Source organism: Coenobita brevimanus, chromosome 93 (assembly GCF_032717465.1).
Source record: "Coenobita brevimanus isolate Jiangsu-jjx chromosome 93, ASM3271746v2, whole genome shotgun sequence".
Classification (NCBI taxonomy): domain Eukaryota; kingdom Metazoa; phylum Arthropoda; class Malacostraca; order Decapoda; family Coenobitidae; genus Coenobita; species Coenobita brevimanus.
The window spans coordinates 58,497,186-58,569,274 of record NC_137046.1 but is presented as its reverse complement, the minus strand read 5'-3'; the positions used below and the strand labels follow the sequence as shown (position 1 = coordinate 58,569,274).

General features: G+C 40.4%; 1 protein-coding gene across 1 annotated transcript; it reads left to right on the top strand.

Moving 5' to 3' along the window:
- Positions 1–21,403: 21,403 nt before the first annotated feature.
- LOC145412452 (uncharacterized) lies at positions 21,404–53,757 on the top strand. Its single transcript, XM_080282337.1, has 6 exons — positions 21,404–21,430; positions 23,230–23,380; positions 50,095–50,448; positions 51,321–51,454; positions 52,591–52,828; positions 53,684–53,757. The coding sequence occupies exons 1-6, from the start codon at positions 21,404–21,406 to the stop codon at positions 53,755–53,757; spliced, it is 978 nt and encodes a 325-aa protein (XP_080138463.1).
- The last annotated feature ends 18,332 nt before the right edge of the window (positions 53,758–72,089 follow it).

Genomic DNA, 72,089 nt, shown 5'->3' with positions numbered 1-72,089 from the left:
TATAATCTTTAGTGGGCTAATTGGTGTCTTGGATATGTTCACCAAAATACAGAAAGAAAGAAAAGATGCTTAATTCATTGTTGTCACATCTTTATCTTTTTTTATATTCATTTTAAGAGAGGTCTCTTGTATTGAAGGGATAAATGAAAAAAATCCCTCCAACTCAGAAACTTTCGCCTGACATACATAAATTTGTCTGAGATCGTAAAACACATATGACGTCACTGGATTTGAGAGGTTAGTGAGGCCTCTCAAAAAAAAAAAAAAAAAAAAAAAAAAAAAAATCCAGCTCGAAAAGTGACTCCCAGACTCAATAAATTGATGAGAAATCTTAAAAAATAAATAACAAAACGACGTCACCTGGCTGATGGGGGTTGAATTCCACGGCTATACCTTTCATTTCTCCCAAGCTTTCCCCATCTCGGTCCCGTCCCAGCCCGGTTGTCCCCCCTTGCATTTTACAGACATTCACAGTGTAGGTGATAAGCTTGCAATGGGCCACAGATCCACAGGGATTTGTAAAGGTATTTGCATCTTTTCCCTGTCGTCCTTGGTCTCTGTCTCTTGCTCCGTCAGATAGTAATAGTCTTTCTCTTCTTGTTTTCATTCGTATTTCTGATCCCTCCTCTTCCCTTCCTCCTCCTCCTCTTTCTCTCTGATTTCTTATCCTCTCCATCTCCCTTCTCCTCCAGTGTGATCCTACCTTCTCTTCTTCCTTCCCCTCCACTCCGATCTCTCCCTCTCTTCATCCTCCTTCTCCACACTCTGATCCCTCTTTATCTACCTCACTCCTCCTTCCCCTCCACTCATATTCCTCCCTTCCTCCACCTTCCCTCTTCTCCCCTCAGATTCCACCCTTTCCGCTGTCCCTTCTCCCAGTAGTCCTCCCTCTCTCCATCCTCACTCACTCATCTCCACCCTCTCTCCTTTCTCCTACGGTTCGTTCCACCTCATCCACATGCAAGTTTCCCCTCCATTCACCTCGCCCTGGTGCATCTCTAACAAAAATATTTCCAGGAGAGAAAATGTTAACCCACTAACGACAACAGAAATTTTAACTACTATATTCCTGCTAAAGAACGATTTTATTTAACTTCTCGTCCTCTAAGGGTTACGGGAGGACCTCTTGAACTGAAACCACTTAGAAATAAAGGATCAGTTTTATATTCTTTTACACATCCACTCTCACACACCTGACCACGCACTCGATATTCGCGATTCTCACATTCTGTACCATTCTGTTCAGCTAAGTACACAATAAATTCAGTTGTTCATTTGTAAGTGATGAACATTTTATTCGGCATTTCGATCTGTACCTTAAGGTTTATAAAGAGTTTCTTATATGTAATTTTCATAACTGGTAGTGTGTATACATCGTCGTTTATAAAAATTATCATGACTCTTTACTAACTTTATCATTAACTTTCACAAGGATAGTTTGTTTACCTATCTGTGTATCTATCTGTTTATCCATCTCCACACACACACACACACACACACACACACACACACACACACACACACACACACGATACTTATACATGTACTGCCCTCAAATCGGGGGATGGTGTCCAGAATACCAGGTAGCAGTGGGCCCAGCGGTGAGACAACACTGAGACCTCTTTTCCTTCCCTGTGTGGCCAGCAGCTGCGTCTTCCTTCTTGCCATTCAGGCCGCAGGAGTCGTGAGCAAAGTTTGGCGGGGCGAAAGTTATCAAGTCACACCAGCTGAAGCACAGGTCAGGCGTGGAGGAGGAGGAGGAGGAGGAGGGGCAACGCGGCGGAAGGGGAAGGAGAATATAGAAAGGCAGAAGATGTCACTGGACGGCAAGGAAAAGGACAGAGTATTTTGTTTTCTGTCGGAGAGGAGAAATATATAGAGCTTTAATGGAATGCTGTGGCAATGTGGCTTCTTTATTGTGTTATTTCAGATCCTTACCACTGGCCCCGCATTACTTCCCAGCTTTGACTCAACAACATTATAAAGTCTAATGGTTCCCAGTGCACCCGACTATCTTTGTAACAATAACATGGCCATCTCTCTCCATTTCTCTTTCTCTCTCTCTCTCTAAATAAATAAATAAATAAAAATATATCTATCTATGTATCTATCTGTCTATCTACCTATCTATAAAATCTGTCTATCCAGCTAGCTAGCTATTTTTTGGAAATGGCATCAGGTCGGTTAAGCATCTTTAAGAAGTCATCAAAGCCACACAACTGTGAAGTAATCAAGTCATGACACGTCAGGTTACGTTTCTGTGAAATTACTACATAATTTGGAGCAAGAGTTTACACCGTACATGTTACTACAGTACTCTATAACTAACTTCAACCTTCCCTTGCTTCGCTTTCATAGCTGTTGACTTTATAGTCTCGGTATAATTCCATATTCATTTACATTATTATCAGCCTTATAAACTACAGTTACAAAAAGGCCCAGTAACAAGATGAAAATGTATGAAATTGCTACATAATCCATGGCTTACACAAGAACCAAACATAATGAAGAGTTTGGACAAATTAACACTCCCCTCCCCTCAACCCTCTCCTCCCAGTGTGTTGTTTAGAAGTGAACGCTGAATTAGCGTCAATATTCCCAACAAATATTACATAAAAAATTATATATATCAGAGCCAAATAAGAGCTAAACAAAAGAACACCAACTTCACACATCTTTCTCGAAGGCTGTGGTAAGTTTAACAAAGAGGAGTAATCACAGCCCCACAGCCACAGACCCTTCTCTATCCTTAATTCCTTCACTCTGGCAACTTTGCAAAACGCCGTGCTAATAAAAGAAGCGTTTTCATTACCACTCAGACCTTCACTTTTAGAGAACAAATTATCTCAGGTTATAATCTCTCATGGTCCCTTCCAACGCCACTATCACAACTCCAACTCACCTCATCCTTTTCTTTGGCCCACATGCCCATTTCTTACCGCACATGCATCGCGACGCAGTGCATGTGGCTGATGAACTCGCTTGTTGGTTATATCCCTTCTAGTCATACCCTGCATAAATACCCTAGAAAAGAATACTGACCATCCATATCCCCTAAAAAATAAATCGTTAAGGAAGAGGTGCTATGGAACTTCCTTACCTGACGAGAATTCGGACCTGAGACTCATGCTGGGAAGGGGCGGGATTAAAGAGGAGGACATGTGGGAAAGGAATTGCGAAGGGAGGAAAGGTGAAGGGAGGGGAGGGGTAGGTGACAGGAGACGGATGAGTCTGACAGGTGGGACGGGCGTGGGGAGAGGGGCTGGGGGCTGGGAGGGGGGGATGGGAGTGGGGGGAATGGGGGCACAGGTTGATAAAATAGATGTACCTGATGGACGTCATTCATTTTTTTTCTTTGCTTTTTTTCGTATGGAGGACACGTGTAGCCTGGTGTATGGATTTAAAAAAGTGTAATTAATGTTTTTTTTTTTTCCTCGCTGTTAATATCTAGTTTAAAAAATTATATCATTTTCTACAACTATCCTCATCCTCATCATTGTGAACATCTTTCCTCATCTAAGGATAGGATGAGGTAAGATACAGAAAAGACGGGAAGATAAAGAAAATGGGAGAACTATCAACAGCATACCAAAAAGAGGGAGACTCCAACAAAAGATAGATTTCGAGCCGAGGTGAAGTAGGGCTAAGGTAACTCCATAGATCTACCACAATCATCAGCTTCTTGGCTCCCCTGACTCGAGGTGGGTCTCAGAAAGGGTGGAAGACATGTAAGGCGAGAGGATACAAGCCCACTCACTCACTCCCCTGAACCCCAATTCAATATTACAGACGAAGCACATGAACAGAGGTATGAAGCAGTTCGTGAAGCATTACCAGACTGCTAAACTAACCACATCAGCACGTCTGGCTCTGTTTCAGCCTTGGGTTCTACTTCCCTCGATCCACTCCAAGGGGGGTAGGTAAGTTAGTGATCGGGATAGTACCTGAATTAACTCTGTCATTTGATACATAAGCTTCAATATATACCTGTCGTTCAGTGAATAATGTACAAAATTAATTTAAGGAATAGGTATGAGGAGGGCAAAAAAAAATTCCACGCTTTGCACCATTCCTTCTCCGTTTCAAGACAGAAAACTTGCAGACACGGACGCCTGAAGGAAGCACACACACACACACACACACACACACACACACACACACACACACACAAAGAGAGAGAGAGAGAGAGAGAGAGAGAGAGAGAGAGAGAGAGAGAGACATGCAGGTGAAGGCAGAAGAAGGATCTGGAGAGAATAAGAAAAACCTGGGGAAGAGAGAAAAACAGAAGAGAAAAAAACACAGAAAAACACATGACATGGAAGACAAAAGGATCTAGATAAAACAATAAAAAAGTCTAAAGAGAAGAGAGAGAAAAAGAAGAAAAAAACTCATGCTGGGGAGGACAGGAGAAGACAGCAAGACAGCCTGGAGCCACAATGAATTAATAGAGGAAAAACACACACACACACACACACACACACACACACACACAGAACCTGGAGACAAGCAAATATATCCAAGCTGAGCGAGAGAGGTTGACCAGACGTTCTTTGTCCCATTCTCTCTCTCTCTCTCTCTCTCTCTCTCTCTCTCTCGACAAATTGGATCATGACAAATTGAATTATGCCGCAGCTCAGGATTCTCTATGAGCCTTCAGACCGTACCACTACGGCACAGGCAGCATCTCTCTCTCTCTCTCTCTCTCTCTCTCTCTCTCTCTCTCTCTCTCCAGTAGTACGCTAGGCTAATTTATTACTGGTCCCAAAACTCTCGCTTCTTGCAGTTTTGTGTGTGTGTGTGTGTGTGTGTGTGTGTGTGTGTGTGTGTGTGTGTGTGTGTGTGTGTGTGTGTGTGTGTGTGTGTGTGTGTGTCAGAGAGAGAGAGAGAGAGAGAGAGAGAGAGAGAGAGGCGGGATCAAGGGCCTTACTCCAGGATGCAAAAGAAGCTCCTCAGCACCTTTTCCTTAGCGACTTCTTTCATGTATTACACCTTAACATTCCCATGCACGCTTTTTACACCATTTACCGTCGAATTAATTTACAGTACATCAAGAACATACAAGAGAGTACTGACGTGTAACATACAGAATAAATAGCCAAAGGACCTGTGTTACGGTCTCTCAAGCTAAATGACTGGATGGAATTGGTGACCGCTCCTGACACGCGACTGGCACCTCCCTTGGCGTACGTGACAGGTAATAACGAGTCACCTGTCTATTACCTGTCCACAGCTTGTCACAAAAGGCGACTACGAGGAAAGGTCATTCACTCCAACTATCAGCAGGTTTTCGTCCTTTTGCAGCTTATTTTACGTAGCTTATGGGTAGAAAAAGACAATGCCACGGCTCCACATTCTTCCCGTAGCACTTATTCGTGACTAACATTATATTACTGTTAGTCTCTTGCTATAGGTAATCAATGCTACGGCTCTACATCCTAATTATGGCTCTACACCCTTCCCTTAGCACTCCTTCGTGACTGGCAACATGTTCTAGTGTCACTCTTTTGCTATAACTCAGCAATCAAGATGAAGAGAGGGCAAATTTACGCCTAGTTAAAATGAACAGAGCATAGAAGAGGCTTATAACTTCCTCTGCTTTCCTGTTTCTGTTTTTTAGGTTTACATTTGGTGAAGAGGAACTGAGATTAAAGATGAGGAAATACTACTACTGAACTAAAACCCAGGAAAGATATTGATTAATTGCTTATAGCGTCTGATAATGTCAAGGAAACATCAAAGGTAAAGTTCCCTAACCAACCATACAAGAATATACAACAGATAAAAAAATAAACAGTACAATCCAACAGGTAAAAAAAACAGGAATAATCAACAGGTAAAAAAAACAGGAATAATCAACAGGTAAAATAAAAATAACAACGCAACAGGTGAAAAAAAAATGCTACAGGTAAAATAAACAGGAATAAGCAACAGGTAAAACAAATATGGTAATGCAACACGTAAAAAAAAAAAAAACAGGAATAAGCAACAGGTAAAATAAATATGACAATGCAACAGGTAAAAGGTCAATGATACAGGTAAAATTAATGGGAATAAGCAACAGAAAAATAATATGACAATGCAACAGGTAAAAAAAAAACAAAAAAAAAAACAGGAATAAGCAACAGGTAAAATAAACAGGCCAATAAACGTGTAAGTATAGCCAAGAGGTAAAATAAGGACGAAGTATGGACGAAATTAAGAGCAGAAAGCAGAATGACAAGGGGGAAAACGGCCGACTAGTGAAAAATAAGCAGACTGGCATAAACTGCAGTGAAGCTAAAACTATGATAGAATATAAGACGAATCTGTAGGGAGGAAGTGGACCACAGAAACGAGGATAAAATTAAGAAGAGAAAGCAGACTGACCATGAGAAAGAACAACTAATCTGGTAAGGAGCGTGAGTTATGATAGAAAAATAAAAAGATCCAAGGAGTTAGCTATAATCATGCTGTCATATGGAAAACACTGAAAAACCCGACTAAGAACACAAGAAGACTGTTGACGAAATAACAGAGTCAGATGTAGAAAGACAAGAGGAAAGAACTATTATTAAACGGGTGAAAATTACGCAAAGTGAGCTAAGACAGAAACAAAACACTCTGCCAATCCGGCTGTCATTACGAGAACACTGAGGAAGCGGAAGACAAGCGGGGAGCCTCCTTTTGTGAAGCTTTTAGCCCGGCAGCTCAGGCCCGTTAACCGAGTCTGGGCTGAGGCGTGGATGTGGGAAAGGCGGACGTGAGCGGCGTGCTGAGTGGGGCTGAGTTGTGCTGAGAGGCGTGTTGGTGCTGTGTTGAGGGGTGCGGTGGAGTTGCGATGCTGTGTTGAGGAGTGTGGTAGAATTGTGGTGTTGTACTGGGTGAGGTTTAGACTTCTGCTGAATTGTGGTGAGGACTGTGGTGGTGTTGTGGTGCTGTGCTGAGTGAGGCTTTAGAAACCTGCAGGGCTGTGGTGCATGTGTGGTAGTGTTCTGAATGGTGTTGCGGTGGCGGTGGTGGTATGTGGTGATGGTGTGGGTGGCGTGATGAGTGGGTCTCAGGTTTCTTATCAGAGGCGATGAAAGTTGTAGTGATGACATGTTGATGGCATTGTGGTGGTGGTGGTGTGATGTGGTGACAGATGTTGTGGCGGTGGTGTGTTTAGGTTGTCGTGGTGTGGTTAAAGGTGTTGTGGTGGTGATGTGTTGATAAGATGTTGTCATGATGTTCAGTGATGTGGTGGGAATTAAGTTTGAGATGATGATGATGATGATGATGATGATGACGCTAACCACAACCAGGTAGTGGCTGAGGTGCTTGCCGCTTCTCTGGCAGGCTTGGGTGGTCAAACTGCTTCAGGCCTCACCATCATGCTTCGCTAAACTACACAGTTCTAACTTTGGGGCAGACGCTACTCTAGCCTCCTCACAGCCATGTATAATGGATTAAGTATATTATGTGTCACGTTCGATTATAGTTTTTCTCTGTGCAGTAATTAATGGTGTTTTACTTATCAGCTACATTGAGTACCTGTGTTCAAAACTGACAACATTGTTAAATCCATGGTCCTGTCGAGTACTGGAAAAAAAAGGCCTAAAACCCAAGCTACAAAACTCTTTCCTTCCTACGATAGGGTTCCCATGACAGATGAAACAGAAACAAATAACTTTTCCGAAGCATAGTCTGTTCCTCATTTCTATCACATGAAACAATACTGCATATACATGCCAAAAAACGTACACACATAAGGCTGTGGGGATAATCATATTGCAGGAACTCTCTCCTCCTTTGGTGCACGTAATGGATATCAGATAATTGAGTTCTTCTACCCCGTCTGTGTACCGTATATGGGGAAATAAGATTAGGATAATGGGAATGACAGTAATGTTTCTTGTGTCTTAACTCTGTACACCTCTCGACTGTCGCTGTCATTTACATCATCGTGACTACGGTACTGGTTCAACTAACGCCGGGCTTAGCGTTCTTCCCGGAAAAATGGGAAGATTACCGATAAATCCAATTAAACATGGCAGATTGTACAAACGGCTTTATTGGTAATTAAACCAACTTTTTTACTAACTTTTCACTGAAACCTCGTTACTGTTATGATAGATATATGTTTATTTATGTACCGAATTGCTATATTTATCTGTCTGTATATGCGTGTGTGTATGTATGTATGTACGTATCTACTTATCTAATTATGATTACAATTTCACGTGTGTTTTATTCCACAAATCAGGATGACTAAAAAAAAAAAAAAAAAAAAAAAAATCCAACTCAAGAACGGATCTTTTATTATAGAAGAATCCAGGTGGGCCTCCAGACCTGCCCCCTGCTGGCGGTGCGGAGTAATCAGGGCCACGTTAATGACAGCTTCATCCAGGCACCGCCAAGGTCCGCACAAAACTCGTTAGGCTTTATGCGAACCCCAGCAGCCTTCATCACAGCCTCGCCTCTTCCCCAGCCCGCGTTACAGCCCCGCCCAAGTGCCTGATAGATCTCTTGACCTCTTTCGCCAGCGCTTCCCACACCTGCTTTGCCCTCCGCCTCCACCACCATCTTCTCTCCTGTATTTTTGAGAAGCCCCATTTGTCTGCCCACTTGAGACCGCGTTCCAGGTGGCATTGGAAGTTTCGCAGCGCTTTTCTCTTAGCGATTTATCATGAACATTTCCCCCTCAGTGTCCTGTTTTATTCTGTTTAAAATACTGACAGAGTTTGCCCCAGTGATGTGCAAAACGAAAAAAGTGTAAAATGTAAAATAAATCGCCGCGAATGAGGTGCAACGAAGCTATCTATGCTACTTATAAGGGCTTTAATCTATGTTCTCATACCACAGTTTCCCCTCCCTCCCCCCACCTCCCTCCACTGTCTCCACCAGTATCTCCTTTCCGATATTTTGACAAGTTCCATTTTTTTTTTGCCAACTAAATTTGTGTTCTTACCATTGTTTCTCTTACACAGCCATTCCTTCACACTACCCAACCTGCCTTCCTTAATTTCCACACCCTCGTTTCCTTCACTACTGCCAAAATCTTCGTTCCCGTAATTTCGTGAGGCTCCCATTCGTTTTCCCAGTTAATCTGTGTTCTCCTTCCATTGCTTCTCGTATTCATAAGCTTTCCCTCCTTAACAGCCTGCCTACCTTCCCTCCCTCATGCTTACCCTCACCCCCTCCTCCACCACCTTGCTCGTCTATTCTCATTCCTGTGGCTAAGCGGATGTTGCCCCCCTTGAACATCTGTGCCCTCTGACTGAGCATCGTATTCTGAGCGGCCTTGGAGATTCCGTAGCACCCTTTTCTCAGCGATTTATTCTGCATATTACATCTTTTTTAGCATCTTGTTTTTTACTGAGGCAAACTATATCGGTTCCAAAGATATATAAATACGGGTAACATAAAAGAGAGCATCAAGGTGTGTTAGGCAAAATCAAATCGCTATGAAAATTTTGCTACGAATCTTACAGTGCCACCCATATGCCATCCTCTTGTATCAGAACCAAGATGGGGTGATAAGGAAGACAGTCTTTAAATGCGCGAAACTGCTGATGGTTTTTTATGTTATGGAATATAAAGCAAAGTGGGAATAACATAGATATAATATACTAGGAATTTGTGCAGTGTGTGGGCTGAGAATAATGCTGAACAGAATAAGGAAAACAAACTGAGTCTGACAGTCGGGTTAACCAACAAAAGGATGAATGTTTCTGTGGGCCGTTTAGTGTGAAGGGTGACTTAAATACACTAAAATATTTAATGATAATGTTTTTGGATTTAAACTGTGGTGTCGTGGTGAATCGATGAGGTTAAGTGTTGGCAGGGATGAGGGTGTGTTGGCAGGGATGAAGGTGTGTTGGCAGGGATGAAGGTGTGTTGGCAGGATGAGGGTGTGTTGGTAGGATGAGGGTGTGTTGGCAGGGATGAGAGTGGCTGAGAACAAAATGAAGACGTGCTACCAGGCAGAATGGAGGGTATTTATGGCGTATGAGACTGGGCACGGGAGGTGGAGGGTGAAGGAAGCGGATGGTGGAGGAGGTGGAACTAGGGTGAAGGAGCTGGGTTGGGAAGGATGTAGAGGGTGAAGAAGGTACGCTAGGTAGAAGGTGGATGGTGGAGGTAGGTTGGGTGGATGGTGGTGTAGGAGGGTGATGCAGCAGGGTGGTTTGGGGTGTGAATGGTGTTGAAAGTGGATGACGAGGATGAACGTAAAAAAAAGAAACAGTCTATACCAAAAATACCGCCATATTTTCTTCACAAACCCTAACCATATATGTTTAATTTTATATATAACTCTTCGTGCACCGTAAGCAAGACACATAGGAGCCATTTGCACGTGTTCTCTTACTTGCTGCATCAGTCCTTTACCACAAAATGACTTCAATTTGGTGTTTTGGTGAGTAAGTATAATAATTGTGCAACAGAAACTACATACAGACATATTTTTCTTTTATTGATTTGTTTAGCCACTTCAGCCTAATATCAGCTACTTTTGTATTACACTGTTGGCTATTGCGAGACGACTTGATTAGCTTAGGAGAGAGGCTTCTGGGAGTTCACGTTAATGGGAGTCGCTGTGGGCAGGGGCTTTGGTCATAAAATCCTCACCAAGATAGGGAAAGCTGTGTTTAACTTTGGTACTAATATTTACACTAATATTTATCGAAATCCACCCCAGACAAAAAAAAAAAAAAAAAAAAAAATACACACACACACACACACACACACACACGTATTGACACCAAGATTTTTGTAATTTATGTGAGTTCCCACGAATAAGTTTTTCTCTCGAGACAAAATAACAGTAATTACCCAAGCCTTCGGCCCCTGTCTTAGTCCTATAATCATATCAAGTTCGTAATATATTCCTTTCCATATCTGTCTCAAGATATGTTCACCATTGGGTTTTCAGCAACTCATTCTGAAAACATATTCTCTCAGTCGTTGATGATGAATGTAATTACTTGTATTTTTCACGTCTTCCTAAAAAATAATATACAGTAGTAGTAGTAGTAGTAGTAGTAGTAGTAGTAGTAGCAGTAGTAGTAGTAGTAGTAGTAGTGGCAGTAGTAGTAGTAATGATAATAATAATAATAATGGTAAAACACTAGGCCATCGTTTCCCCTCCAGTCTTTTGTAAGTGTCTTGGCGTGATTGCTGCCAGTAATGGGATTTATAAGTTTCCGATAACCCCAAATTTGATCACGTTCTCCAGCGAAAGAGGGTTGGATCCCCTGGGGCGAGCCGACCCCACCTCGCCTGCCCTCGCCTCACACATTATGCAGTAATGAGGGAGCTGTGAGGATGCTTAATAACACCTTCATATATATAGGACTGATGCCTTGTGCTCAAAAATTTAATTAACTGATTACTCCTCGTCTCCATCGCACCTGAATCCGGAGAAAGAATATTAGAGGGAATACACTTGAGAGGTTGTATTGTTTGAATATCCTTGAATGGAATCTTACATTGCATTTATGATTCTAAACACTATCGTATGCAAAAGCTACACTGTTTTACCATCTGTTTTATGAATATCAAATACTACTACTGCCTCTTCTACTATTTCTGCTAATCATCATCAGTATCATCACACTTCCCTTCGAATCTTCTTAGCTAATTCTTGCTACTTCCAGACGATTTATTTCAACTTACTGAAAGACCTCCCGTACTGAAGGGGTTAATGACCGCTAGACCTAACTCTCAAGCTCATAAAGTCTCTCCTGAATTAAATAAAATTGAAAATAACAGAAATAAACTAACAAAAATACGTCATCGGATGAAAAGGATCGACATAGAGTAGATAGACTCCAGAAACAGATAAAATAAAGGCAATAAAAGTCAGACAGTTTACAAGAGAACACCATTTGTTATCTGGACTGTGTGCTGTTAATCATTTCAGGGGAGTCTATAGGAGTGTACGTGAATCCACTGCTCATCTCTTTTAATACGACGAGTCTCTGGCCACGCGACGATACACACAGATACACAGTTCTGCCGTGTGTGTGTGTGTGTGTGTGTGTGTGTAGATCGTCACATTTGATTCTTCTTCTTCACTCACACAGATTCTCATGAGCTTTATGAATGGCAGTAGCATGTGAGAAGGTGGGTTCATTCAAGAAGGCTTTACTAGTTACGAGTGGAAGGTTGTGGCTTGTCCAGCAAATGTTCAAAGAGGTCACGAGCCGAAGTTATTCACAGGTACAACTAGCAATCTATTTACCATGGCCACAAGGATGAAACCATTTATCTAAGGAGGCCTTGTGACAGTAGGCCTATTATTATTATTATTATTATTATTATTATTATTATTATTGTGTAAGCCTATTATCTATGGTCATACTAAATTAACCTTTTTTTTTATAAGGACACTATAATTTCAACATTCACCCTGAGATTTCTCGATACCCATTAAATAATCGATCTTTGAAACAGCCTTATTATCAAAATTTTGGAGAGAACTCAAGTTTTGATTGATAATACGTTCATTCCCTCCCCTCCGTTCTTATGTCACCCAGCTCCCCTATTTAAGTAGCCGTAATCCCTCATCAGTACAGCCAGAACATCCCCTTCCCCTTCGCCGTCGCCATACGCACCCCGGAGGCTATTCAAGTTCCTCTCACTCGCCAGTCTTTCCCCTCAAGGCACGTCGATATTTGCAAGAGCTGTGGGTTCTCTTGTGAGGATTCAGCAGTCTTCCTTCTATCTATCTATCTGTCAGTCTACCTATCTATCTATCTGTACGCATATTATCTATCTATCTATACATTCATCACACATATAAATTCCTTCAAACCATAAAAGCATTGCGTTGGGAGATAAAAGCAGAGCCTATCATTGCATTTTGAGCAAAGCATATTATTTGAGCAGAGCATATTGAGCAGAGCATATCATTTCAGCTGAGCATATGATCTGAGCAGAGCATAATATTATCTGAGCAGATTATGTTATTTCAGCAGAGAATATTAGCTAAGCAGAGCATATTTTCTGAGCGTCATGGACGAGATGGGTGGAAATATGCGCAACATTATTTTCCTGTCCAAGACTCGTGACCTGTCTATTGTGTGACGCGGTGGAGGGGTGACGGGGTGGAGGAGTGACGGGGTGGAGGGGTGGCGGGGTGGAGGGGTGACGGGGTGGAGGGGTGGAGGGGTGACGGGGTGGGGGGGTGACGGAGTGGAGGGGTGACGGGGTGATCAAGCGTCAGACACACAGGCAGGGCGGCGGCGGACGACAGTGATGGACGGGTGACAGCACGACACTCACCCCAATAAAGGTCATATTCTGCTTTGGGGTGTTCGTTTTACTTCTTCTTTAGCGATTTATTCTACACAGTTCAATCTCCCCACGTTACTGATTCAGATTATGTCGATATTGAAACGAACTAAGAAACACAAGAACATTCAGGTGTCACATGGAAAACAAATCGCAAAGAATGAGGTGTTACGAAGCCTCCTATGCTACGTACAATACAGCCACAGTCACCTCACCACCACAATCACGGACATGAACAGGAAGGACATGACTAGCGTTCAATGCACAATATTTTCAGGCAGACTGCAAGTTGGTGCGGCCCAGGACTTTTTTTTTTCCCCAGGTATACACACTATTATTCCTAGGTATACATTAATATTATCTATAGGTATACACTAATATTATTCTCAGTAATACGCACTCATTATTAGTCCCGGGTATACCAGTGGCTTTTATTCCTAGGTATACACATTGTCTATTATTCCTAGGTATACACACTGACTATTAATCCATGGTATACACGCTATTATTTCTAGGTATGCACACTGACTATAGTTTCTAGGTACCTGGTATACATATTGACTAACATTCTTAGGTAGGCTATACATTAATAATATATCTAGTAATACACACTGACTATTATGCCGAGGTATACACATCGACTATTAATCCTTGGTATACATGATGATTCCGGAGGCTTGGATGATGTATGAATGACAGTGTGTCCCATTTTACCGGGAATGCTGTTACTAGTTCTCCTACTTTCGTACTTTCTCTTCCTTGTTTCTGTTTCTTGGAGAGAGAGAGAGAGAGAGAGAGAGAGAGAGAGAGAGAGAGAGAGAGAGAGAGAGAGAGAGAGAGAGAGAGAGAGAGAGAGAGAGAGTAAAATGATGACGAGGTATTATTCTTGTTGTTGTGACTCCAGGCTTATCTAGATGTAAACACACTGAAGTAACAAATAACAGATTAATAATACTTCACGGTATATATTTATCTTTGCTGGTAATCGACTCAGCACTCATTTCTTTTTACACCAGTTCCACAAAAAAGGTTTCGATGTTACGGTCAGTGGTTGATGTATCGCCAGCTTCACTGACCTTTACACCGACAGACTGTGAAATTAGCCAGTGCAACCCGTGTCTCCTGCCCCATGCTCTATTGTGCCTCTCTGTTTTTAAATATTTCCAGGGAACCAATCGATTTTCCAAAAGCACATCTGATTCACCTTCCTCTTCCTGTCACTTCCTCAAACGATGCTACTTTATAATTGGCCACATCTTGGTTCTGTCTACGAATTATGTGACCTGCTCGTAATTTGTCAACGAATCACATGACTTGCTCGTAATTATATCTTGTAGTAGCTGTATATCAGGGTTCATCTGTAATGTGAACCTGGCAGAGTGCAGGCTTCAAGTTCTTTCCCCAATAATCCACCATTCTATTCCCGGGGGATAGAGAAGTATATGAAGGACGTTTGTATAACCAGGCAACTTAGCCGACCAGTTATATCGGTGCCACTACATAAAGGCCTCCATCTCCAGTACCATACGTGTTTTATACATGTCAATAACAAGTGTACATGTAAAAATAAAGAGATATTGTAAGTGATGAAAAAAATATGATTAAATTTTGCATGACCGTGAAAACAGGTGGTACGGTATATTGGATCAACTCCCTGGCTGCGATGTGCCTTCCAGAATCTATTCCTACATGCCGAGGCTTGAATAAGGAGTAAATGAGGTATTGGCCCGTTTTCGCTGGACACACTGGAAATTCTCTCTCTCTCTCTCCCACACCTAAAAACAATGCTGCTGATGATGATGGCGATGAACTTACTCTGGTGTGGCACTTTTTACGGTCTAACCCCTCATGATTTAACTCATCTCCCGAGAGTGTTAAAGCAGCATTAATCTGATACGCCTTAGTACTTCTTAATCCTCAGAGATCAATCACTGGAATAACAAAGAATTAATCTCCCTTCCTTCTCTTACCCCTAGTGGATATGGGTACTGTGAGGGAGGGATTTTAAAGCGGTATTCTCGTTAGCTTAAAAGGCTCCCTGGCATCTCCCTTTTAGCGGTTTATCTTCTAACTGCACATCGGTTTTCTCCTCCAAGCTGTTTAATGTCAGCACAGATTGCAGTATCAAAAGACAATGCAGTGTTACCGTGCTCTATTCATAAACAGATAAATTGGTATGGAAAAGGTGCTACAGAGCCTTCTAAGCCCTTGAGAATAGCGCCATTAGTGCCTAGTCGTGTGATGTGGATAGAGCTGCTTGTGCCCCAGCCTTAACTGAACGTGAACCCAGTGGACTACAGGCTAAACTTGCCCTTCTCCCACGGTCCACCATCCTCCCGTCGGGTGGTAGGGAGGGAGCTAAGGGACGTCTACATAAACGGGAAGTCTAGTCACCCGGGGATATAGGTGCCACGGCGTGAAGGAGTCCCTCTTTAGCACCTGTAGGCTGGGTTGGACCACCATGCGCCCTGCCACCTCGCCTCACCCCACCCCGCCCCGACCCACCCCGCTAAGCACACACCACCGCCACCCTAAACTAACCCTGCTGTCTTTTACCGAACCACAGTCCCACTTGTTTATAGCCCAGTAATTTGTGTTTATTAGTCAATTATTCATGTTAAAAATAAATAAATAAATCTAAAGACATTATCCAGCCAGCGAATTAACTGGTGTTGTCGTGTATTTAAATGTATGAAGGATGAAAGCAAATGGAGGAATGGAAGTCTGTAGCTGATTCACGATAGGACTGAGTGCCTGTTAATCCTCAGATGGATGAGGAGAAAAGTAGGCATGAACTGAAAGGCTGCAGATAGATAAGCTTAAGGTTAGATTGATATGGATAAATTAAGATGCATACAGTATGCAGAAGGGTGGATATGGATGCAAGGAAGGACTGTAGATGGATAATGGTAACTTTAAGGTCAGATGGGTAAGGATAAGATTAAGCAGTATATGTAGGGGGGTCCTTACAATACCCATAGGTAAGACAGTGCCACCCCACACGAGGGAGGCGAGGCAGTGCAGGCGAGAGCTCCGGTGGGGATGGACACGCGCCGGTCTGCTCTCTGCCTCGTCTGTGTCTCGGCTCTTTATCACCCACCTGCAGCTCTGTTCACTGCCCTATAAATTCCCACTATAAATGATGTGCTTGTTGGAAGAAGGCGATGAAGAAGCCTTTACATGCATAACTAAACTGGATTATCCTTACTAGATATTGTTAATGAAGAACTAGGAACAATTAAGTGATGTAGAGGTTAACTATCTGACGCTGTTCCTGTTATATCTTGAACATGACCTGCCCAGCGATGACCCTCCTTCCGCATCTCCTTATCGTCCTCGCCATCAGATACGGTAAGAGATAAGGCGATCCTGAGTTAACCCCTTGAACCCGAGGACGCGCTTCTTATCTATCCTTATCTTCAGACTTTTTTCTTCAGCTTTTGATAAGGCTTTTTTTTTAGGGAGAGATTTTTAAAAAGTCCTCAATAACCCTTTTAAAACCAGAGAGCTTTCCTAAACTGAATAAAATCGTCTGGTAAAAGCGAGGACACAATAAAACGTCATCCGAGTGAAGGGGTTAAGTGGCATAGTCAGGAAGGGGGCCCAGGGGGGAAAAGGGCCCCCAGATATAAATGTTTTCCCCTTTATGTGCCACTGTGCCATAATTCGTGTCATAAATATTGTTTTTATTACAGAAATGCAGCAATCACACCTTACACCGCCATCTGTATAGCCCAGAGCCACCATCTGCAAAGTGTATAGCCACCATCTGTAAAGCGTAAAGCCACCATCTGCAAAGTGTAAAGCCACCATCTGTAAAAGGCAAAGCCACCATCTGTAAAGCGTAAAGCCACAATCTGTAATACGTAAAGCCACCATCTGTAAAGCGTAAAGCCACCATCTGTAAAGCGTAAAGCCACCATCTGTAAAATGTAAAGCCACCATCTGTAAAGCGTAAAGTCACCATCTGTAAAGCGTATAGCCAGCTTGTTATGGCTTTATGATCCTCACTGATAACTATTAACTAACCTCTTCAATCCAGTGACGTCATTTTTTATTTTAGAAAGCTGAGGTGAAACTTTTAAAACGGAGAGATTTATTTAGTAATAGTTAATCCCTCGTAGATAGTCAAGCTGAATGAAATCGCTGAATAAAATCGTCTGGTGGTAACTTCCTTATACATAATACATCATCAGGGTGAAAGGGTTGACATCTTCCGTCAATAATTTTCTAGTTAAGCCAAAGCTGTAAAGTCCATCGAAAGAAAATGAATATTCAGTTAGTGTCTTAATATGATAGTAACATTAATTTCACATGGATCAACTTATTCATGTCACTTTTTGATTCCTAGTGCGCTGGTTTGTGTGTTGTGCTAAAGTTATGATTTTAAATGGTGAATGCTGCTAAAACGTCACATAATATACTTTAGATTATCAAATTATCCGGACAGGTGCTGCTGGGACAGGTGACGTGTGAGTGGGCCAGGAGTAATAATGCACGATGTCTCTCACCAATAATTTGCCATGCCCATCCCACGGCCCAGTAGTCCTCCGACACACCTCCACATGTCACCACTTCGGCGCTAACACCCACCGTTCATATCGAATACTTGCTAGGGCTGTCTCATACAGGACTGGTGTAGTTGTATTAGCGGGGGTAATTTTACATGTCGGCGGATCTTCTGGTAGTAAAGCCTGCTTTAATGAAATTCAAATCCTTAAACTGTTGCCTGCCCGAGCCGGGATTCGAACCTAGGTCCATTAGGACAGCAGGCCGGCTCTCTACCGATTCAGCCACCGCCTCCCCTCATGTATAGTTTGCTAGTCAATGTTTATGATTTTACAGCACATGGGGGAAAAAAATTTACTCATGACACTTTTTATATGATCATCATCATCGTCATCTCTTCCTCCTCCTCCTCCTCCTCCTCCTGCTCCTCCTGCTCCTCCTCATCCTCATCATGCCGCCTCTCTTTCCCACCTGTGGACAGGGTGAGGTTGGGTACAGAAAACCAGAAAAGAGAAAAGAATGCGACAGTGGGAGAACAACTCGCCCAGTGATATCGGTCAACATTCATTTACCATTCAAGCCCTCAGAATCCACGGCTCCGCCTAATTGATACACCTGTCGACACGTAGTTTCATATTTACCTGTCGGACATTTTTTTTTAATATTTAGGTATCGGCATCATGGAATGCGATACTGAGGGAATAATTGATGTGGACTTACGCTGTTGCTTTACTTAATCTTGCCAAGACTTGTTTAATAAAGACTAGATTTTATTGGATGTCAGAGAGAGAGAGAGAGAGAGAGAGAGTGAGATACCTGGTGGTGTGTTTTTCCCACCTGTACCTGGCACAGCAATTGATAGCCTGCACACATGCAACGGTTCATGTAGAGAGCTAATTAATTAGTTATTATACGACTCAGTGATATTTGTCAGTACAGTGGCGGCACCATATTACACATACGTCAAAAATATAAACAGACACAGCATTCACTTAAACACCATGGCACTCTGAGATTCCTTTAGTGTCAATTCTAGCTGACCATCTTTCGCGGTTAGCTAAAATAGAATACCTTAGCTTTACCGACCATTGGAGGGTTAGTGATACCTGTGCTAGCTTTTGAAGTCTGTGAGCTTTGTGGAAAAAAATTTGTACAAGGGATCTCAAAAGCACTGTAAACTTAGGATGGTTTATAAATACTGCTTCAGGGGCACTTTCATCGGCGAATCTTTTGTCATAACCTTTTGATACATCTTAGACTATTTGCACTGTCTGAACTTTCACTTGAGGACACCATTTCAATTCTTTTTCTTTTAAACTGAAACTCAGGCGTGTGTGTGTCTGCTAACATAGATTATTCTGTGTTCCGGCGACCATTTTCAAACTCGATATAAAGCCAAGGGTAGTTGTTACACGTATCTCTGAAGAAAAAACAAAATCCCTCTTGTAATCGCTTTCTCAAATTGGGCCGTTGCCATTATGTCAGGCTACCCAACTTCATATGTAGTGTCTGTCTGTCAACTACCCTGATGACTCTCTTAAACTGTTTGAACAGCTTCTTTCAGTCTTTCCATCCTCTGAAATCCCAGTCTCTGTTCAACACATCCTCTCCTTTCCATTCACTTATCTTTTTGGTCTATAAAACCACTCATCGTTTTTATCGTACCTTCCATAAATGGCTAAAACAGATCTGGCACAATGAACACCTTTTTCACCACAAAGCTGCAGGTCGCCATTAGTCTCTCTCTCTCTCTTTCTTTCTCTCTCTCTCTCTCTCTCTCTCGATCACACGTTAACCCGCGAACTTGTTTTTAGTAAGGCCCTTGGATGCATCTAGTTTGTGAGATCTAGTACTATGATGCCAAAAGTTCATTTAAGACGTTACTGTTTCACTGGTCGTAGTCTTGAGTGTGATGTGTCTGTTTTTGATGTTTTCCTGATAACAGATGCAAATAGTCTTTTATTCCTACCCCTTTTTTATGGCAGGAGGAAAATCTTGAACTGTTCCCCTGATGATATTAAACCAAAGAGCTTCAAAAAGGTGTCGTCATTAATTTGTCTATTAAACCCTTTCATTTTTGTCCTACTTTCGTAATTGCCACACCAGCATCTGTAATCTCTGACTGGAAAAATTATCCAAACTTTTCTGTTTCGGGTATTTCAGGCACTTGGTAAAAAAAATTCCCCAACAGTGAATCAACTTTTTCTTTTCCAGTCAAATAGCTCTTTTCTGTAAAAATGACTAAATCAGCTTTAACTTTGACCTTTAATTCCACCTTCATTGATTTCAGAGATATTTCCCCATCTCCCTCCCAGGTGGTATATCTGTGAGTAAAAATAAAACTATCCCATTGAATACGTTCGCATTCTTTGGCTTAAAACTTTTTATAACAGACGGCTTATTCCCATTTTTTAAAACTACACTCAGCGTACATAATTAAGTCGCCAGATTCCTCAATTCCCCGTAACCTGAGATAATATAATGGAGATAAGGGGTAGCTAGAGTTTTCCTTTCTATAGCGAGGCCGTCAGGTGGTGGCCAGAATAGCATCCTCTGTTGGTAGCCATAGATTACTTGAAAATGCATCGACTTGCTTCGTACAGAGGGGTTTCACGAGACATCACATTCAATGTCTGCATTGAAAGTGTAAGTAAATCAACATACGAAGCTGCATCTACCCGCAATGATCTCTCACTGTCTGCGAGTTTAGTTTGAGCTCAGCACTTTCTCAAACGTTCACATGAGAGCTGTTTCCGGATCGCGCTTCGCTTTGCTCGAAACCAGCGATTTATGTTTCACCACAGGAGCAAGTGATTCGCGGCCCGGTAGTCTTCTCGGCAAACAATAGGGAAAATTAGGCGTGAACATCTTCCTTTAGAAAATTTCAATCGATATGAAGGTAAAACGAACCCATCTGTGACCCAGGAGCAACCTTCTACCAAGTTTCACCGCAATCCTTTTCCCGTTTCGGCTACTCCCTCACCCCGCCCCAGACAAATCATAGCATATATGACTGGCGAGTTCTGGCTGTGTCCATGTCTTTCAAAATCGCAATGACAGAGATTACACATAAGAAAACTACATACTGAGAGAGAGAGAGAGAGAGAGAGAGAGAGAGAGAGAGTTCAAAACAGTGAAGATGGGAGCCTACTGTTTCCCAAGCAGGTAATAATTTCGTTGCAAATCGTTCCCCACATTTATGAAGCACACACATTATCGTTCAGACATACGGCCATTGAAGTAATAATTGGTACCGAAAACTAACCTAACTTTGCTTTCACTACACACTTCCCATTAACTGTTTTTGGCGGCATGTCTCGAACCCATCCAGAAACCATCAGATTCTAAGCTTCGAGACATAACTTTCGAAGCATCGGATGTGCAAGGGCTTGGTGAGAATATCAGATGTCTGGGTTATGTATTTAAGGATGGGCATTCTAATCACTGGACTAACTGATCATAATCTTCATCGGTTATTTTATTTTTTCCTGAGTTACGTTTCTTTTCTTGCTGAAAATCATCCTTGCACATATTAGGAGCTCGGGATAGACTTTTCCATACCCTAGTAACTTCTAACATGAAATTTTGCTGGAGACGCCGTGTATTGTGACTTGAATGTTTACCCTACTCTCTCGCCACAATGGCCGCCCAAGCTGATGACGTCAATGTAAACTTTCCATGTTATTGAGAAATTACTGGCTTTACCTTAACAGATAATATAATAAATAAAATATCAGAACTTATGAAGTAATGTACTGGATACAATTTCACCATCTGAGCAGTATTTGTGTTTAACTGCGCAATTTGATTTGTCGAACGACCACAGGCACATAATTAATGGTCGGAATCCTGATGACGTAACAATCTAAGGCTTGGGATGATGGCTATGCGGCAACAACTCAACATTCTGCCTGTTACTTAGGAAGGAAGGCTGCAGATAAGACACGATGGCTACTTATATAAGATTTCTAATAGTTTCTGCAGTATCAGTAGTAGCTGTTGACGTATCACATCTTTTTGACGAGTTCGCCAAAAATTTCAACACCTTTAAGATCCATTTTGCTAAATAAAAGATTACACCATCACTTTTTCGTGATTTTATAATGGTAACCACAGTAAGACGTAACTTTCACATAAATCATGGCTTGTGAGGTGCATGCAAATAACCCGCAGTCTGACGCACTGAAACCGAGAGTTTCCATTGCTCTCACTTTTTTATTCACAACTTCTACATAATCTGATCAGTGCATGTAACCTTTTTACAATATCAGATGAGAAACCCCACGACAGGCTATTCTCACTGCAAATTTAGTTCTGTGATTTAATAGTTTTTTTTCGCTAAACTCTTGAAGTCTTTTGTAATGTCAGGCTCAGGTATTTTGTATGGAAAATAGATTAGGATTGGAAAATTCATCTAGAACAAAAGGCAAATAATCGTGATCTTATTCATAATGTTCATGGCGCTGTACATTTCTGTTATAACCTAAATGTAATAAACATGTATTCTCTTCACATATGTTCTTGTTCTACCGTCCAAATAATAAACTTTCTTATATCCGTAGTTAATCCTCTGCCTTTGAGTCACATCCCATAATGCCATTCTGTACTTCGAAAAGGTTTCCATAAATGACGCCTTGGGAATTTCATATTAACTTCATCATTTCTCGCCAACAAACATAGGAATGGAGAATGTGAATAAAAGCGTGTCAAATGTTTTTCTTTATTAATGATGTGGAAATTTCGTAAGAACCTAACCATTTTTCGCCAACAAACATAGGAATGGAAAATGTGAACAAAAAAACGTTTCCATGCTTTTCTGTCAATACCGTAATATAAACAATACCGATTTCTGCACTGCTGGTGATGCAATGAAAATGTTGCACCAAAACAGGGCAACGCCAAAACCGTCGCTCTGCAGCAAAACCGCTGGCCTGGAAGAACACACGCGCACTTTATGATCCACCAAAATGTTATTCCGCGTAATATGAACAGCTGAATATTTAGAAACTGTTTTTGCCATATTCCTCTCTCTCTCTCTCTCTCTGCCGACAATGAATTAAAAGTGAATTATGAGCAGAAAAATAAAATGTTTAATTTTTTTTTATGGAGAGGTAATGTAAGTCTAGTTCTGATAATAGAAAAATGGACAGTGCAGAGAATCATGAATTTCAATATACTGCAGTAAATATTTCGTTTTCGTTATATTTATAGTTCTTTCGCCTTTATTTGGCCCAGGCTTTTGTCCTTGTGCAGTTCAGTGCCAAAAGGACAATGCCACGCCTCCACCTCCTTTGCAGAGCACTTCTTCGTGACCAGCATCACATTCTAGGGTTAATCTATTCTTACAGCTTAGCACTGAAGATGGAGAGAATAGTTTTAGCCCCCCCTAAAAAAAAAAAAAAAAAAAAAAAAAAAATGAAGGGTACAGTGAAATTCTCCCAATACTTTACATTCTCAAGGTTTTAGGTCTTCAAGTTCTCGAGTCCATTTAACTATAAGAAATTCCTCAGGCAACAGCAAGAAATACAGACATTCGTGAAAGAAGTGGATTTAGGAAGTCTGTTGATCAAAGATGAAGAAGAAGATGAAGAAAAAGAAGCATGGAATACAGAAATTCGTGAGAGATACGGATTTAGGGAGTCTTATTTATCAAAGATGAAGAAGAAGAAGACAGGGAAGGAGAAAAGAAAAAAAAAAGATGAAGATGAAAGGCTTGGAGTTTGTACCTGTCGACTGCGCGAAGGTCAATAAAGCAATCATACGCAAGTCAGGATCGTCCTCTAGAATACAACATAAAACAATCGAAGTTACATCCAGGTTCCTAACTGTACTGCTGGGTGAAAGGGGACATAAGGGAAACCAACTTTGTCCGAGAGGCTTATCGGTCCGGGATTCATCTTCTTTTTTTTGTTGGAGGTTAAATGTGCTGACCATTACATTACCGGTTCGTCATAGAGTACAAGAGGGTATGATGGGACGGTACAATCGACCCAAAAACTATCGGTACACACTTCAGGGGAAAGAATTTGATACTAAAGACGATGGCTACTGGAAAATCCACAATGATTATACCCAACGATCATAAATTTGGTTTCATGAGGGTGCCGCATATCGTTAATAGTTTTTTTTTTTTTTCCATAAACCAATTTTCCCTGATGCACAGACAAAGATTTATTATTTTCCAGTGAACATTGTCGTATCACTTACAATTCAGATCCAGTGCCAGAGTCGGGCTTATGCTGCTAGTCCTAAATGATACCAAACGGCGTGACTGGTGCTCCAGTACAGAGGTAAATGGTCCTAATGGTACTAATATAATGGAGATGGCAAGATACCTAAAGACTAGCTGTAGTTAATTAGATGAGGGCAAATCTTAAGACAAATTTAATTACTTCGTTCTCCTCGCAAACATCATATAATATGATGTTAAGGTCTGAAACGATGACAATATTTTCAAATTCATTTTACGATTACACAAGTGGCTCAGCAAGAGGATCGAGTTCTCTTAAATTAATCGTCAAAATGTGCAGGCCATTACCAGTAAGAAGATAACAACCACTGCTCCTCATCAATGCACCATGACAATAGCTGGTGGAGCATAATGGGTCTCGTCGGTTATTACGGGCCGGGGACTTCCCACGCAGTTAGTCTGGATTTTCTTTTTCTCATTAATTGGCAAGTTTTGTGAAAAGAGCCCCCCTCCGCTCTTTTTTTTATTTATTTTTTTTTCATTAATGAGAAGTTATTAGTGATAAAGATGTTAAGGTAGTTTCTTTCAGTGCCATTGAAATATTAAAAGCATCTACTACGGCAACTTTTTTTTTTTTTCGCTCGTGAAATGCTCCGCATTTTCATATAAAATTTCTCCAGCATTAAAGTGCCATATGAAACTATGCCATCAATAAAGTGCCATATGAAACTATGCCATCAATAAAGTGCCATATGAAACTATGCCATCAATAAAGTGCCATATGAAACTATGCCATCAATAAAGTGCCATATGAAACCATCAATAAAGTGCCATATGAAACTAATCCATCAGTAAAGTGCCACATGAAACTAATCCATCAATCAAGTGCCACATGAAACTATTCCAATTAAGTGCATTATGAAGCCGTTCCAACAACAGCGTACATGAGGCTGTTCCAAAAATAAAGTATCATATGAAACTGTTCCAACAATAAGGTTCCATATGAAGAAGTTCCAACAAAAAAAAAAAGGGCCACATGCAGCTGCTTCAACAACGAAATGTCCTGTGGCACTACTAATGCAAACGCGAAAAGAGCTAAGAGACCCATCCCAGGCTTGTGTAAACAGTGTAACGCGTTCTCTGTTATTCCCTCCAATCACGGCATTCGATTCTGGTCCAAGCTACATTTATTGACCGTAACACAATAACACAGTGTCATTAAATATTAAATGACTACGATTTGACGCCCGTGATTAAATACTCGTATATCAATTTTATATATATATTAATTTCTGGATGGAACGTGTGGGCGGGACCTGTTTTCATACACCTGATTAGAATTTGACTTTTTTTTTAATCTATTGCCTATTTTTCGTATATTAATTCCAGTTACGAATGAATTTTGTTGATTATATTTATTCCCTTTATTTTCTATGCATAACTTCATCCCTTCTCTGCTTTTAAGGCCTCAGTGCATGGAATAAATTACTTTGAAATAACTTGTAACTCAAACTACCATTTCTAGTCCTTCCCACCTTTATTATATTTGTGACACAAGAGGCTTCGTAGTAAAGCTTCCTTAGCGATTTATTTTGCATACTCCACTCAGCATTTGTTGTAAGCCATTTGTATCGTTTTAATAGTCGACACAGCCTGCAAAAACATCATATAAAAAAGGTACCGATGTGTAATGTACAGAATAAATAGCTAGCGAAGAGGCGTTCCGAAATCTCCAAAAGCCACTTAGCATACGAAAAAAAAAAAAAAAAAAAAAAAAAAAAAACCTTCCCTCTTCACATTTTCCGCGCATTCACTTTTGCATCAGTCTCCCTCTCTCTCCCTCTCTCTCTCTCTGTTTTGTTCCACGCCTCTGTTCTCTCGCGACATCTCTCCTTTAACTTTATAGTCTGGCCTTAGTTTCAGGTCTGTTTGCTTACTACGTGTTTTCCTAATTTTACACTTGCCATTTGTTCCGCGTGCCTTTTGTTCCCTGAGTTAATGCCTCGGTCGCTTGTCTGGCTGGAAATGTGTTTTTTTTTTTTCAATTCAGTTTAGCAGGGAGTAGTTATAAAGAGATTGATAATATTGCTTTAAGGATACAGTACTTACATTATTCCTCTCAGCATATAACGATGATATTCCTTTCCTCTTGGCATACAATAATCTTCATGTGTAATTCCTGTAAATATGCCTCTCTAAATCATGTTTTGTGTTGTTTCTCGTAATTTCACGCAGAGAGATAGATAGATAGATAGATAGATAGATAGATAGAGAGAGAGAGAGAGAGAGAGAGAGAGGTAACACGGCAGGTAATGACGAATATTCTAATTAATGGATACAAACTTACTCACCTGCAGAACAAGGACTGAGGTGGTTTTCTCAAACATATATTAAAATCAGTACCCCCTCGTAACCCAGATTTTGACTCGCAGGATAAACAAGGCACATGAAAAGCTTGTGTACTCTACCTCCTTCCTCCCCCGTCCTGCAGAAAAAGAAAACAGATCATGGTAATTTCCTCTCTCTCTCTCTCTCTCTCTCTGTCCATTAGCCAGACTGAACCCAACCTGATAATCTCGAACCCAATTTAATCCAAATATTCATCAGTTCGAACGTGATGCCTCTAATAGTGAGTCTTGTTAATCAGAAAAACAAAGCGCTGTTTAATATGACGCCACCGCTTCGAACTTCCAGAAGGAGAGAGAGAGAGAGAGAGAGAGAGAGAGAGAGAGAGAGAGAGAGAGAGAGAGAGAGAGAGGTTTTATAGTTAACTTCTGCTACTTCATTTTTTTTTCTCTTCACTTTGAGATAAACTTTTCGATTGGAGGGTAAGGTGTAGCCTCCATTAACCCTTTCCCTACATGACGCCTTCCAAGAGTAGAAAAGTCACAGCAAGATAAATAAGTAAATAAATAAATAAACACACAAAAATAAAATACAGCTCTACCCCTGATTGGTGGTGTTAATTCCATCAGCATCATTAGCAGAGGCGAGTGGTATCTGTCACTTATTATGATTTTCCGCCAAATATGTGTAACGTATAATTAGCACTCCCAGCCTAATTATTGTAATAAGAATGACCGGGGTAATTCATGATTTAACACATGCATTTTTTTAAACTACAGGATTAAAGGAGAGGGGATCACAGCGGAAGTAAACCAGTTGTTGTTTGCAAATTACGCTGTACTGATCGCAGACTCAGAACCAGTAGATGATGTAGAGCTGTAACAACTCAAGTCATACGGAGCCGAAAAAAAAGTTATAATATGTATACTAGAACTAAGTAAATATCTGCTTCCATGAATAAATAACACAAAGAACAATTAAAAAACGAGGAAAAATCAGTTAACTATAAAAGGTGGAGGAAAACCGCCTTCTACAGAAATTTAAAAACGTCAACCGGATAGCCAGGGGTTCCTCCAAGCATGGAAGAGGGATAGTAAGCACCATTCTGACCCCCTATGCCTACGGAGAAACCTCTGACGCAGGCCCCCCAAGACTCGGATACTGGACCAGCAAGACAGTAAGAGGAACCAGTCATCACAATACGGCTAAGTCCCACCATCCACCAGGAACCCATGAGTAAGTCGTGCAGCAGCCAGTGAGAAGGATGTGGATGTGAAGAATGCCACTTTCTCCTTCGTTCCCTGCGTTACGTACAATACATACGCTCTCCACTTCGTTGTCTGAGTTAGGTATATTTCATAATACACTTTCGTCTCTTCCTCCTATGTCTGGGCGTCATACATCACTTTCCTCTGCCCACACCTAATCACACGAGTACACCCAGATGAGTTATTGTAATCCTCACTCCCCATTTAGCTTCATTACCCCTTAATGTTGATGTATTCGCGCGCGCACACTCTCCCCACATCCCAGGGCAACATTTGAAGATTTGGCACACCTGCTCCTCAACGATTTATTCCACACATTGTACCTAAATAATCTCTAGTACGTTACTGATGTTGCAATGTAGGTTCGATTTTAAACGGTATAAATGGCATATTCAAAATACTTAGATGTGAACTTGATATCCTCTAGATTTATTTGCACTGTATTCTCGTCAGGAAAGGAGAATTTCAAGCACCTTTTCCATAGCGATCTATTCTCATTCCACGACTTAATATTATCTCATATGTTTCTCGTATCCCTTTAATATCGGCATGAATTCCAAATACATCTTGGAATAAAATATTAAGGTGGTACATCCAGAAATATGCTGATAGATGACAATATTAAGGAGACATGGAGAAAAGAAAATACTCGTAGAATATAAATAAGGTGATACGAAAAAAGATGCTGGTAGGAGAAAATATTAATAAAACATTGGCAGAAATTTGTTGGCTAAAAGAAATTGCCAGAAAGATGCCTAAATTGACGATAATAAGAGTTTCCTCTGTTTTTTTCCTTGATCCTTTGCGTGAATCCTTCTTGAGGGGAGTCTAATCCCACACTCGCTCTTCAAGTCCTTCTCTCATTAGGAACCCTCACAAGTGCTAGTATGTCAAGCAGAGGAGACATGAATTTCCCTACTTTTCATAACTAAGATACACTAATATTCCTCGTTTCTTACCCCGCATGCTAGAACATTCTTCTCCTTATCGCCGAGATGCTCAGATATTCCTCTTTTTCATAACTCACAAATACTTCCCTCTTTTTTCACGGTCCAGCTAAGTTTTTCGAGAACTTCTTAGGCATTGTGTGGAGCATGGTGGTTTATGGTGAAAACTCTCCACAATTCTTTAACCTGGATAAACATGAGTCGCCTTAAAAATATTCCCACTCAAAACCGATGTTAGCATTTATCTTTTATCTGCATACAGTTCCGTTTATCTAGACACAGGAATTCTCTGCATCTTGGAAATCAAACTCTTATACCTGACGGTGTTTTCAGACATTATTTCCATCTTACAAATCGTGTTATTGTTTTCTGATACTGTTTATCTATTGGCAGTTTCTTTATCTTGCAAATCATGTGCTTAAAGTGATTATTGTTTACTTACAGGGGTGTTCGTCATCTTGCAATTCGTGTTCTTATATCTTTCAGTGTTTAGTTACAGACATTCATTCCAGCTTGCAAATTGCAGCCTATTCTTACTCGTATACTGACTATCGTTCATCTGCTGTACATTCTCTCCATCCGGCAATAATTCCCTTGAAGGCTTTAAATATCCTGTACTCTTGAATAACTCACAAATACTTCCCTCTTTTTTCATGGTCCAGCTAAGTTTTTCGAGAACTTCTTAGGCATCGTGTGGAGCATGGTGGTTTATGGCGAAAACTTCCCACAATTCTTTAACCTGGATAAACATGAGTTATCATATGTTTACTGTTTGTGGTCTACTTTCACCCATGAGTTCTCCTTCCATATCATATAATTACAATCTAGCAAAAGTCTTTTTCCTCACTGTTTTTCCTCACTACTAAGCTGAATATAATTATCTAGAAATGGCATTAATAAACTAAGCAAAGGATAAAGCATGCAAATTAAAAAATAAAGTATGTAATCTATATGAATGACTAATAATACCCACAGAACTAACTGTGTGTCCTCCTTGCATAAATAATCAGCTGTGTGGCCTGGCTTCATTTGTGAGTGTATAAAAAGTCAAAACCAATTATGTTAAGTCCCCCCAAAACACACTTCTTTCCTTCCCATTAAGAATCGCGTTATTTTTATCTCTTTATTTATTCTACCTGTTTATCGTCTTAATTTATACTGCCTGTCTATCATTATCATTTATTCCATCTATTTATCATCTAGTGATCTATTTGCCCATCAAGTGCGTTGGGTCCCTGGGTTAGGCTACTTTCAAAAAATTCAATGCGTGTGAACTTTATTGAATCTTTTGACCTAAGCTATAACAAAATACTAGAACTGTCCCGATGGTAACAGGGTTAGTATTACATTTTATTATTATTTTTTGTAAGGATTTCCGTTCTGCATAGGCCTACCATTTCTGCATTACGAGTTCATCATTCTTCTATTTTTCCTTTATTTCTGTTCTAACCTAACTTAACCTACCCTAACCTAACCTAAACTGATTAACTTACACTAACCCAAGCTAGACACCCCTGGAGAGGAAGAAGTACAAAAATGGTACAGAAAATGGAAATCAGTCAAAATCATTTCTAAATTGCTCTATTTCTGAACCTGCAAATGAGCGTGCAAATTGCTATACTGCAAGTCAAGCGAGAAAAGAGGCAATTAGAATATATGACATGTAATATATTTTCTTGTCAGTCATTATGCAAATGTAATTAAGAGTCTAATGATTGCATAATTTTTGTTGCTTACTCTGCGTCACTGCCCAGAGTCATCCCAGAGAAAAGGAAGGGAGGGAGAGAGAGAGAGAGAGAGAGAGAGAGAGAGAGAGAGAGAGAGAGAGAGAGAGAGAGAGAGGTTAATGTTAACTCTCCTTCGGGATAACTAAACATATTTATTTACTACTAACGTCAGACGCTTTTACTGATCTAAGATGAAACGAACGAGATAATTCCTAACTGGAGTAATGATTTTAGTTCATTTTAAAAACAACTATAAAAAAGTATCTCATGTCTTTCCCAGAGGCTACGATAACAGATGGAAAGTTAGGTAAAAACAGCATCCCTATAAGCAGAATAAAATGTAGCCTCAAGTCCGCTACGGCCCCTTGGGAGATGTCGATACCAATGTCCAGAATTTTTACGTAGACGGGAAGCTCTCGTCCTTAGTGGCACCTGTACATTTGGCGCGACACAGCCTGATATGCCAGAAGATGGAAACTGAGAAATACCCACTAGTGTACGTCTAGATCTGCCTCCTTGACGGTGCAAAATATAGCATGCAAGTAACATTTCATAGTAAGTAGCATTTTATCTGGTTTGCAGGTGACATTTCATAGTAGGTAACGTTTTATCTAGCTTGCAAGTAACATTTTATAGTAAATAACATATTCTATCTCACCCATGTTAAGAAATACTATGATATGCTCAGTCACATGAATATTAATTAGCCTAATCGTCTTTACGGCTGTGAACTGTACTGATCACTTATGTCATTAGATTTCCCCCAAACCACACAGTTCCGCAGCTTTCTCTATATTTTTCCCTTATACCATGTGAAGATAACTGAAATTCTGAGCTGAAATAAAGAGTCAAGAGGAGAATTATTCACTTAAAGGAGGTGTGACAGGCGAAGGGTCGATTAAACTCCACAGTCTGAATTAGGAAGAAAAAAGATAAATATAAAACTTATTTCTGTAAAGGATGTGACAAAGGTGAATGTCGATTTGATTCCACGCAGATTAGGAATAAAGACAGTTAAATATAAAATTATTCATGTACAGGAAAGGTAATATGTGAAGATATTTGCAATGGCCACGCTCCCCTCACCTCGCTCTCAAAACCCAGCATTATATTGCTCATGAATTTTTAACTCCTGCTAATTAATGGCATGGTAACTAAACCATGCTCGATGCGACATTATCACCGCGACACTTACACCCTGAAACACAGAATGAAGTATTTGGCACACTTGATACGTGTCCTTACAAGATACTTCCTTATACTATCTGGTATTTGGCATGTGTATGTAAAGATACTGTGTAAATGATGAAAAGTGAGATGGGGGAGGGGGTGTCTACTATGATAAGAAAATAATGGGGAAACAGAAAAAAATATAAAAGATGAATTGCGAACTGATAGTGACCGTTTCTAACCTGCTTCAGCTTCACCTGCTTCTATTCAGATATGATGAACATCATGAAAATGACGGCTGCAGCTGCAACCAATTATACCCCACTGATATTGTAATCTGTAGTTTTAGTGTGTGTTGAAGGTCCCATTGGAATTAATGCATAAATGCTGAGGGTCCTATAGGAACTAATGCATAAATGCTGATTTTTGAAAACTACCACAAAATCTTCTCCATAACAATAGAATACAAAGATAACAAGACGCGGTTCCAAGGCACAGCAACCCCGTCCCCGGCAGGCATTTTAGTGCTGACGTATAAACACAGCAGGATATCTAGTCAAAGATGTCACATATCAAATTTGGAGTAAATCGGGTTAAAATTGACGATTTTATGCCCATTCGAAATTTCAGGCCCGACCCACCTGACACTGACCCCCCCTACTGCTAACTGGGGATGACCCACCTGATGTAATGAGGCATGTTACAAGATGCAGATTTGAAAGATGCACCTTTAGGTTTTGGTTTCATGTCGATATCACGAATTTGAAAGGAATTATGACGAAAAAACGGTTTTTCTTTTACTTTTTCTTTTTTACATTTTTTGGGCCTACAGCCTGGGCCTTGGCCCAATTTGGCCCAAAATTTAGTCAGGTGATCAAAAGTTCATAGCCCATCATCCCAGTACATTCAATCAAAATCGCACCAGTAGTTTTCGTGTAAAGTTGTTAACAGACAGACAGATAGACAAACAAACAAACAGACGAACCAAGTGAAAACAATACCCGTTCCCGAGTCCCTCCGGGGCGGGGACGGGTAATAAATATGGCAGAGAACACGGAACCCTTATGAGAAACAAACTCTGTTAATGGAATTTAAGCAGCGTTTGGTTGCCGTATTATAACTTTCCCAAATACTGCTGGAACACTGGAAATAGGAAATTCTGAAATCGCTCAGCAGTTGAGCTGGAATTCTGCAAGTATCCCGGGAGAGTCATTGAATAAATAATGTCAAAACTGTTGCCATGAATTTTATATGGGTTAACATGGTTAACAGTATTGTAACCATGTTAGATTTATATAGGCTAAACACATTCAAAAATATTGAAAATTCACTTTCTCACTGACCTTTGAACCAAACGAACTCCAATTTTACACGTGGCATCTGGCCTAATTAGGAATAGTTGATGTTCACCCGATATACCGGTAAATTTGTTGAATGCTCCGGCTGCCTATTTGGGTCACACGAGTTTCATTTTCATTGTTATGTATTAATGAGGCAAATGTATGGGTCACGAAATGTAGAGTGTGTAATAAAATATTTGTGTGAATCATGCCAGAGACCTTGACGTACCAGTCGAGTGGAAGACGGCTGTGGTTGTGCACTGAATAAAAGTATAGGTTATCAAAGTGGATCCGTTCCCTGAAGCCAAACAGTTCTCTTATGCATAACAGACAATCGTGCGTCCATCTGCCTACAACTCCACAAAAAACGATACTATTGCTGTTCCACCACGTAATCCCATCCTTTTCCCTCCGGATTTCTGTTAACCAGGCATAGCAATTTCATCAGTGACGTCTGTTCAGTCATCCCTGGGCTTTATTTATCAGCACTGTTTGTTGCAGTGGTGGGGTCTATTGTTTCCAAAGGTAGTGCTTAAATTTCTGGGTACCAAGGCGTACGTTTCAGTTTTGGAAGAAGTTAATTCATAGTCATCTTCTGGGAATGGTTTATGCTCGTATAAAATATGAATAGAAATATTTGATTATTTATAATCATGGTTTCATGTTCTTTATTATCATGATTTGTTGATCAAGACTGAGGCACTTCTCGATACTAAAGTTAAGAAAGTGCAAAGGGAGACTCAGCTGGTGAAAGACTTAGTGTAAAATACTAATCAGCATCAGCGCCTGTGGTAACTGTACTGCCGCACACCGGTTAAAGTACAGTATTTCTGTAGTTAAATCACGTGTTACAAGTCTGAAGGATCTAACCCTCCGTACACAGATAACCGGCTCAGCACTGACACGGGCAATCAGCGGAATCTAATATACACCTGCAAAGTTATGTAACTCAGTACGACACTCTCACCTGATAACCATGTAACCAAACACGACCCAGCCCCACCTGAACTACGACTCCTGACTCTCTGTTTGCATTCTCTGACCGTGGGGACGAGACACCTTAGAGTGTATAGCAATGTATGTATACGTATTACGGTTATTCTCTTCAGCCCTTTATCTCTCCCTCCCTCTCTCTCTCTCTCTCTCTCTCTCTCTCTCAACATTAGACAATTTCATTCAGCTGTGGAGAGACTTTTCGAACTAGCAGAGTCAGAAACAGCCCCTCATCAACACCTTCACTAATAGATAATCTTCTTAAGTTAAAAAAAAGGTAAGCGTGGATACAAGAAGATTGAAAATGAAGGAGTTACAGCGAAAATCTGATTAACATCTCAGAACTTACACATAGGAGTTGTAATATACCAGTATATATCTCCCTTGTTTAATTTTATCATTTACATACATATATGAATATAAATATAAATATAAATATAAATATAAATAAATATATATATATATATATATATATATATATATATATATATATATATATATATATATATATATATCCCTGCCTCTCTTTCATCCCCTTATCCCTCTCACTCTGTCACACTGACTCTCCCTCCAATCCTCTATTCGTTCCTTTCAACACTCCCTCGCTGCACGCTCTTTACTCACGCTCTATCCTTTCTCCCTAATATATCACGCAGTTAAATACCAGTATATAGGACAGCCAGAATATCAACGAATAATTTACAGCTCGAGGGGAAAGATTGCACTGTTTCATCACACAAAGCTACTGTAAATACGTATATACACTCATTTATAAATTTACTTGATGATATTACTGTGCCATCTAGAATGTTAAGCTGTGACATGAGATGATCATTTGATTATGGTATTGAGAGAGAGAGAGAGAGAGAGAGAGAGAGAGAGAGAGAGAGAGAGAGAATTACCGCCAAGTCAAGGTGGACGTACTATAGGCAGTTAAAAGATTACATTCCTCCAACCACCTCGAATTCTTCTACACAGACATTTTACTCAAGATCCGACGAATTCTCCTGAATTTAGTGGACAGGACTGCTCGTAACTCTCTCTCTCTCTCTCTCTCTTTCTCTCTCTTTGCTGAAATATCCTTAACTAACTCCAAGCTTTTTTCTTCTTTGTCCAAATTTTCTTAAATGCACAAAAAAACGTTCTTTTATTTTCCTATTTGTTTAAATTCCTTATAAACCCACAATATCGTTCACCCACAACTATTGCACTAAAGGAAATTACATATTCTCTCTCTCTCTCTCTTTCTCTCTCTCTCTCTAGCCAGACACCTTAATTCCGTAAGGGGTGGCCGCAAATAAATCGCCTCTATGTCGCCCTGTCCCCTGCCATAACGCTGCCCTCCTCCCAACTTACATCCCCCTTTCTCATATACCTCTATACTCCATCCCTCCACATCATCCTCGGTCTCCCCCTCTCTCTCCGCCCTCTCCATATGCTCAGCTTATTATATATTCTCAGTTTTTACTTTCCTCCATCCCTGAATCTCATCCTTGGTCTCCTCCTCCCTCTCCCCTCCCCCCTCCATATTCTCAGTTCATCATATATTCTCACTTTTGACTTTTGATTTTATGAAGTTCAGTGCATTGCAGATTAACTCCGCAAAAATTATGCTCTTTTTTTTCTCTCTCTCTCGTAACTTTTTCACTATCTCTCTTGGGAAGAATTATTAACAGATACAGCTTGGAAACGGATTTTTTTTTTTTTTTTTTTTTTTTTTTTTAATGCACGTTCCAGACTCATATTATTTCACCGATTTTTAGGTCGGGGGATGATGATGATGATGATGATGATGATGGTGGAGGTGGTATATTGTTCTGCCAATGTCCTTTATGATGATGGTGATGATGATGATATCTTGTTCTGCCAATGTCCTCTATGTTGATGATGATATGAATGATAAGGTGATGATGATGTTGTTGATGATGATGATGATGATGATGATCTGGCAGTGTCGGTCGTGACTATGCTAGATATGCCATTCCTTATTACACGAATGTACAAAAGCAAAATAAATAAATAAATAAATAATTAAATAAAAAAATGGAATGAGCTGGAACTTCACGTAATTGGTTGCATTCGCGTTTTGATTTCGACCAAAGCAGCGTCTGATGCTATACTCTTTTCACTCTAACTTGGCTTAAAATTACCATGTCCCCGTCTTCATTGCTAAGCTTTAACAATAGATTAACACCTGAATACGATGCTAGTCACGAAGAAGTGCCATAGAAAAAAAAAGATGGAGTCGTAGCATTTTCTTTTCCGCCACTGAGCTACGTGAAATAAGCTGCAGAGGGACGAAAATCTGGGCCAGGTTAAGGTGAAAGGAGTACAGTTAAGCTGACAACAGTAGCATGATGGGATTCGGTTCAATAATGCAGCACTATAGTATGCATTTAATAATAATAATAATAATAATAATAATAATAATAATAGTAATCGTTATAATAATAGCCTTGTTGGTGAAATTTTGGTTTGCCATTTCCCATTTACCTGGCGAGAACAATCCTCTCATATGCAGTTCCCATAAATATGTCGTTTTGATGTGTTCAGTGTACCTGCATGCTCTGTTAACAACCAGAACACAGCACAGGTAAAGGGACGAGAGCTACCTGGCAGACTTTGGGGGCGGAATTCGAGTGCTGCGCTTGTTTTGTTTGTGTTGCACTGATCCGGACCGTCTGATTTAGCAACACATCGTCGCTGTGTTGGTGTCTGTGTGAACGTAGGATTATTTTAGTCCTTTTCTGTATACTGGAGGGGAATGATCACTGTCTGGAGAATTTACCGCTGCAGAAAGAATTTATTACTGTAGAGGGGAATTATTACTTTAGAAAGAATTTTTCACCGTAGAGAAGAATTATCACTGCAGAGAGGAGTTATCGCTGTAGAAAGGAGTTATCACTGTGCACAGACTTAATATGCATTCTGATGTACACCCATGACGCAGTGGTTGCAACAGTACGTAGCATTTCAACTCTCGTGTACCATAAATTCAAAATACTAAAAACCTTCGTGTTGGTGCGTGGGATGGGCAGATATAACATTGAACTTCGCGCTTCTCTATTCCCTATATGTACAGTAAGTCACATGGGATTTGCACCCTCACTGGAATGATTGCCGTTTCATCCACTTCCATTCGTCCCGTCACGTCGCCTTTATCCTGGTTAAGTGAAAGAGTAAAAATATATACGGCAATGAATTAGCCAACATACAGGATTTGTGATTTAGGATAACATTTTCAATACCATCAGGAACTGGAAGTCATGCAATTATTTTCACAACCACAAAATACTGATACGATATTCGATAGATCAGTTCCCAGCATTAAAATCAAGTCTGCATCAGAAATACGGATACTGTCAGCGGAATCTCAGGGTGGTGCTGTAAAAAGGCTGAATTCCCAGAGGAGGAGCACCCAGAAGTCCATCCCTTATATCTGTATATCTGAGAAATAATAAAGATAGATCTAATAACAATGATCAAAGCTCAGGGCGTCTTATACTCGTAGCCCAGAAATCTCCTCCCGCACATCAGTCCCTCAATGTTCCAGGCCTGTAATGCTGGATCGCGTAAAGGTGTTGAAAATGACAGTGTAGGTGAGGAAGCCTTTGAGTAACTCTCCGTTTGTTTTAAGATTACGGCCTTTAGCGACGACAGCGCCTAATATACGGTAATAATCAGAGTATCAAAATTTCAAGAATGACATAGACCTCTGAGTCAAATTAGTTTACAATCGTTGTCATCTGCTTTAAGTACCATAACCTTAAGAGTAACACACACTGAAATCAAATTCTTCTATAAGCATTACCTTCACTTCATACTAAGGACTTAACAGACCCTTAGAAGCGGTCTATCGAGTGAAGACCAAACCAATACACCTGCTTCACTACACAGGCTGTCATTAAGCTGATTCAGATTTATGATATGCTTTGAATTTTGCATTGTGATCCTCAGTTCTTTTTTTGTCCACTCGAAACAGTGTCAGAATCTAGTGTGATGTTACTGAATTTATCATTATTTTTCAAACAAGTTGAAAGTGGTTAAAAACTGGATTATGGGCCCAAACTGTAGGTCAGATTGCATATTTAACCCTCCACTACAGGGAAGAATTATTAATACTGTCACTGCTATTTCTAGATTATTACGTTTTAGCTATGGAGAGAAATTTCAGATTGAAGATTTTGGATATAGCCTCCATTAACTCCTTCATTACACTTCATCTATGCTGAAAAAAAATGTAGAAATAGAAAAAAATATATAAAACTTCAAGCGCATCACTGGACTAAAGGATTTAAGAGTGATAGATTTACAGTTAGTTTCTCCTTTGAAGCCACATTTTCCCTGCAGTAATCTGGCAGCCACCACAGAATTGCTTCATACTACAAGGCTGAAGGACTGCACAACTTGGAGCCAGAGTTAACAAGTTTGGGTCGCCTGCTGAAGTGTGTTTGGATGCATTTAAACCACGTGAGGGTGGCTGGATGCAAAGGAAAGGTGTGTTAAATAGTTTTGAAGTGCTAGGAGTAAATGCGATTGGGAATGTTGTGGCCACCTGTGCTGGAATGGGGGTGATTAATGCAAACACGTTCTTGAGGCACAATCTATTTTGCTTTTACTCTGACTTGACCCAGTTTATTGTCTTTCTGCGGCTCATTCCACGTACGTCAGTGCCAGAAAAAGACATTGCTACGGCTGTACATCTGTTCAAAGCAGTTTTTTTTTTTTTTTTGTGACTAGCACCATATTCTAGTATTCATCCATCGTTACACTATAGATTTCGGAATGGAGACATGGCAGTTTTATGCCAAGTTAGTGTAAGAACAGTATAATACGCTTTGCATTGTTCACTTTACATAGAATTAGCAATTTTTCATTCTTCAATGGTGAGTTGTAACAAGAGAACATTGTGCTAGTCGCGAAGAAATGCTGTAAAAACAATGCAAGGGCCGCAATTTTTTTTTTTTCTGAAATTGAGCTATGGGAAATAGGCTGCAAAAGGACAAACTCCCCAGCCAAGTTACGTCCACTGAACTATGGTATACAATGGAGCTTGCAAGGTAGGGTGGTCGATATGAAGGTAACATTTTAATCCGTGTATGGGGATGAGCGACCGAAGTTAGGGATTTAAGATATAAGAGCATAGTTTTATAATACATATTTAGTTTGAAAATTAGGCTAGAAAATGAGCACAAGGAATGGTTATAAAATTAAACTTTTCGACACCCCCTCCATGGCAATTCAAGGCTCGAGTTTGAGCCTAATAATTATCTAATCCCAGTAATGTATATCCTAAGCTTGTATGCCATTCAAAATACGAAAACAAATTGAAGTATGCTCTAATCTCCTTGTATATCAGTCATAATACGAATAAACGGTTAAGTATATCCTAATTTCGTTGCATTTCATTCATAACTCGAATAAATAGTGAATTATAGCCCGATACGTTGCGCCTCACAATTCTAATTCTCTGAAACTTTCACTCTTTGTTCTGCAACACCTTTTTCTCAATAATGGCTCGCTGATACTTTGTGGCAACATCGATGTCCACAACTCCAAAGCAAAATATCAACTAATTATTCACCAGTTTAAGCAGCATGTGTAATGAATTGTGGGGAAAAAATGTTTTACACTTACACGCCCTCATATTTCATTTCACTTGGCCGTATAATGTGATTTGCATGAGTTATGATCATGAATATATCGGTGGCTGATTTATATTCTGTATCTTAATAATGTAGTGTGATCAGAGCCAAGGGTAAACTCACTTATACAGTATTTCTTCCCTCCTGTGTTTTTATTTGCACTTGTCTTTGAATAATGAGTATCAAGTCCAGTTTCATGGAAGTATATGCCTGGATTCATAGAGCGGACTGAGATATAGAAAGTTGTATTACACAGAGAATCAATATTTAAACCTCTTTGATTTCTGTAGCAGCCGATGGGAAATGCAATGAAAAAAAAAAGATGACTGATTTAACCGTCATACACCTTTGCTATGAATACGGATGCGCTCTACAACTGTAAGGACATAATCGATCATGTCCACCCTGACAAAATCAGAGAAGCGTATTGCTGTCACTGGTGTCCGTCTGTAGAGCTGGGCGGCTGGCAGGGCGTAGAGATTTCGTTTCCCAGCAAATGTCCGAAAATATTAACCACAGAGTCATGAAATTTTCAAATAGTTGTGTGTCTTATAGTGAACCGGTGACTTTTGATAGGTAGAGTGATGTGTCTGAAGATTTAAAAAAAAAAAAAAAAAAAAAAAAAAAAAAACGGATTTCAATGAGCCCTAGCAAGTAATCTTAGGGGACCATGGATAAACTTCTGAAATTTTTAAGTTTTAATGTCTGTGTTATACAGAAGGGGGGGGGGAGTGAGTGCCGTTTATACAAGGGGGGGGGGAGGTGAGGGCCGTTATGTTCTTGGTTAGGTGTGCAGGGAGGTGGGGGGGGTATGTACTTGGTCAGATGGAGGGTTGCAACAGCGTTGCTTATGTGTTATCAACATTTGCTATAATCTCTCTGTACTTTCTTCCACTGCTTACAAAGGGCTAGAAATTTATCTTCAATAAGCGAAGGAAAGAAAGTAGAAGATAAAATCATTACAGAAAAATTGGCTACAGAAATCGATGGAGGTAAGTACGTTCAACAGACGACAGAGAAACAACTAAGGCAACAAAATGATAATCCAAAAAGGAAGCAGGAGAAAGGGACAGCTGGAAGGGCATAGATAATTAGCCAGTAGTACAGGAACAATAGCAAGGAGGGGATTAGGCACTGGACTATCAGAGGTCAGAGATAACGATGTACAATGGGTAAGTGCAGAGCTGAAAGGGAATAGTGTTCATATTGGTACTTAATTTTCTCGTAGTCTTTCCACTATCCTTAACAAACTGTGGTATCGCACGTGCAGTATACTCGCTCTCTAGTTCTGCCATCTTAGGGAACCAAAAACTAAATCTTATACAACACTGGCCTCCAAGCAACATGTTATGAGAGAGAGAGAGAGAGAGAGAGAGAGAGAGAGAGGGGAGGCGGGGAAGGGAGAGAAATATATATAGCTTGTGAAGACCTCTGAGTAACTGTATTTCCTTTCCATCAACCGTACAACTGGCCAGCTCTATGTCAGCTGCACAAATTACACGCAGCAGTAACGCTCGAGGCACCTAATTCACGTCTCAGGCAGGAGCAGTGATAAGGATAATTCAATCATGTTGTACGGCCGGCGCTGGAGGTTGCTGTCAATGGAACGCGAGCCATTCATATGTAAAATTCAATCATGGGGGACGATTTAATCAAGGCAGCAAAAGCAACAGGCATGACAGGCAGATGCTGACGGATTATTGCTCCTGTCGGATTTGGGATGGGGTGAATATACGGGGATGGTGCGGAGGAGGAGGAGGGGAGGGAAGAGAGGGAGATCAGTTGCATGAAAGGGAAGACATGGCAGTACAAGAGTGAATGAAATAAAGGAACAGGAGGAATGAAACAAAGGACCAAGAGAATAATGCAGGTTTTACGAAAAGGAACGATTGCTAAAATAAATTTGGTTTCCTAATCATTGCAAGAGTGAATTAAAGGAACAGGAGAATAATGTACATATTACTAAAAGAAACGACTGCTAAAGGTTTCCAAGGTTTCTTATTTATTGCAAGAGCTGGAAGAGAGGCCAGTTAAACAGAAGTAAAAAAATGCACTACGGTATAGGAGTGAATGAAACAAAAGGACTGGAAAATAATTGAAATGTTAGGAAAAGAAACGACTGCTAAGTGAATAAAATGAAAACACAGGAGAATATTCATGAGGCACTCGTTGGAAAAAAAAAAAGTTGCTAGGTTCTCCAATAATTCCAGTCAAATCAGTGTAAAAACCCTTTCAAAGAGGAATTTACCTGCAGAACAGCCACGATATTTGAGATGCAAGAACGCTACACCTCACTGACGAGTTGACTTTACTGTATTTTGGTATTTGATCTTCATTTGGATTTCTATTGTTTTCCCAGTATGCGTGTGGCCAGAATGAGAACTACAACGTATATGTAAGTAAAACAAAAAAAAAACCTTGCCTCTTCAACCATATTAATACTCCATGAAAAAGACAAACAAACATCCTCTTCATGTTAAATCCGCCTACGCAATTATCCTGCAGAGTGTGTGTTGAGAGCTGCGTGGATGGAAATATATTGTGTTTTGAAAGGAGGCGGGAAAATGTATACAGAAGCAAGAGACGTTTTTATACAGAGCAAATAAGAATGAAATTACGTTGTGAAAATGAAATTAATAAAATGTGTGCTGGAAGAAGTATTTTTTTTTTTTTTTTTTTTAATAGAACTGATGGAGACACTTTATTATTTCAGACACATTACAGGCTATTTGTTGACGAGGCAAAATTTTCATAAGTATTTTTCTTTACTTTCTTTCTATGCAAAATATAATTCATGGAAGACTCTTAGAATTCCAGCCAAAATGACGAGCTCTTGTGATGGTGACTGATACCCGATGAAGTCATATACGTGAATACATTTACAGATATATCCTTCATTAAATACACTTACAGGTATATCCTTCATCAAATACACTTACAGGTACATCCTTCATCAAATACACTTACAGGTATATCCTTCATCAAATACATTTACAGGTATATCCTTCATTAAACACACTTACAGGTATATCCTTTATCAAATACATTTACAGGTACATCCTTCATCAAATACACTTACAGGTATATCCTTCATCAAATACTGTACATTTACAGGTATATCCTTCATTAAACACACTTACAGGTATAATCTTCATCAAATACACTTACAGGTATATCCTTCATTAAACACACTTACAGGTATAATCTTCATCAAATACACTTACAGGTATATCCTTCATCAAATACACTTACAGGTATATCCTTCATCAAACACACTTACAGGTATATCATTCATCAAACACACTTACAGGTATATCATTCATCAAATACACTTACAGGTATATCCTTCATCAAACACACTTACAGGTACATCCCTCATCACGTAAATGTTATAGCATATAAATGGAGAAATAGTTAGTAGCGAAATTCAGCATCAGACCGACTTTAAAATCTTGAACATGTGACCTAAATACGAAGAATATGATAAAAGATAATAGTCACGTATCTTATCTTGAAATCAACGTTCAGCAATTTTGTTCTTGTTTTATCTGGACACTATACGTCATGCAAATGGGTGGGTGAAGAGTCTGTATACAAAAGTCTAGGACAGGATAGCATTAGTATGACATTTGAGCGTTTTAAGAACAAAGGATGGATGGAGTTGAAGGAAATAAGGAAAAAGAAAGCAGACGAACATACAGGAGAAAAGATACAATTTTCTCTACAGCTCCGGATCAAGGGACAGAGAGCCAACACTGAGCACGGCAAAAACAACATCAGGAAGTAATAAACACATAATTAGCGTGCATACGGCAATTAACGCAACTTTTAAGGTGAACTTCCAATAAAGAACGAATTTTATTACAAAGTTTTGCACCGACGTCAGATAAACTTTCATGGCGTACACTCCTCGTCACATTTACCCTTTTCTATCGTCAGGAAGAAATGTAAGCTGTGGACGGAGGAAAATCTGAGCCAGTTTAAGGTGAAAGAAGTGTAGCAAGGAAGAAGTGTTGTGGAAAGGATGTAGAGCAACTGCATTATCAGCGATCTGTTGTCAGGAAGAAGTGTTTATGGAAAGGATGTTGAGCCACTGCATCATCTTTTCCTGACACTGAGCTACGTGAAATAAGATGCAGAGGGGGGAAAATCTGGGCCAGGTAGAGGTGAAAAATCTATAGTAACGCTGGAAGAGTTTCGCAGGTGCCTGAGTGAGACTGGTGGTGATTAATCGTTGGTGCGTGAATGCGATACCTGTAATTACCAGCACGTCAGGTGGGTGTTGCCAAGGTGATTTGTTGTTGCACCATCATCCTACCCGCGTCCCGAGAGGATTAAAGAAGCCAATTATACCTTGCTAATGAGTTAAATGAATGGCCTGTCCTCGTTACTTAAATTCATTAGATATATATACACGGCTGCACCAACGTTCGTATGTTGCTGCAACCGTAGTATTAACGTAGTTTAGTACTGTTCATGTAATTAGATAGCACACGGAAGTTAAAAGATATTATGCATGTCAATATAACAGAGATACGGGCAAGTCAAAAGCAGATTCACTTCGCTCAAACAAATGTAACATGTGCACAGTTGGTGACAAAATTTAGACATGCAGTACTATGATTAAGCTTTGAGAGTCTAGCATAAGTTAGGACAAGCGCCTAAATTTACTCCTAAGCAGTGGTGCGATGAGGGTAAAGCAGAATGGGCCTCATTCTAAATTAACCGAAATTGCTTTGGCGCAGACCATGGCATTCGACAGGTGATACTCAATGTGGTGGTCCAGATGTTTTGGCTCACTGGGAAAATACGTGTGAAATATTGGTGACAAGGACAGTGACGCTGATTTTTTTTGTCATTTCTATTTTTATGTATTTTTCTTTCCAGTATTAACATCAAAATCTGGTACATGCAAATGCTAAACAAAATGTCGCGTTATAAGTAAGTTGCATGTCAGGACGCACCCCAATAAATAAATATATTAAGAAATAAAATAAATAAATAACCAAATAGATAAATAAATGACGTTCAAAGACACGACCCAAGGATTGCAGTAACTATGAAGAAGCATCCTAGTTTCCTTTCAGTGGCATCTCATATGTTGTTTCCTTATTTGAACAACATTTGCTGTCAAATTCTGCCTTCAGTACAGTAACACAGGATGATTAGTAGGCTATATTTCGTAATTATAACAGCGAGTCAGTTGTAAACCACTTCACTTGGACTTACACTGGACCAAGAAAACATTGCAAACGAACCAGACTATTAATTTAGCTTATTTTCAACTTGTGTTGTTGATGAAGTTATTCTTTCCAATACAGCATAACTAGGTCTGAAAAATGAATTATGGCTGGACTGAACAATTACCCAACGAATAGCCAAGTGACCTAAGCGGCTTGACCTTCGTGAGCTTCAGACTATACGCGTATATCATCCAGCAACTGATGCTATGATTCAATAATTATTCTGTAGTCAAAATTATTTGCGAAATACATACGTAGCAACGAGAACAACAAAATCTCGATAAGAACATTCCGAGGAGCAGTAATGATATCAACAGAATATAAGGGAGGTTTCAAAGTACTGTGAATTCATTGTCTTTCTTCATGGTCGATTTTGAGGGCACCCAGCTGAGGGACTTGTAATTCGTTTTTATAAGATATCCTATTGACAACCATAATCTCTGTGTGGTCATGCCATCTATCCACACGCCCATTAGTCTTTTGATCTACAGACGTCCATACTTTGCTTCTCTTATGAATCTCAAGTTCTTTTCCACTCCAGCCCAAATAACTCAAGTAGGTTCTTTAAGTCCCATTGCAACTGGACTGTGTTGATCTTTTACATTATTAACTCTGCGATGTCTTACAACCATATGATAATGTTGCTACTGACAGATTTCGATGCTGTCTTTTTGTAGCCTCCGTTCTCGACCTCTAAATAAAGGTCATTGTTGAGCCAGTCACTTAACTTTGGACACTGTGCTTTCTATTACCTCTGTACAGTCACTGCATCTAATTACTTAAGTTCCTCCACACTGTCAGTCCTCACCATTCATGAACACATTGGGTCCCTCGTGGATTGTGTTCCGGAGGTCGGATATACACGGTACAAACAGGGATATATGCAAGAACGTTTTATGGGACAGTGGACAGTCGTAATTGTCTACTATATGTCCATCGTGCTTGGTTAGGTTTATTGCCTTGTGCAGTAACTGTACTACTTAATTATTAGTGTGGGAAACGTATACCATTGTGGAAAATTGAATATATTGATGGTGCAAACTAATAATTTATTCTGTATTTCACTGGGCGTGTGTGATGAAGGAAACATGTAAAACTTATTAAACACCCTAGCAAAGCCATAACCAACCTACATCATAATTTGTGTTGGCTGCCAACAATGCGTTTGTGCTTTACAAGCAAGTGTGTGATGGAAGAAATGTTCATGACAATGTTGGGAATAATGTGCAGGGCCATAATTGGCACAGATTAAGCTACTGGAATATGAGGAACTTAGCATAATTTAAGCAGACTTTGTGTCATTAATGTTAAGGCAATTTTACAATGAGTGGTATTATGCATGGAAAAAGATAATTCACAACTACCCAGTTACTGTAAAGTGTACGTGACGATCGTATTTCAAGCAGTTATGCAACTAGTTAGGTCATATGCAAATACACACTTGCTGCAAAATACATTGGTTTTCGTTATATCATGTGTGTAATCAATTTGGCTTTCCATAAATAACCAGTTTGTGCAAACAGCACTTGACATTCACTGCCCCTGCATTTGTTCACAAATTCAAATTTTCTGTAAAATGCTGATGGTCATCGTTATCCCAGCATTTATACAACCGATCAGGCAATGGGCAAATATTCACTTAATTTAAATTGCATTTAATATAGGTCGTACCAGCATTCACGATTTATCATTTTAGATTTATTGATAGCAAGGGCCTTACGTCAGAAGTCTTCGGGCATATGCATGAATCAGCAGAGACGTCAGTGTGACCAGCACAGTAGTGTATCATTGGGAAGTTGTATCGTACACCCACTCCCGTTGGATGGCATGCGTTTTGTTATCAGTGGCCAGTATCTGTTAAAGACTGCACTTGCGGTTGCTTATTATTTCCATTCCTTATAAAAACAGGGTATTCGTATTAGAATCAATATTAACTGCTAATCTTCATCGTCTTATATCTGTATCTATCTGTCTTTATGTCTATTTGTCTATCTACACCTGTCTGTCTGGCTATCTATCTACCAATGCCTAAAGAATATGAAATGTAGGCTGAAATGTGACAAATTAAGTGAATATCTCCAACTCTTCTAATCTTCATAAAATGTTTTCGTAATTTTTTACCAAACGGGCGCGGCGATTCCACCTGCAGTATACTGTATAATACCAAATTCACGATCTCAAGGTAAGTAATTTTGGTACATAAGCAACACAGACAGTTAACTGTTCCATTGTGATTGCAAGAAGTGACTGGAAAAAGACAAAATATGCCAATTTTGGGGTATTTAAGGAAGCAGTCAGGTCTCCCGCGGCAACGTTTACCGACCATCTCTCCGACTGACCACGTTGTTTACCTACCATCGCTGCGACTGGACGCGTCAGTGCATCCCGTGTCAAAGCAATGGGAAACGTAATGATTTAACCAAACCTAACCTAACCAAACCAAACTTAATCCATCCCAACATCACTTCCGTTTTGACAGCCCGCTTTCAAATTTAAAAAAATGCGCTTTAGGAACGTTAAATATGGCCGGCTACTGGCAGATATTGGCGGAATATTTACGTATTCTAAGTCCTCATTTATAGCTTTCAGAGGTAAGCTGACAAAATCTCTAGTAGCTGTGGTAATCCAGGAATAAGAACAAGTAACCTGTTAAAGACTCATTTCAATAGAAAACATGGGAAGGTCGCGCCCCTTTGGTAAAGTTACTATATATATACTTTTTTTACTTAACGCTGCACGCTTGTTTTGCAGTCTTACAGAATTATCCCTCATAAATCTCAAAACAGGGAAAAAAGGAGAAAAACGCTCATGATTACTGCAGGAAAAATAAATAAGGAAAACTGAAAGATATATGAAGCCTGGAGGGTATGGTAAAAGGTTTCGTTCACCACAGACTGATTGATTGATTGATTGATTGTGTGTGTGTGTGTGTGTGTGTGTGTGTGTGTGTGTGTGTGTGTGTGTGTGTGTGTGTGTGTGTGTGTGTGTGTGTGTGTGTGTGTGTGTGTGTGAATAAACATCATAATACTGTATTCTCTCTGACACTACAATACTGTACGGTACTGTATCTTGTACAAAAATGTCTTAAACAACAAAATAATAATAATAATAATAATAATAATAATAATGGTAATGATGATAATAACAACAACAAATACAATAATAATAATCATAACAATAATAACAATAATCATAACAATAATAATACACTCCAAACAAATCACTGGACTGAAAAGAGGTAGAATGTGATGTGGAATAACTGAAAGCTTTGGTTGGCGCGATTTTTTTTTTTTTAAATGTTCAGTGTTCGCTATTCAGAGATCAATGACCGCAGCGGTATGATTTTTTATTTGTATTCCTTTTGACTTCATTGCACAAGCGACGTGAGCGATTTCATACCTGTTGTGCACCTGGCCATTACGGGACGCGCCATGACGAAATGTTTACCGATGGATTTATAACTGGACACGTTTTTCCCGCAACCATGAAGCGTAAAAAGAAAAATGAAAAAGAAAAGAAAAAAAGTAAAAAAGTCTGTCGGTCCCTAAAGTGTTCGTTAAAACATCTAACCATACAATACAAGGAACACACACACACACACACACACACACACACACACACACACACACACACACACTTTTGATGGTCATCGTGATCCTGAGGCAGTTTATTGACTGATGAAAGCTTCGAATAATGGCAGGTCATGGCCATCTATTAACCATATAATAATAATAATAATAATAATAATAATTATGAAGAAGCAAGAGGCTCTAATGTGAGGCCGCTCAGGCTTGCAGTGGTCCATGTTTACCTGTACTGTACGTGAATTTACCTGGGAACTAATTAACTCACTAAAACTCCAAATCATGGCAGTATATCACTGAAAGGTCATTGCCACTAAACAATCATAATAAAAAATACACATAAAAAACACCACGAGGCTCTACTGTTAGGGAAGGCCTCGCTGCTGTGGTCAATATTTACATGAATTTCCCTGAGCCAAGGTAAGTTCATTAGGGTGGCCATGTAGAGCGGGTTAAGCTGGGTTAGAGCTGGGCGGGGCCGTGTTGATCCCTTCCTCTTGACTTGAGCCGGAAGGAGAGGCCAGGCTTTGTGCTCCAGGATTTCTCAGGCTTGTAGCAGTGTGGAAAATGTACGAAGATGTGGAATATGTGGTAGATGGATATTACCACTTTTTTCTTTCTAGGATTTTTCAGTAGACATGTATTGGAGCCGTGTGGAAAACGCTACGGAAAAGTGGAATAATCAGAGAGAGAGAGAGAGAGAGAGAGAGAGAATAACACCAAATAAAGATGTGCCCGTAGTTAAATAAGTTATAGGGGCACTCTACACTATATACAGATTATTTCTTTATCAAACCACTTCCTCTTTTTTTTCTTATTAATGAATGCAACGAATGAGAAAGCCAGTACTAGCGGTCGGAGAACCCCCTCTGTGCAACGTAATCCGATATTGCAACACGATAACTGGCGACCCTCTTCCTCGTTGAGAGTCATGGAACCGAGCTACATGACCAGGCCGCTTCAAGAACCCTCCCCTGCATGACTAAATTTGGTCGCTTGCATTCTCTCGAGGCCCGTTGTCTTCCTTGCTCCTTGTGTGTGACTCAGCTACTGTTGCCGAGTTACTGTTACTGTTGTCACGATATTAGTTCCGTTTATGTAGCGGTAGTATCAGTAGTAGCATCAGTATTTGTTTTAGTCTTTTGTACAAAAGCTAATAAACAGGGTACTTTTTTTCTTTTATCGCCGAGAAAAGTGCTTCGGAAACCTTTGTGCAGCGCTACATGCCTCACAAAAATAGGAATATAATAATGGCAACGTGAAATGCAGGCGCCTGTAACACATTTAAAATTTATATATGCTGACCATGTTCTAGTAAACGTATTCTAAAATTAACCACGGCAGAAAAAATGCAAATATTCATGCGGTCGTTTCACTCTCATATGTTTACAGGGACAGATTTTGACTAGAATATAAAAACTGATCCTGCCTTACTGAGTGTCTGAGTGTTTTCTTAAAGTGTTCGTCCAGCTTTCGACAATTTTGGATGATAAAAGCTCTTCATTACTGCTGTTAAGGGACATCTCTCTACTACCCAGCCACACATGCTACAAGTTTATAGGGAAATACTGTATGATCTATTAATGCACTTTACTTTCACAGGGATTTATTAATACTGCAAGAAATCACTGTATGTATTGGGTCAGTCCATTTCTCATTAACATTTTTGGGTCAGTCTGCTCTTCACACATCATGACATTTTATGCAATTGACATTTTTAATAACCAGTCTATTTTTTTCACACGTTATGAGTATTTATGTTACCTGCATACGATTACCACTTCCTACAAAGAGTGCTAGGATTACAGCAATTAAACACACGAATACTGTGCTTTCTACAACCTCATTATCTTTGGCACTATTCCTTTTTTGCTACAGATTTGTGCCTGGGTCTGCGCATCACACGTATGGTGGTTCCCTCCCCTGTGGTGGTGGGTGAGGCGGTGTGGCTCGAGTGTGACTTCAAGGAGGAGGCGGGGGAGAACGTGTACGCCCTCAAGTGGTACCTCGGCCTTGATGAGTTCTACAGGTGGACGCCTTTGGAATCTCCTTCGGTAAAGACGTTTCCAGTGAACGGCACCCCTTTGGTGGTGGACACGGCCATCTCCAACCGTGGCCGCGTCAGGATCAAGGACGTGAAGCTGGGCGCGACTGGTTTGTTACGGTGTGAGGTGTCGGAGGAAGCGCCGTCCTTCCACACCGAGTCTGACGTGGGCACAATGACTGTCCTGGGTGAGTACTGTTGTAGCCTGTTGTTCTGGTACTGAACCGAAACACACGAAACTAATTATCTATCTGTCTGTTTTTATAGATTGACAAATAAGGAGAGAGAGAGAGAGAGAGAGAGAGAGAGAGAGAGAGAGAGAGAGAGAGAGAGAGAGAGAGAGAGAGAGAGAGAGAGAGAGAGAGAATGGTGATAAATGAACTGACAGGGATAGAGTGAAATGGTGATGAATGATTCCAGCCATGAGCTTTATGGGAGTTAATCATCAGCATATTTAATCCAGGTACTTTAGTCGTCATTTCATACCTCATCTCTTCAGCCTCGTCACTGCACTTCCTTCACTGGGGAAAGCCTCCGCAATGCAGAGGAATTGTGAAACAGCAGAAATTTACAACTTCGTGAAATAAAAAGTTAAAAGCTGTATCAGAAACAGACCTTTCCTCTTTAATCGCTGCTGTACATTAAAACTTGAAATAATAAACTTCAATTTATCAACGCATTTAGGCTGAAGAGGTAATAAAGCATTCCCCTCATATAAAAATAATAATCTGTGTTTAGTTTACCACCGCAATATTGTAAAGGCTGCTGCATTCCCTTTCATTTCTGGGAACTGCTAACTAATTGGATTTGTTGGTTGCAAGTGTCTCGGTGAAATATCTGGTTACAGCATATTACATTCGAAGGATCTGCAATATTTATTAAGGAAAAAGGAAAAACTTGCCTCAGATTTCATTACCTTTCGCAATCATGGAGCTGAGTCCACACAATGCCTCAGTCTTCACAGGTCTGAAAAAAAGTTTTTCCTTGTACACACACACACACACACACACACACACACACACACACACACACACAACTCATGCCTTGTGTTCCGTGCCAGACCTGCCGGACGAGAAGCCAGTGATCACGGGCGTGCAGGCGTACTACGAGATGCACGAGTATGTTCACGTCAACTGCTCCTCAGCTCGCTCCCAGCCTCCCGCCACACTCACCTTCTATATTAACAACGAACCGGTCAGTAACTCTCTACTTAAGGGAATTATGACTTTGGTGAATTTAGCATCTTCCTAGCCTGCCTCCCCCACCTCATCTCAGCCTGCCCTAGCGTACCCTAACTGCCTGCCTAGCTTCTGGTACGAGTGACACCCTCGTAATGAATCCAGGCGACTACAGGGGAGGGGGAGAAGGGGATGAGGAAGAAAGGATGGGAAGGGAGAGAGAGGAAGGGGAAAAGAGAGGAACAATGGAGGGGAAAGGGGAAAATGGAGAGAAGCGGAAGAAAGAAGAGACGGAAGGGAGAGATAGAGAGCAAAGGAAATAATTTAGTTTTTTTCTTTACAGTACCTGGATGTCGAAGGTAGAATAGCTCTCCCCCTTTACCTATTCCTCTGTCCTTTCTAAATATTACTGTGCTTTGAAGTGATATTATTTTTCGATACACATTTTTTTTTTTTTTTTTTTTGAGATATAGTTTAGATGTTTTGTTTTAGCTTCAATATTCTCCTGGGTAGAAGCAGATGTTTATGTGCAGCTTATCAGATATATCCCGGGCACTCTATGTGGACAGAATTTCTTGTCTTTTTTTCCGATTTTTTTAATACTGGAAATTTGCTTTTGTTTAGCCTGTACTTCAGCTACTTACAGCAACAGCGTGGAGGATGATTATAGTTTACTGTTATGAATTTTACGACTCCGAAAGGCCTGTTTAGTCACGCTTACACTAAAACAACAGTTGCCCGGAAATTTGACTCATGAAGCTGAATTAAACTTGGTACAATGGGGCTAAGAGTTACGTTGAAAAAGAGCTGTATGAACAATAAGCGAGAAAAAGAAATGATACTGGATAAAAATGAGATAATGAATATGTTCAGAGTTGCACAAGAACGTACTTCACATATTATATTGGCTAGGAAACCATCGAAATGTTTCTGACTGAAGGGTACTGTAGTGCTAGAGTGACTTACTGAAATACTGAAATGAAGTACATGGTGTAAGTGGGCTTTGACTGTGACGAGGGGAGAACTTCACTGGCTTAAATGGTGAGTGAATGGCTGTGTGGTGTATTTCAGCGATTCGGTGAACTGCCGACTGAGATTTCTCGTATATTAAAATTCTCCTACATTAGAATTCTCCTCTATTTGCCCCTCTAGGTGGATGCGACGTGGCTGAAACATTATCCGCCCATGGAAGACCGGGAGAGCGGGCTGGAGACGGCTGTTCTGGGCCTGGAGTTCCGTCTGCGTCCCCACATGCTGCGACGGGGCCCGGCCATCCTCAAGTGCACCGCCGCTATACAGGACAGGTACTGGGAGACGACCATCGCTGCCGTCCGAAGCAACTCCCCCAGCCAGGTGTCACTCATGGAGGGACGCGCTTCTGCTGCTCGAGGTGGGTTTCTGCTTGCGTGGCTGGAAAATTTACGGTACTGCTTGTCATCGGATGATTGTACTCATTGGACAGTAGTACTCATCGGATAATTGTACATGGTGGAACTCGTGTAAGGCAGCTTCTGGCAAGGGGTATGGCAATGCAGGTCACTTAAGGTCCAGTCAGTCTTAATGGTGGCATGGCTGTGAGTAGGAAGAAGAGTACTTGTGTTTTCAGTGTTTTAGGAAAGAGAGAGAGAGAGAGAGAGAGAGAGAGAGAGAGAGAGAGAGAGAGAGAGAGAACGCCTTCACATGGCAATATAAAAGGAAAATAGAATGGCCGGCACTTTTTTTACCCTTATCATGGGACATAAACTTTAATATATAGTCATGATGGAGTGACAGTATCCTCGTCATCATATGGGTAGCATAGTTATAGGAAGAGTTGCACATGCTGAGACTCAAAGCAGAGGAATTGAGTCTTTACAGAAAAGTGGGCTATGTAGGTTCTGTTGGATAGATGAAATACGCAGAGTTATAGGTTTGATCAGCGATGAAAGGAAAATTGATTGATAAAAGTAAACGTAAGTATCCTAAGAATTTATGGCTAAGGGAAGACTGGGACAGCAAAAATAAAATGGCTGCTTCAGTGACCATTATGCAGTTAGTTTAAATTTACCTAAGGCCGTGTCTGTACCAAATGCTTTCTGGCGCGGGCGGGTCTTAGTGGGAGTTTTGCATTTCTGTAACCCACGAGCAGGGGCGGGCGAGAATTTCTGTGGGTTCCAGTGATGCGAAGTCCCGCCCTCAACCGCCCACGCCTGCAAGCATATGGTATGGACGCGCCTAAGTCTCCTTCTTCTTTTTCTTCTGTCAGGGTGTGCTGTGTCAGTGTCGCGGGTGCTGCTTGGTGTGGTGGTGTGCTGGCGGCTGCTGCGGTACCTCCACTAGAACTCTCCTGCCAAATCCTCTCACTCAGCGATAAAATGTATACTCTGTCCTCTTTAACTTGGCCTATAATTGTTATCTCGAATGCTGAACTGTAACAAGACTATATTACTTGAATATGGTGCTGGTTACAAAGACGTGCTGTGGAAAGGATGTAGAGCCATGGTATTGTCGCATTTGGTCACTGATATAAAACAAGGGCGAAAATCTACTCTAGGTAAAGTTGAAAAGAAGTAGTGTCCTTGCTTCAGACCTCCAGATTTTGCATGACTCAAAAGACTGTTAGTAAAAGCTGAGTGTCAAAGGACCCAAATTAGGGCAGATAAACAAATACGAATGCATTTTAAGGAAAGTTGTTGGAAGAATTATACCAGCGTCCTCATTTATGGATATTATTCTTCAGTCTGGACGGCTTAATGCACTGAGGAATTAAGAAAAGAAAGATACTGGTCTGCCTGGATATTGTGGTGTTGTGTTTCTGGTGTTAGTACTCGAGTGTAAGTGTCTGTGTTACGATAAGTGATGTTCTGTTATAAAAGACACTTAAGTGCTGCCCACGACTGCTGCAAGACGGTGACCCAGCTGCAACAGTACTGGCTAGGAAAAAATTTTTGGAAAGCAACTGTGAACGATAATAGTGCCAAGTTGTAGAGATGCAAAAATTATGGATATTCTGAAAGGAACACAGGGCCATTTTAAAGGTTCTCTTGTACGTGAATCTTGAAAATATTTTGTACAAGAATGACATTTACGCTGAACAGATTATGGATAAATTCAAACGCATACATGGCCATTTTATGTGTTCTTGTAAGTGGATCTCAGAAAATACTTTGTACAAAAATTTCTTGTAATATAATAGAATTTTTCTCTCCTTTTAAGTGTGTCCATTATCACTGTCATCATCATTATCACCATCATAATCATTATTTTTATATTGCCGTCATTACCATCCGTGCGTAAACTAATACCAGTATTGTACGTTCATTATTTGTAGGATTCGCACTCTTGTAAATTGTTTTCAGATTGGTACGTTATAATTATATCTAAAAATTATAACAAGTTCGTTGCAATCAATACCCTGATTATAATTATTTTTTCATTGTTATATATTAAACTGATGTACCGTATATTCAGCCACTCATTTCAGCAAGATCTCATCATATAAATATCTCCAAAGTGTATTGCATAAGGCAAATGAATGATGTAATAAAGATGTGTAATTTGTGTTGCATTGTATTAATAACGGCGGATCAACCTATGTTCTGCAGTATCAGTGATGTGTGCCCGTAAAGGAACCTGAGCATCTATGTACACTCAGCATCCCCACTAAGAACACAAAATCTACGTGATATGACAACATTTATCGGGTCTAGGGGGAATTTGGTAGGCAGTGCGTGAGAGACAATATTAACCCCTTTAATCAGAGAGCGTATTTTCTGTTTCATTTTTATTAATACTAGATCATATTATTTTAGCTTGGGAGAGATTCTTTTGAGTGAAGGAACTAGTACCTGTCTCCACTAAAGAAATTTTGGTGGATGAACACAGTGGGATTGAGGGGACCTGGTGAAGGACTATCGGATCTTCAAGTAAGTATATCCACCGTAAGGATAAAATTAGCAGAATTCTATAATTCCCTGTCAGCTGAAAAAATATTATAATTCCAGCTGTTAGATAAATTTTTGTTGATTTGTTATACTTATTGTTGGTATAAATACTGTACCATATGAATACATTAGGGTTAGTTGTGCTGTCTGTTATAATGAAATTGTGTGTGAGTGTGTGTGTGTGTGTGTGTGTGTGTGTGTGTGTGTGTGTGTGTGTGTGTGTGTGTGTGTGTGTGTGTGTGTGTGTGTGTGTGTGTGTGTGTGTGTGTCCTATTTGCTGGGATAAAATACTAGAAAAGACGCAACCACTCGAGTTCACAGAGTAAGAAAAGGAGAGATCGTAAAATGAGACAGTTCTAAGAAGCCTGCAACGAGAGAAAGCATAAGGCAACACAGACAGCAGTGAGAGAGAGATTAGATAGCCTGGACAGAAGTGAATGGACGAAGTTGGGGGACATATAGAAGGGATTTAGGCGAGATCTGCCTGTCAGGATAGAAATGGTTCCATAAATCAGATGATAAGGAAGTGAGGAGGAACTACAGAATACTTAATACTAGCAGCTAAGATTAGATGTTCAGAGAGAGAGAGAGAGAGAGAGAGAGAGAGAGAGAGAGAGAGAGAGAGAGAGAGTAGGGTGAGATACGTTCCCGAGTGTTATTATTCCGTGTCTTGTAGGTATGAGGGGACCCAGTACAGGTGTTCTCTTTAATGACACTAATTACCCATATTCCAAACTCATTAGCACTCCCTTCAAACATCCTCCGTAATTAACCTGCTAAAACAATCCAGGATAATTACACCCCATACAGCTCATTGTGTGTCGCTGCCCCCATCCTCAGCCATCACACACACACACACACACACACACACACACACACACACACACACACACACACACACACACACACACAGAGCAGGTGGTGAATATACTCTCAACTCGCAGTATTCCATCTATCTGTCTATATCTGTCTATCTATATAAATAACTGTTTCTAATATCCATCAATTTGTCTTTATCTATCTATCTATCTATCTGTCTATCTATATACCTATCTATCTGATTACTGTGGGATTCAAGACTCTTCTAGGTGACACAGAAAACCTCGTAGCGTCTGTTTCTATGCGATTTATTTTGCACAGTACACCTTAACATTCTCTCATTACGATTTTTACTTCACGGATTATCAGGGGTTAAAATATAATTGCCTCTGCATAAAATATCTGTATAACACTGCCATGACCCCAATTAAGAATGCTAATCATCTTCCTGTTGCTCTAAAAATGGCTGAAATTATGTTGGGTGCAATAAAGAGCAACAGAATTTCTATATACTCGTGGTTTCTTTCAGTATTATCATCACTATCATCATCATCATCATCATCATCAGTCTGCCTCTTTTTTCAGCCCACAGGTGATGTGTGTGTGTGTGTGTGTGTGTGTGTGTGTGTGTGTGTGTGTGTGTGTGTGTGTGTGTGTGTGTGTGTGTGTGTGTGTGTGTGTGTGTGTGTCTAAACGATGAACAGAGGAAGGAGAAACAAGTCACATAAAAAAAAAAAACACCAGATTACAGTAGGGCACAGAAAACCAGACAAATATAAAAATAAATACTGTAGAGGGAACACTGATCAACTTCTCTTTTAAAACCACACCCTCTCAAGCTTCTGGCCTTTGGTTCCTTCTTCCTTGCATTGAAAAAATATTAACCTAAAGCATGATAAGTACCAGAAATGAGATAAACCGCTTAAAGCACGGAATCAAGCAGCTGTTCTTTCCTACCTGCCTCGTAGTAAACAGGGAGTGAAATTCTTGACCAGAGTTTGGGTGAAGTTGGAAAGTTTTTAGAGGAAGAAGCAGGTGGGGCATTAAGCTACGACCAATAAATTCTCAACTGGAGCATAATTAGGGAATAACTCCTCACACAGCCATTCTCAGCAGTGTAAGGTGTAGTTTACGTGGGCGCTTTTGAATTATTCGTTTTTTTTATGCATTTTGGGGACAAGTGTAATTGGGTGATTGGGCACTGAGTCATTTAAGGCTTTGGATACGGTGCCGTCTTTTCTTCATACTATTTTTCATATTTCCAGATGTATGTAATTGTTTTTATTATCTTAAAAAGACAATATTCGAAGTGAGAAAATAAGATATAGATTTTAATAACTTTCTAACTACAAGGAAACGCTTTTAAGGAGAATAAAAAGGATTAGAGATAGTAAGTGAAAATTAAAAGAAAAAGTTATCATCGTGAAGGAGCTGAGTATCCTAAATTTAATGTTTTTTTTTTTATTAACATTATATATAGATCCATTTTTAAATATTGTTTACTCCATATAATTTAAAAATATTCCACTATCGAATTCCTATCAGTAAAAATGTGGGAGGTGTATTTTGAGTGGAAAAATTAATAGGCGAGGTATTGGGTATTGCGAAACACTGGTATAACTGGTATATCTATGCTCTCTTATTACGAAGCACAGATATACCAGTAAAATCTTGCCTTACTTGGGTATAGTAGTGTGTGAGAGTGTGGTGGCAGACGGGGGCTGCGTGGGTAGGGAAATGGAAAGGGCACGAAGGAAGACTGGCCAGTGTGTGTGTGTGTGTGTGTGTGTGTGTGTGTGTGTGTGTGTGTGTGTGTGTGTGTGTGTGTGTGTGTGTGTGTGTGTGAGAGAGAGAGAGAGAGAGAGAGAGAGAGAGAGAGAGAGAGAGGAGGGGAATGCACAGGAGCGTAAAATATTCATGGGGCAATTTCAACGCCATCACTGAATTACCGGGAAAACTGCGATGCTGAACCTTTAGCGGGATGAATGGCCGCCAGTCAGGGGAGTGCTGGGGTGACGCCGAAGAATATATTAGCGAACAAAAACTATCTACAACAACAACAACTACAAAAATAAGGTGTATACGTATGCACAACAAAAAACAATAACAACAAGGTGTGTCGGTATGCACAACAACTACAACAACGACAAAAACAACGTACAGGTGTCTAGGTATGTTTGTGTCTTGGCTGTCTAGAAACTTCTTATTAAATTTCTCAAGCTCCTATGGATCACCCAGCTAAAGAAAATCGTCTGGCGTTTGCAGGAGTAGAATATATATACACACACACACACACACACACACACACACACCTGTAACTCCCTCTCAGCTGAATCAAATCGTCTGGTGTCAGCTGGAATTACCTTGAACATGAAAGGTTTAAAAATGTAACGCAGATAAACAGAAAAAAGAAAAAGAAAAAATCCCTCAAACAATAAGGGCACACTGCTAAAATCTTCATGGTGAAAAATAGTAATAAAAAACAAATCTGATTACTTGAAAATTAATAAATAAATAAATAGGTAAATAATTAGGAGGGGCATTGAACAGGGGTTGGTATATTTACATCACAATCTTTTAAAGCCTCAAGTGCGAAGGTGAGAGATTAATTAACTCTTATAGACAGGTTATCTTATTTATATAAGCGCTGTTTATTATTTACATTTATTTATATATTAATTCTTGCTGCCCCAGCTGATTTAATTTAGCTCAGGTGAGTCGCCAGGTAGTACAGTTGGTTAATTAAGGCTGTGAGACCCCTCCCCCCTCAGGTCGAAAAGTTATTCCTGTGTTGACTATAACTGGTGGGAGTGAAATTAGGTAATGTCCACCGGCTGAAGGGGTTAACTTACAGTACTTGCTCTCTCTGTCTCTGTCTGTCTGTCTCTCCCTTGCAGTGCGAGAGATAATGGAGTCTAGTAACTTTTCCGTAAATAAAAAATTAAAATTGTCTCTGTGTTGCTGGAATAATAGAGAGAGAGAGAGAGAGAGAGAGAGAGAGAGACCTCGTTGGTTTTATGGGGCTAACTCCTTCAATCCACTTTTTTTTTTTTAATTAATTCCCGAAAAAAAAAGTCACAGGCTAAAAGTTGACTAAATCCAGGGTCTTTTCTCGGCATCAGGTGTTTTTTCTTCAAGTTAATCCTTTGCTCTCAGGCGATTTGGAGACCTCGTTCTGAAGGGGTTAATGACTTCTACACCTGACTCCTCTACCTCTTAATGAAACTAGAAGAAAATTAGCAAGAATATACGTCATCGGTTTAAAAGGGTTTGTCACTGAAGCCTCTCGTTCTAAAGAGGTTAATGAGGTCTATATCTAACTTATCTAACTCCTCTAATCTCTCCTAAGCTAACTTCTAAGCGGAGACGGCAGAAATGATGCAAAAAATCCACCAGCGAGTTGAATGGATTAATAGAACGGGTTAGCCTTCAAATCCTTCCCATTCTAGCGTCAAATCCTTCTTTACTTTCAAGAGGGAGAAAGGGAGGGGGGAGGAGCGAAGAGGGAGAAGAGGAAGGGGGGAGCGAGAGGGAGAAGGGGGAGGAGGAGCGAAGAGGGAGAAAGGGAGGAGCGAGAAGAAAGAGAAGGGGAGGGGAGGGGGAAGAGCACATTTCTGTATTTGATGGGAAAATAAAAACACCTGGAGCTGGTGTTTAATTAGTGGCTTCGTGTTTCATGTGTGCACGGGGGCATCAGTTCCGACACGGACGCTGTTGCAATGTGTTGACGGTGCCGTGTTGCAGTTATGACTTCTTGTATCTCTCTCTCTCTCTCTCCGTCTCTGTCTCTGTCTCTAATATTCGTGGTAGCTTCTTCGTTATCAGCTTAACTAATATTCGTAGTAGTTTAGTCTCGTTATTACTTTTACTAATATCCACAGTATTTTTACGCCAGGTATTAGTCAACACATTTATTTTGTACACGGAAGTAATAACGTTTAATAATATAAGCAGTATTTTTATGGCCACGTCATAGCCAGAAGAATACTGTACATTAATACTGTACAGGTAAGTAATTTTGTGCACACACGTAATAAAGTTTACAAATATTACTAGTATTTTTATGGCCAGGTTATTGTCAGAGGAATAGATTTTTTTTTTTTTTTTTTTTACTGTACATGCTTGCTGTTTACACGTGGCAAGTGGCAATCCCAAACAGTGAAGAGCAGCCACGGTAAAGTTCAATTCTCTCAATGTTGTTACATGGTTAGGGGGCCTGAGTTAATTTTTGCTCTCTCACCATTTTCCATTTTCCTGATTAATTTTCTAAAAGCTATTGCTGCAAAAGGAAATAATGTATCTTGGTTAGTTCCTGTGCCCACATGATATTGGTGTATCGCTTCTGGTATTCCGGGAACCATGAGAAAGAGCAGTAATTCTGTATCAATTTCTAAACCGCGTGTTGTGGCCTTTGATTCTTCTCAGTCTCCCCCTCTCAGCAGTTTCATGTTGGGGTATATATATATCAACTGTATTCATATCTATATCTATCTGTCTGTCTATCTATCTATCTATCTATAAATTCATCTATAAATTCAGCAGTCGGGTTTCTTTTTCACACTACTACCACTACTATTACTGTTACTACTGCGGATAACAATAACAACAACAGCAATAATAATAATAATAATAATAATAATAATAATAATAATAATAATAATACGGGAATAAATAGATGAGAATAATAACTAAATAAACAGAAATAAAACTATCAGGTATTCTTTCTCTTTTTATTGTTTTTGAAAAGAAGTCACAGACAATTAAACCCTACCTCTTCCAGTACTACTCTCACGTGAAGAACATTGTTAAAAAGTAATAAAAGTATTAGTTAAAGTTAATTATCGAGGTGAATAACAAAAGCACAATTCATAGTTTTTTTTCAAAGTGAATAACAAAATTATAACTTAAAGTTAATTATCAAAGTGAGTTTAATTGACAGCCTTGTTCCGGGGTGCATCTCTTTCTCTGGCAGCCTCCGTTATCCGATGCTGCCAATGGTGCTTCCACGTATACAGGGTTTTCTTTCCCCCTTCTCATTTACACACAAATAGGGGTAATCGCCAGCCAGGGAGCACTTTCCGTTCCGCGATTAAGTTTTCCCAAAATAAACTGCATAGTAGAAACGGGAACGCCAGTAAAAATGAACACTGAACACGTAAGCTGAAGATGTGTTTAAAAGGAACTTGTGACGTACCGTATATGATGTTTTGTTGCAATGGTATCCTGGCAACGAAGAGGGAAAAATGGAAATAATCTCACTAAAACAAAACAGATATAGTTCAGCATTCACTCGCCATTAAAATATACTGTTATGCAAAATTTTCAGACTCAAGGGAGAAGGGATCAAGTGGAGAGGATCCCAGTCTCACATTAATATTCAGCCATCCATCCCCTGACTCGGATGGGCATTACTAGTAAATAAAAAGTGAAGGTGGAATAAAATCAGAGCACAGGTAACCCACTTGATCTTTCCAGTCAGCATTGATCACTTACAAGGTTGTCATATGTTTCTCTGTAACAGTCGTAAAGAAATAAACCGACTTCAAAGTTTTATTCCCAGCCAACAGTGAGGATGCTAGGAATATTTTACTTTTTTTTTTCTTTTTTACTTCAAAAGCAGGGCCCAACACGGTGTGCCTGCATCATGTGTGCGAAATTATACAACACATCAATGTATCACCCAATGCACATTAATTCTATCGCATGCGTAGATGTCGAGGGCTAGGCTACTCACTCCCGACATTTAAGGTGAGAGTGACCAGCCTCATTCGCCCCTGAACGACATTATGTAAACCTCAACCATTCCTTGGATGTAAATCCTTATAGGCTCCTTCCAACTGGATCGCCGTATCTCAGTAAACCATCCGGCGTCATTTGGTTATATGATTACCATTCACTGTAGTAAATGGAATTCCCGGATTACAGAATCCATTTGGCTTATCATTCAGTGTAAATCAGTTAAATATTGTACTGACGTTGAGTGAGTGGATGGTAGTTACTCCATCTATAAAAGAAAATGCACCATCTATTGCAGTGAGATTACATTCCTAGGGTAGGGAAAGACCTGAACTGAGATGGAGGTAAAGTTAAATATATGGCACTGAGGGGGATGCTGGGTAAGACCATTGATATACTTTAAGACCAATTTAGGAATACCAGTACCGACCTGTTTATAGCCGTGTAATCCACCCTCCTCCACCTTATCCTGCTATTCTATATGCAAATGAATTTCTAAGGAAGTGTATGGGCAACGAACTTTCAGCGTGTAATTACTTGAACAAAAACGATGCCCATTTTTTGTTAAGCTGGGTTACCCTCAAATACAACACTCGGATGTAATGCATAATCTTGCCCATACATTAAGGAAGAGACGAATGTGCTCGATAAATAAGTATACAAAATTTCTGCTTGATTTTTTTTTTTTATGTACCGGTAAGGTTATAGTTACCTGTTCCTTATTTTGACGCGATTTAAGTAGCAATCAGGTATTTATAAGCTATTTTTCAGCACTAAGTCATAGCATTAAGTAGCCATGATGTATTTCTCTAACACTTATCTCTAACATGTTCAAATCCGCCAAGGTAGGTTCATATGCTTGAAATAATGAAAAATACCATTGTGTGTGTGTGTGTGTGTGTGTGTGTGTGTGTGTGTGTGTGTGTGTGTGTGTGTGTGTGTGACATTCTAAACATAACACTTACCAGCTAGACAAGCAAAATAATGTTACTTATTTGCATTGTACATCATTACGGTATATATAATTAAACATCCCAATAGCCTATATGAAAAGCCTATCATGCACAATTAAACACAATCTGAAAAGAGAAAATAGAAAATAAATTGTGAAAGCTGTGGTTTATACGCGTCCTAATGAGATACCACTGCGGAGTTATTAAACCTTGGAATTAAAAACAAAGATTTCATTGGGAGTAATATAACAACCAACCTTAAGGGGTTCTAATTAATTCTGAGTAAACTATTCTTAGTGTTGGTGTCAAAGGTCAAAGGAACATCTCAGGTGAATTAATGACCTCTAACCTGGTGTCTTAATTAGCACATAGAGTTTATCCGTCACAATGCATTTATTGAAGATTAAGTAGATTATAATTATAAATGTTCTTTACTATAATCAGGATTTTTTTACTATAATGATATATATTGTTATGGTTTTTCATTAGTTGAGAAATACCACTGAAAATATTTAGTGTTGGTCACCATTTTATTTATTTTTTAAAATCTGTGCTTTTAGGCTCTCTTTGCTTGGCAATACTCATGAGCTTTTTTTTTTTTGTCTCTCTCTCTCTCTCTCTCTCTCTCTCTCACACACACACACACACACACACACACACACACACACACACACACACACACACACACACACACACACACACACACACACACACACACACACACACACACACACACACACACACAAATATAACAGTAGTTGAATTGCATACCACATACGCCTGAGCACCTGGAAGGTTATATTGTTGAAGTGTTCGCGATACGCGGCAGTTTATGAAAGTATTGTAGAAGAATTTTGATTCATTTGGCAAGTTGTGAAAGTATTGCATGAGTGTTCGGTACTGTAGAACTCTTATGCCCTTACTCTCGTAGGGTAAGGAGGCTCCCTGGCACCTCTTCCTTAGCGATTTATTTTCCAGTCTAACCATTAATATTCACTTCTTTGCTTCCTATATCTTTTTAATATCGACACAGATTTCAAGAATACCACACAGAAGAATACAGTATATAACAGAGCAGATTCAGAAATAAACCGGTGAGGAAGAGCTGTCAGTAAGCTTCCTAACCGCATGTGAAGAGATACGCACCAAGTTATGAAGGCAGTAGAGGTGTTAGGGGATAGGCACTAGGTTATGAGGGTACTGCAGGGAGTGTTTGAGATACGCGCTGGCAGGCTGTCCCCATCCCTCCTGCCAGCCTCCCCACTCCCAACCACCTGCTGCCGACCACCGTACGGGGCGCTATCTCATATCTGACCCCGGCTACGATATACGGCACAGCGTTATTCATGTGTTATTCCCGCGTTACGTCACCCGACCCGCATTTACCCAGCGTCCCTCGGTTCGTGTTTAAGTGAAGGAAGCCTGTTTCATTTTGCCACATGGAATAACCGGCCCTGTTTCACTTTGCCGTTTTGAATCACCAGCCCTGTTTCACTTTGCCGTTTTGAATCACCAGCCCTGTTTCACTTTCTCCTGTCGAATCACCAACCCTGTTTCACTTTGCCTTATCGAATCATCACCTGTTTCACTCTGCCTTATCGAATCATCAGCCCTTTTTCACTTTGCCTTATCGAATCACCACCACTGTTTCGTTTTTGTTTCGAATCACCAGAATTGTTTCACTTTACCTTATTGAATCATCAGCCCCGTTCACTTTGCCATGTTGAATTACCAGTCTTGATTCGCTTTGCTACATCAAATTTCCACCACTGTTTCATTTTGGCACAGAATCACCACCTCTGTTTCATTTTGCCGTTTCGAATCACCGTCCCTGTTTCACTTTGCCATTTCGTCTGTCAGATATGTTAACAAAAGCTTTATGATCGTATTATTAACCCCTTTTTTAATGACGTATTTTAACTTAGATTCTTGCTACCTTCAGACGATTTTATTCAGCTTAGGGAAAGGGTTCAGGGTTTAAAAAGGTCAGAGGAGGCTGTCTCGAACCCCTCCAGTTCGAAAAATCTCTCCTAAGCTGAATAAAATCGTCTGGATATGGAAAGAATAAATCGAACGGTACCGGTACTGCAGGGGTTAAGCTTAAGATCACGAGGAGGAAGGTCAGCCCCAAGTTTTTGGCACCATAAATAATAAAAATAAACTCGATGATAAAAAAAAAAATGACCTTTCTACGTTGCCCCTGATTATGCTATGTAAGATGTAATGCTATCTTTCCATTTCCCACTCTCAAAGGTGACTAGGAATTAACAGGTATAAATTAGACGTTCAGTTACACCTCCCTTAATAATACAAAGTCTTAGCCTCTCTCAAGACACGAAATCAGAGGTTGAAGAGAAGCCCCTCAGAATACTTCCTTATTTCAGAAGCTACGTGACTGCTAGACTCCTTTCCCTCTAACTTGGCCTAAAATTGCCATCTCTCCATCTTGAATGCTGAGTTGTAGCAAGAGATTAGCGTTAGAATACGGTGTTAGTCACGAAGATGTGCCATGGAAAGAAGGTGGAACCGTAGCACTGTCTTTCCCTGCCACTGGGCTGCGTTGAATAGGCTTGAAAGGGGCGAAATTCTGAGTCAGGTTAAGATAAAAGGACTATATGATAATAATGAGATAGTGGGTGGTGGTGGGGTAGTATTTTTTTTTCCAGGATTAAACTCACTGCGTTTCTGAATCCCCATGTGCGACACGATGAAAATGTGTTGATTGTGGTTGTCTTGGTCATTTTTCCAGAGAGAGAGAGAGAGAGAGAGAGAGAGAGAGTCACGAAAGATTCTGGCTCTTGACACGAAAAAGCTTAATGTAAAACCGAGGAAAACCCAGAAAATTGCCGGAAACCAAGGCGGGTGCGAAGTGGTTTATGGTAATTCGTGGTTTAGTGTATATTGGCTGCTGGAAGGATCCCCCCTCCTCTCCGTCTCCTCTCTCTCTCTCCCTCCTCTTGCCTTTCTCACACTAAGATAATGTTCTAGTTTCTGCTCACCTCCTCCTCCTCCTCCTCCTCCTCTCTCTCTCTCTCTCCTGCTGCCTTAGTCTAGTCTTCACCCACGTTCCCCTCCTTACCCCTTGTCTTCCCCTCCTCATCCCCTCTCCACCCTCCCCCTCCTCGCAACACAATAACAGGAAAGGTGGGCCGTGCAGCATTTCCTAGTTGCAGTATGAATATTAACAAAGAGAGCAAGGGAGCGAGAGGAACAGCCCTAGTTTATCTCTGGCGCAGACTGGCGAGGTTCAGGCTGGCTCGTGGGATGTTTTTATGTCTACATTGGCTACCGTCTGAGCCGCTACAGATGCTTTTAACACCCCCCCCCCCTCGCGTAAAAAATTATTAGGGACAGCAAGCGTCAGTGTGTGTGTGTGTGTGTGTGTGTGTGTGTGTGTGTGTGTGTGTGTGTGTGTGTGTGTGTGTGTGTGTGTGTGTGTGTGTGTGTGTGTGTGCAAAAACTCAGCTTTGTTAAAGAGAGCTAGCCAATCAGTCCAAGTAGCTATAGATGTCGAAATGCCACTGTACAAGTATATCCTAGTTTTAAGTACCAAGAAATAGGAAAATTGGAAACAGTCCGAGAATTAGGTATGGCTGAAAGAAGAACTATGTTATGGAGAGTCGGTCTTTGTAAATGAAACAGTGCCGTGATTTGGTACTACTAAATGAAGCAGTGCGCTGTGAAGACTCGTTACTACTAAATGAAGCAGAACGTTGAGAATATCCGGTATTACCAATTAAAACCGTGCATTGTGAAGCTTCGGTATCGCTAAATGAAAACGTACGTCGTGAAGCCTCAGTACCGTATTACTAAATGATGCAGTATCTCGTGATGCTTCAGTACCGGTATTAGCCTACTAAATGAAACAGTACATCGTGAAGCTTCAGTACCGGTATTGCTAAATGAAACAGCCAGAGCAAAAACGTGTACTGCAGAAGCCCGGCCCTGACTGCTCTCGGGGTGTATTAGGGGGGTCTCATCGGGGCGAGTTACGGCGTAATTGGAGCGGCACAGACCCCGGGCAGGCGGCCCTCTGTGGCGTCTGTTGCCTCACCACCTGGCCCTCACACTGCACTTTAGCCCCTTCAGGAAGAGGATGTATTCTGCATTTAATTCTTGTTGCCTCCTGACGCTTTTCTTCATCTGATAAACTTAGAGACGATGACCTTGGATGATGCGTCAATGTGATCAGATACTTTACTTAATCAGCTAGCTAAGATACGACCTCGCTCATCGAAGTAATGGATCGTCTTAAGTTAAGCTCACAGTCTGATACAATAATCTCCCAAACTCCCACGACTCAGGGCAGGGAAATAGGGTCTGGATAGCCTTCCTCCTTATAACCTGATTCCTAAGAAGGATCTGAGAAGCCATAAGACTGGATCCAGAGTCTTAGAAGGACCCTGTAAGAATAAGAAGGAACACTTAGTATTGTGGGCTATAAGAAGGAAGGAAGAGAGAAGCTATAGAAGTGCAAAGGAAATTAAGACATGATATAACCTGTTCATGGTGGGGGTAAGTCTAGTAATGAATTCTAGGTAATAGTAGATGATTTTGCTAAGCTGAGAGTGAGTCGTAGGAGCCTGAGGATGTTAATTCTGTCCCCATTAACCCTATCATGGTGGGGATCACCGTGGCATTTTAGTCAGCTGTGTGAGTCATAAGAGTCAGGGTGGGTTGAATCCTCTCCTCTCATGAAGCAACATAATCTCTTAGAATTTTTTCCATATCTCATTCTGCTCTCAGTATATCTACATCTCATTCTACTCTCACTATATCCACATTTCATTCTACTCTCTACATATCTCATACACTACACCCTTACACCTGTTTAACAGATTTACTTATACGCGTCTCATTCCTGGCATAAATCTTCGGTTCGACGTCTTTATCATTTCCCCTTGGCACACCCACATGATCTATTGCTTCATTCACTGGACGGCTACCAACTCCTCCCTTGGCGGAAGTAGCGTTGTGAGAGTTCTTTTTTATCCTGCAAATTCGGTAAGATCCTTTAAATATACAGACACTGAAACATTACATTTTGAGTGTTTTTGTTCATCCTGCCAACTGGGTAAGATCCTTTAAAGAAACAGAAGCTGAGGCAATATATTTCAAAACGTCATGTTTGTAATCTGCAAGCCGGGTTAAATGGCGGGACATCCTTCTACTGACACAGCCACATTTCATATTTCCTGTTCCATCCGGGAGTCGAACCCAGGTCCACTTGATTGGCAGGCCACTTGCCGTTCTCACACTGACCTACCTTCTCGCCTGTGCACCTGCCCATTCTAAATCCTCCCTTTTAATTTACTGGGCAGTCATCGCCTCTCCCCTCTCAAGTAACTCTTATTTCTCACGCCCCCTGTCTCCTCGCCTCCTCTCTCACATCCACCCCTATCGTTTTTCACCCCAGAAGCCTTGTTTATGAAGTCAGCAGTTTGGCGTTGTGTGTGTGTGTGTGTGTGTGTGTGTGTGTGTGTGTGTGTGTGTGTGTGTGTGTGTGTGTGTGTGTGTGTGTGTGTGTGTGTGTGTGTGTGTGTGTGTGTGTGTGTGTGTGTGGCACGTTAATTAAGACTTTACTACGACACACTCTCATCTTACTAAAATCGTCTGGCGTCTGGCATATGAGACTTAGAGCTGTCCGACCATGATAAGGCTAATGGTGATAACAGTCAGGTTCCAACGACTCACTCTCAGCTGGATCCTATTTTCTTGCATGGCTTGTACAGTATCATAGCAAATACAGTATCAAGTGTTTGGTGTGAAGGTGGTATTAAACTGGAATAATGCAGTCCTTGGCCCACATTCTCGCAGTAGTAGTAGCAGCGGTAGTTGTAGTAGTAACAGCAGTAATAGTTGTAGTAATCCCAGGCCCATGTGAACGTGAACCTGGTAGATTTAACACCAAAGCATCTCTTCCGCCATAGTTTACCATCCTCCTTTCAGGGGATAGGCGCATTTACATAACCAGGCAGTAGTAATAGTAGTAGTAGTAGTAGTAGTAGTAGTAGAAGTTGTTGTTGTTGTTGTTATGAAGGCACCCCTCTCCAGCACTAATAGGCAAGGTAAAAGAGCAAGTAATAAAACACATATATATTTTTACCTGTTCACACGCTTGAAGGGGAAAACATACTGGGGGAAATAAAAGAGGCAGAGTCAAGAAGAAAACAAAAGACGATAAAGGGGCACAAAGGAGAGAGAGAGAGAGAGAGAGAGAGAGAGAGAGAGAGAGAGAATATTTCTGAGTTATGTGCTTTATTCCTGCAAGTATGTCCACCTGTCTCTCTCTCTCTATATATATATATCTATCTATATATCTATCTGTCTGTCTGTCTGCCTGTCTGTCCAACATTTCATCCATCCGTATATCTGTGTCTATCTACCTATCTACTGTAACGTGTATGTGTAGACTGAATACACATGAGGTTCCTGAATTATACAGTATTCACCTAACTAATGATATATATGCCAGAATATACCATTGCCCTCGTAACCTAATATATCAGAGTGCTATGAAAGTATACCCAGTGCATGAAGGTAAATACAGACAGAGAAGCAGAGCCGGAAAATTGAGAATAGCAGTGAAAGTGGCGGAAAGAAGGGGAGGGAGGGAGAGGAGGAGTAAGGGAGGCTGGGGAGCAATATGGTGATGGGGCGAGCAGAGAGAGAGAGAGAGAGAGAGAGAGAGAGAGAGAGAGAGAGAGAGAATCAAACTCATGGAGGACTCAACAACGGAGATTAAGCATGCGTAAGGGTGAGGTAACACTTGAGAGAGAGAGAGAGAGAGAGAGAGCAGCCTTGAGGAAAACACAGGGAGGAAAATGGGAAAAATATAAAAACAGAAGAGGGGAGGCGGTCAGAACAAAGAAACATTTGTACTGGAAAAGAAATATACAAGAAGAAATAGTCACCTTCCCACGATAGAAGAGGATGGGGAGAAAATATAGTGAATTTCTAAGGTAAATATAAATGTGGATTAAAAAAAAAAAAAAACTGGATGGGATAAAGAGATGTAGAAGAAAACCTATATATACCAGGCAATGAATCTTCAACGAGGGAAGAGAGTGAGGAAAAAGACAGCTATGAAAATAAAATCACTTGGAAATGAAAGAAGTAAAAGCGAAACTGCACAGAGGCACTCAAGACTGCAACATTAAAGAAAGAAGAAAGTCTAAGGGTGAAACTAAAGAAACACACGATGAAAATGGAAAAGTGTCACAGAAATGTAAGATAAAAGCAATCAAACTAAGGCCTCCAAGAAAAGACCATTACGGAATAAAAGCAGTAAAACATGGCAGGGCACAAACGGAGCAGAAAAATAATAGGCGTGAGAAAACAGAAGGGGAAGTGAACGAGGAAAGCAACACTAAAAGGTGGACTAGATGCAAACTGAAATGGCGAAACGGTGGAACGTGAGAGAGGGGGAAGGATGTGTGTGTGTGACAGAGGGACCGAGGAACGAAACAGTAGAGAAAATGTGTTGAAAGAGAAGAGGAATTGGAAGAGAAGAGAAACTGGGAGGTAGGGAGGAGACATATGAATACATTTTAAAAATAACAAATAAGTAAATATATAGAGATATGGAAAAATAGTCACTCTAATAAGATATATATATATATATATATATATATATATATATATATATATATATATATATATATATATATGTATATATATATATATATGAAGAGGAGAGCAAATTTTTTTAAATCAATAAACTTTACAGATAGGTTGATAGAAAAATCGACACAAAACTTTAGAAAGAAAGGGAAAATGTTATTCACTGTAAACAGGACAGAGAAGCAGAGAGAGAGAGAGAGAGAGAGAGAGAGAGAGAGAGAGAGAGAGAGAGAAGAGCACACAGATTTGACCAAAAAACAAACTCGAGGGATTAGAATGGATGGGAAAGATATATATATATATATATATATATATATATATATAAAGTACATTAAATGATACTCAAATATAGAGAGAACAATGGAAAGTTGTGATCGTAAACAGAACACGAAACACAGAGGGAAAAGAGCACTGAGGGTGAAACGCAAAAACTAACAGGTAAACGGGATAACAGAGAAAAAAAAAAAAGGAAAGAGAAGCATTCGGAAGCCGAATGCTTATCGCCCGCCAGAATATGCTGTTGGCCAAGTCCAAGATTTAGGCCAAATCTTGATACCGTGAAGGTTTCATGTTAATAGCTCCAGCCTTTCATGATATATAATGGTGCTGAAGGCGGGCGATAAAAACTAGTTAACCATTAGCAGCCACTTTGGTAACCTTGATCTTGACCCCGAGTGCCCATTTTCGAACTCGTCCAAGATTTTGGCCATATCTTGATACCCTGAAGGTTTCATGTTGATAGCTCTAGCCGTTCATGAAACATAATGGGAACAGACACACACACACACACACACACACACACACACACACACACACACACACACACACAGGCAGACAAAAACATTACGGTATCGCTTCGCTTTCTAAAGACGGGCGATAAGGAAGATATAAGAAAGATACATACACAAATGCACAAAGAGCTACATAAAATGCTGCCTGTCAAGAGGATGCAAACACACACACACACACACACACACACACACACACACACACACACACAGACGCAAAAACTAAGAGACAAACGTGAGGATCGAGGAAAAGGAGGGAGAGGCGACCCCGTGATATGAGAGTGGGAGCCAGAGAACAAAAGGAGAGAGAGGGGAAGCGGAGTTAGAGCGAGGGGGTAGAGGCGGAGTTACAGCGAGGGGGGAGAGGCGGAGTTAGAGCAGGGGGGAGGCGGAGTTAGAGCGGATCACAATGGAACCTGGTGGTCTCTGGGCGGTCGTGTACGGAAAACAAACTGCCTCTTTGACCGACAAGCTCTTCTTCCTCAGTGCAGGCGGGGGCGGGGGATATACAGCAAATACTTCTCGATCTTCATGTGCAGTTTAGTTCAGATGTTTCTTGCAGTGTTTGTAGATTAAGAGAAGTACGTAAGGTCATAGGATACCACATTATTCCGATCTTCATGTGCAGTTCATGTGTTCCTTGATCCCTCGACTTCGAACTATCAGCCTTTGTAATTACGGAGGAAAAACTTGCATCAGGCCATAGGATACCCCATTCTCTCGATCTTCAAGTACGTTTTGGTTCAGATGTTCCTTGTTCCACTGGCTAGGAACCATCAACCTTTGGCTGATATTGAGGAAATTGCTTA

Coding starts and splice junctions, on each gene's coding strand:
- LOC145412452 (XM_080282337.1), top strand. CDS start 21,404: ATGGCCGCCCAAGCTGATGACGTCAAT. Junction 21,431..23,229: donor CCCAAGCTGATGACGTCAAT/GTAAACTTTCCA, acceptor TCAAGGTTTTAG/GTCTTCAAGTTCTCGAGTCC. Junction 51,455..52,590: donor TCTATATTAACAACGAACCG/GTCAGTAACTCT, acceptor TTGCCCCTCTAG/GTGGATGCGACGTGGCTGAA.